General features: G+C 34.9%; 2 protein-coding genes across 24 annotated transcripts; one reads left to right on the forward strand and one right to left on the reverse strand.

Annotated features, from left to right (window-relative positions):
* The first annotated feature begins 2,148 nt into the window (after positions 1–2,148).
* On the forward strand, positions 2,149–46,842 carry LOC114184829 (titin). 23 transcript variants are annotated; one of them, XM_028072144.1, is made up of 48 exons: positions 2,152–2,362; positions 7,912–8,221; positions 8,326–8,504; positions 8,653–8,896; positions 9,079–9,234; positions 14,219–14,440; positions 14,666–14,829; positions 14,965–15,238; positions 15,580–15,755; positions 15,916–16,153; positions 16,821–17,209; positions 17,334–17,478; positions 17,804–18,282; positions 18,395–18,539; positions 23,857–24,281; positions 24,390–24,531; positions 25,279–25,526; positions 25,646–26,158; positions 26,285–26,399; positions 26,916–27,382; positions 27,518–27,662; positions 27,904–28,346; positions 28,463–28,607; positions 28,910–29,382; positions 31,260–31,404; positions 31,780–32,207; positions 32,329–32,464; positions 32,819–33,288; positions 33,417–33,561; positions 33,923–34,173; positions 34,277–34,421; positions 34,715–35,187; positions 35,314–35,458; positions 38,215–38,702; positions 38,816–38,963; positions 39,637–40,139; positions 40,268–40,409; positions 40,711–41,189; positions 41,280–41,571; positions 41,923–42,377; positions 42,499–42,796; positions 43,531–43,706; positions 43,858–44,143; positions 44,319–44,488; positions 44,572–44,854; positions 45,219–45,497; positions 45,746–45,921; positions 46,080–46,842. In XM_028072144.1, exons 1-48 carry the CDS (start codon positions 2,321–2,323, stop codon positions 46,581–46,583), a joined length of 13,296 nt encoding a protein of 4,431 aa, XP_027927945.1. In that variant the 5' UTR covers positions 2,152–2,320; the 3' UTR covers positions 46,584–46,842. The 23 variants fall into 23 exon arrangements, 22 of the variants coding, with proteins under 22 accessions (XP_027927945.1, XP_027927953.1, XP_027927947.1 ...); XM_028072152.1 differs by having other exon boundaries at positions 45,746–45,897; XM_028072146.1 differs by having other exon boundaries at positions 40,714–41,189.
* LOC114184830 lies at positions 10,942–13,149 on the reverse strand. The gene is made up of 2 exons (XM_028072168.1): positions 11,263–13,149; positions 10,942–11,045 (listed from the first exon to the last, which is right to left on the reverse strand). The coding sequence occupies exon 1, from the start codon at positions 13,061–13,063 to the stop codon at positions 11,891–11,893; it is 1,173 nt and encodes a 390-aa protein (XP_027927969.1). The 5' UTR covers positions 13,064–13,149; the 3' UTR covers positions 10,942–11,045; positions 11,263–11,890.
* Positions 46,843–72,089: the final 25,247 nt, after the last annotated feature.

Here is a 72,089-nt window from a genome sequence, read left to right on the forward strand (position 1 = left end):
GTTTCAATACCCAAAATTCCAGCACAGCTTTGAGTAGAAATTCCTGATCAGTGATCACGATTCATATTTAAGACGCCGCTAATGTCATAAATTCGGAGCCAATTATTCATACCCACGTGCTATATCACTGAAGCACTGCTAACATCATGATTCATGAATATGGATATTTTTGGAGGAATATACGCATAAAAATTTTCCAGTACAAGAAAATCAAATGAGTTTTTTCGTAAATTAAAATTAGTTTGTAAATAAACTAATATCGCCAAGTTCATTCATTTAAATTTATTTAAATTTTTATTTTTAACTTGGCTATAAATTAATTTTAATATAAAGAAGTTTACTGTATTTTCTTCCCTTTTTCTAGAAATTTTAATAAAAAAAAAAACTATGTAATAATCTTTGTACATATTCCAAAGCAATCAATTAGAAACATTATGACTTAACGAGCATTATGTCTCCTAGTAATTACTTACGACAATCAATACTAGACATGAAGTTTCTTTGAACATTTATGCGGAATGGATTTAAAGAAAAAGTATGAAAGATAAAATTAACTTTTTTTCAAAGTTAAAATTACTTTATATACAAATTAAAATTAAAAATTTGAAAAATCAATGATTATATGAAAAAAAACTTCCTCAAATTAAAATAATTATATCAATTTCATTTAATTCATTTATAAATTAAAATAATAAAATTAAATTTACATTTTTTTAATAGAGATCAATATTCTAAAACTTAGTCTATCTTACCTTCAACAAAGACTACACAGGTGATCACCTTATTCATTTGGGGTGATAAAAGGTGATGTCAAGTAATGATTAGGAAGATTCATTTCAAATGCAATCCTCTTATACATGGTGAGATTAGAGGATAACGGACTCCAATTTATAAAATTATATCTTCATATCTCAATTTCCTTATACGTGATTTATTTATTTCTCTTTATTATGAAAACAACATAATAAAGATTAATAACACAAATAAAAATTATTATGGTTATAATAAAAATGTATTACTTTTATAATTACTGTTAAAAATAAAATAAAATCTCTATGAATAAATTATTTTTCACCTTACATATTAAATTTATTTTCAAACCAAATATATTGTGTTATTCATTTTTTTTATAAAGAATTTATTTTATAATTTTAATCATTCAATAAAATTTGTGAAAATAATTCTAAATCATTTATATATTATTTAATATTACTTTTATCCATAGGACATTTTGATAATCTAATTCTTTTATCTATTAAAAGTTTTTTTAATATGTCACATCAATCAATTCTTTTCCCTCTCCTTCATATCTCATCCCCTCAACACAACCTAAAAACATACAAAATATCTTAGAATGTTTTTAATGGAAAACAAACTAATATCATATTTAGTATATCTTAAATAACGTTTATATTAATTTATTTAAATAAAATACTAAATAACTTAATATTAATATAAAAATTTATACTATAATAAAATACTAAAAAACTTAATATCCGGGTAAATAAAACTTTTAATCAATCAACAAAGTTTGATGAAAACAAATTTATTTGAAAATTATTCTACATCAGGCACTGGTTTAATCTGATTTTACAACAGTAGTGTATTTGGAGATCACAATCCCGTTCACTTGCCAACTTTTGTTCAAAATTATTCAAACTGAACAACTATTTTATAAATTTTTTTCAAAAACTAGTTAGTAGTATCAGAATCGATGATTAGTGAATAATATAGTCTTGAATTCCCAACACATTCATATTTATATGGATACTGATATTTTGACACTAATTTTTTTTATTATCATTTGACAGTATCTTTTATTATTATTTACTTTCTTTTTCTTCTAAAAATATAAAAATTAATTTTTATTAAGATTATTTTACTATTTTAAGAGTTGTGAAATAACCTTCAAACATTTATTTTCCTATTCATATCAGGATCCTTAACTCCACAAAAGCCAACTTAATAAGGATAAATGATTATGCTTGCTTTCGCTGTCTGACTAGAAGTGTTGATAATAAAAAAATAGAAATTGATTAATTTTTCATGTGACTAATCTATGAGCAGGACCATATTACAAGTGGCACTGTCACTGTTGTGGCAATTAGTAATGCTGAAATCCAAGTGTATTAATACAAACATGCACACACTTATATACACAAAGTCTGAGTTTAGATTGGAATTAACCAAGTTCTGACAGAGCAAACGAAGTGAGGTACAACTATAGTGCTTCAGGATACGAAAGTGAAAGAACAGTATACAAGATCACCAATACTTTTTATGCAACTGCAGCCTCTGTTGAGTTGGTGAGGCCTGCAACATGGAAGCTGAAACCGATTCTCCAGAAGATGCATCTCCTGTGGTATGTCCTTCTATACAGCTTTCTAATCACTCAATTTTTGCACACTTAGCTTTCTTTAACTCAACCAAATACTTAGATTTAGTTATCTTTGTCAAAAGTTGTCTTCTTCTGCTTGATGTTCCTGGTAACTTGATTATGCAGTAATATTTCCTTTTGCCTTTGATTATGAGGTATTTTGATGAAACTATTGGATATATAAGAACTGAGCTCTCAAGCAAAGAGTGGGAATTATAAACCCCAAATACTCAAATTACTATAACACACCACAACTGCTTAAATACTTCACCATTCGTCTCACAACACTCGATGTCAGACTCAAATTTCCCATATTAGATCATTTTCTCCTTTAACATCACTAGGATCAATACCTAAGTATTATATCATACTTAGACACCAAAAAAATAAATGGTTGGAGATATTTATGATAACAATTATCTCAATATATTAAGATCGCATACCTTCTGAATAGTGAAGGAATACAAGTCACATTTTCTTAAGCACCAAATTTTGCAGTTATCTACAAAATATATTCCACTTAGTAAAATAGATTTCAAATAAAAAATTATTAGTTTTTATATTTTGGATTGTGTTTAACTAATTCAATCTCACAGCCAACTTGTCTGATAAGTGCTGTTCTCCACTTAATACATTATTCAAGTTTATTCCTAGATCTAGTCAATGTGGAACATGCGTTCTCTTAATACACCCTTTCACCACGTAGGCTTGACACATGACTGAGGCTAAGTAACAATTTTAATGAATTTAGGACTAATTCTAAGACTATAAATTTATAGTTTCCGGTTAGACTTATTTGAGTTCCTCAGTTCTTCCAATATCAATAAATTTGATTCAATAACATAGTTGGGGTTGGACTTTAAATGTAAAAGTGGAGTTTCTTTTAAGGGAAAAGACCCCACCAGTGTCGGAAAGTATTTTGGTATTGGTTCTTTTGACAATTTTGTTTCGGTTCATTAGTTAAAACATATCAAAACGAGGTAAAAAGGATGATTTTTTGACTTCAGTTATAAACCGAAGCCAAAAAGTCAATATTATGCTAATCTACAGGTGCTAATTGAAGCCTAATACCTTTATGATTTTAAAAAATTGTTTAATTTAATGGATATTAGGCTTTGATTAGACCTAGAACCAAAGTTAAATACTCTTTAAATTAAACAATTCTTTTATTAAAAAGAGTATTTGGCTTCAGTTATACCCATTACCGAGCCCAAATGTCCTTAAAGTTAAATAATTTTAAATTAAAAAGGGTATTTAGTTTCGGTTATGGCAAGAACCGAAAACTATCATTAAAATTAAATTATAATTTTAAATTGAACATGAATTAAGCTTCAATTATTATCAAAACCAAGGTCAAATACTTCCTTTATGTTTCGGTTATTAACAAAACCGAGACCAAATACTCTTTTTATATTTCAATTTTGGTATAATCAAAGCCTAATGAAGGCGTTTTTTTTTTTTAAATAATTTTTTTGTTTTTGTTTCTTCCCACATTTTAAACCTGCACAGATTGAGATAGGACCAACACAAAAATAGAACAACATATTTTATCAAACCTAGAATCATCCAAAATCCAAACTCAACTATCAGTCTTGTCTTACAACACTTTTATTATAAATTTTGTACAAACTGTCCTACCATACTTTATGAACTTATCAATTGAATACTTTTGAATTTTTGCACAAAAGACAATAATTTCAATTAGTATATAAAAAAGACAAAGTTGCAAAGTATTTGATTCTATGCAAATATTATCGTTTCCCAACTAGTTGTAAACAACCACAAACAATGGTTGTCATCCATTGTATTACATAGTAACCGCACTCATTTGAGTCGGTTTGTTTATTACACTACAATATATCAACACAAATAGAAATTATTAAGAAAGAAAAGGAATCAAACAATTATAAATTTATGGAACAAAATACCAAACCTAAAGGGACAACCATGTAAGTTTTTTTGCCTTAGCAGTTGATTTCCCTAACAACATGTTATATCCAACAATTGAACTATGATAAGGGAATGTTTTAGAATACATTTATATAACAAATAAAGTTCATAACATTGAGGTTCTTACCAATATATTACTTGTCTGAGATGGTTAGGGAAAAAATTACAAAACTGTCACTGCATTTTTATATGCTTCGATTTTCATAAAACCAAAACATATAAGCTGATTTTAAAACTGATTTTAAAAGTGTTTTCTACATAGTGTTAATTATTCTAGTCTTACTATTGAGTCAATAGTAAATATCTAATTGTGTAAACTTTAAGCTAATAATGTCTAGTTTTAGAGGTCTAAGGTTAGTGTGTTAATACTCCAATCGAATAAGATAAATGTATTATGGTTATTTATATAAGACATGCTAAGTACATATTTAAAATGTATTATTACATATCAAAACATTATAAATATATAATAGTAATTGTACAATTCCAAATTAAAACTGCATTTCTCAAACATTTCCAAACTAAAAATTTATAAATTATTTTCATTTATTTACATATAAAATAACATTATCAATACCATTGCCTCAAATAATCCTTCGAAAAAAATTTCTATCTTTGATTCATGAAGAAATAACCTTTATATGCTTTTACATTACACATAGTTATATGTTTCTTGTAGCTTTATTTGATATAAATTATTTAATACAGTTAGTATTTTATTAATGGGGAGTGTTGAACTCATAACCTCTCTTACCCTCCCTTCTAAAACCCTTCAAACCAACCTTATATCTCCCAAATGTTAGTTGAAGGAGTTGAATTTGAAACCTCTCCTACTCTCCCTTTCAACTTTTAACACTAAATCAACTTTTAAATAACTTATTAATATACATATTGTTGCTTCATAGGTTTAGACACTTCATTAATACGTAACACTAAAATATCCTAGAATATCAATATCAAATACAAATTAACAAAGGTAAATAAAGCAGATTGAAGTATTGATGCTTCAAACAACATTGATTGAGTATGTAAAGAGAGCACCCCAACTAGGTTCCTTAAGGCAAGATACAGTCCAAATTCTAATAAAAGTCATATAGGAAATGAGTGTTGTTAAGAGAAAAAAAATAGAATAGCATATAGGAAACAAAGGTTCTTCCACAATAAACTTTAAGATTATCCTTTCATTGGATTTACAAGGAAACTTGACATCATAGACGAGCACTCATGCTAGAGAGAGGGGGTGTTTGAGATTATTTGACAAACATTTCAATATGCTTTCGAGCTATATGAAGATTTGGAGGAATGTGCATACAAAAATAGAATAAAAAGGACACAAACTAATTAGAAGAGCAAAAAAAGGAAAAAAAAAAAAAACTTAAATCTTAATAACTTTCTTCTACCCTTTTCATTCATGGCGTTGGTCTTAAAAAGATCTCAAAAATAAAGAAGTTAAGATCCTAAACCCTAAATCCTAGATCTCAAGTAAGACTCTCGTCAATTATTCAAATAAATAAATGTTCTTAGTTGAGACAACTCATTTTAGTAGTCAAATGTAATCCTTTAGTCGTGAGTTTGTTGATCTTTCTAGTGGGCTTGTGATGAATTTTACTCTTTTTGGATTTGTACAATCCAAACACTAAAAATAGTTTCCAAAAGTTAGAAACAAGCATTCTAGAATGCATTTTTCCGAAACTAGAATGCATTTTTCGGATTTGAAAATAATTCCAAAACATTTTCCAGATTTGAAAATACTTTCCGGAACAATTCATCAAAACAAAATGAAAGTGTTTTTGCATGATGACATCCCCAATGGCTTTGCTAGGGGAGAATGATCATAGTATGTGGCTTGTCGCCCGAGACTCCTTTGTCACCTCCTACACAGATCATTTTATAAGCCTCTTCACTCCGAACAATAGATTCATATTTAAGATGTGCAATCAACAAGAACTTGAAAATCTGATATCGATCAACAAACTGAGTCAGGTTTTTAAGATTAAAAAATCTTATACTAGTCTAGTTTTATCCTGTAGTAGTTACCAAAGAATACATCTTGTTTCAAGATCTTACTTTCTAACTCGGGAACAGATATATCATTCCTGAAAGTAAGTATTTCTTAGATCATCCCAAATTTATCGAGAAGTAGAGTAAAACATATATAGTTTCACTGACCACTTTATAATGTGTGAATCATCATTGTTCTAGTTTGAAAAATAGGCTTATCCCGAGGTACAACCTCATTCAATATCGTTAAGTCTTCCCTGTACCCTGTTAGGTATGGTTGATGAATCTTCGGGAAAATGAGGAAGATCAACATTATTTTATGGGAAACTACAGAGTGTGCCGATACGTTATCCATGCTTCAAATCCAAAGGGTTATTATGTGAGTGCCTATTAGAGATATAAGATAAAATCATTCGTGTGTTTCATCCAATAGCTTGAGTTTCTGGGATTGCTGGTTCATGAATGAAAGTGCATGTGCTGAAGAACCAAGAGTTAACATGCATCTACAGGAAAGCAGATGATGATCCCAGATAGTTGATAACACAAGGCCAATATGAGAAAAAGATGTTGATCTAGAATGCAATGAAAAAGCCACGAGATTTTCTGATGTAATGATCAATCAAGTATAAATTTGCAACCTCGGTTGGAAACCAAAACGCTAGAAACAATGATGAAAGCTAAGCTGTGTGCAAAGTGGTAAAACATAAACAACATGAATATAGTGACAGTCAGATCAATAAAGTGTTAGGTAAACTTAATTACAATAAAGTTTATGTTATAGTAATAATTGATAATTAATATACTAGTCGTTTGTTTATAGTAGTATAGATAATTTACTGGTCGTTGAATAATTGATGTACTAGTCGTATTAGGAGTACCACCGACAAAAATTATAAACCTTGTATTGTTAATGACATGAATAAGATAACACAAAAAGTACAAAAAGTGAATAAGTTTATTTATCCAAAAACCTCTTTCTCCTGACCTAAAGTTTAAATTAAACCCTTAACTTGGAAACCAAGAATCCAAGCCACGTATAAAAAGATAAGGAGACCAAAGACAAGTGTAAGTAACTGTAAGTGTCACATGCAGAGGATGATATTAAAGAAAATAAGATAAAACAAAAATTCTGGTGGTGCTAAATATATATGGAAGAGGAGGAAAATGAAGAGGAAAGAACTCAATAGGGTTCAGAGGCTATTGGAAAAAAAAAATCAAAACTAATTCAGAAAAACATGAATAAACATGAAAAACATAGTTGACATGTAATTCTGGTTCCATAAAGAGTGAAGTGGAAGCTTCGTGCAAAAGAGCTAAAATAATATTGAAGACTAGAAAGGGATCCTGAGAAAAGAGTTAATGTAGAAAATAACAGAAAGTTGTATCAACTTTGAGGTCAGTGAAAAACTATAGTTTTAGGAGATGTAATGATGCACTGTATTGTTTAAAAAATATAGAAAGCCTCAACTTTGCATGAGATCTTATTTAATTTAGATAAGCTTAGTATTTATGTTATACTTTAAATAATAATACTGTTTTGTTTAAATTGAAAATCTTGAGCTGAATAACCTTTCTTTCTGCAGTGTGTCCCATTAGTTAAGTCATTTAAAAATATTGGAAGTGAAGAGATAACATTTCCGCAAAAACATGGAAATGATGTAAATTCTAAATATCCATTGGTAGAAGAAAAAGGGAATGCAGATAGTAGCAAGACTGATGAAGTCTCCGAAATAAGACCTCAAGAAATACATCAAGAATCATGTAAGGTCTTTGTGGGAAGCGAAAAACAAACTGAAGTGCCTGCAGGCTGGTCAAAGCAAAGAGATTCAGAAGGAATGGTTATGACGGAATCAATACCAAAATCAAGTATTGAAGAACAAGGAAAAGTTCCAGGTTTTGAGACAGGATATCTATCAGATGTATTAGAAATTAGAAAATAACTTTAGCCAACTTTGAGGGTATGATAGTTACGAACATCTAACATTTTCTAATGACAGGTGAGCACGAACATGAACACATGTCAACAATACCTGAATTGGCAATTAACCCCACTGAGGTGGCTGTAAAAATCTGTGAGGAAGAAACATACAAGGAGGAAGAAGGGTTAACAGCAACGGATAATGACCAGAGCTGCAGGCCAGAAAATGAACTAGACGAAACGAGTAAAGCTCTCGAGGTTAGACACTAATGAAGTACAACATACGTGCAGATAATTTCATTCATTCTAACATAATATGCCCATGTTGCATCCATGCAAACAACCAATCATTTATTTTCTTCTTTTTTTGTAATACAAATTTGATTCTGATGCAACATGCAAACAGGCAATTGATCAAACCCAATTCACGGGCAAAGATACAGCAGAATATGAACATGCTGACCACCAATCGGAAGCACCCAGCACGGAGAATGTGATTGCAAAGCATTCCAACTCAGAACAGTTGCCAACGAAAAGCAGCATAAAATCAAATTGTGATGAGGAACCACTAGAAAAGACTCTTGAATTATACTCTGTTGATAATTCAGAGATAAAAAAAGATGGAAAAGTCATGTCAGAGAAGGCAATAGGTATTAACAAAGCCACTGAAGTGGAATTACAAATATCTAAAACAAAAAAGTAATTATGTTCTGAAAATTTACAACCTGCTCTTTTTTTTTACATCCTAGAAACAAATTGATTGTAGAACAAAATATTAAAATAGACAACACTGTCAATCATTGCATTGAATATCTATTTTGGATAATGATAGGTGTGCCTGCAGATGGGACCCTGAAAACTTTATCAACTACAGCATGTGTTGGCGCTGCAGAGTTAGAGAACAAGGATGAAGGAAAGTTCACACTTGAGAAAGAAAAAGAGATGGAAGCAGCAACAGATATGCAATTATTAAAAAGTGCAACAGATAGTATGTGGTCAACGTTTACCAACATTTTTTTACTTTAGTGAAATAAATATTGACCATACAAAATAAAATAAAAGAAACATTATGGTTCCAACTAAAAACTGATTATTTTTCATACCACCTCAAAAAATCAATTTTTCACTCAGATATGGCCTCCAGTGTTTGTGCCATTAAAATGAATAACTTGCATTAAAAGATCAAAGACTTGCATTAAAAGTAAATAGTGTATGATATTATGTATAGAATTGTATATGTTCTGAATGTATTGTGTGTCTAATGCAGACCACACAATATGTATTTATATTATTGAATAGAATCAATTACAATAAAGGCTCACAATAATATGGAATCAATCACCCTAATTTATGAGATTATGTAACGGTTGATTTTCTAGAAATCTGTAACCACTGATTATATTCTAACACTCCCCCTCAAGCTGGAGCATATATTTCATATGCACCAAGCTTGTTACAAATGTACTCAATCTGAGGGCCTCTAAGAGACTTGATGAATTGTCCGCCAATTGATTGCTAGAGTTGACAAAATCAGTAGTGATTTCTTCAAAGAGCACCTTTTCTCTAATGAAGTGACAATCAATTTCAACGTGATACAACATCCCAAATGCTATCAGAAGGAGCATTTAGAAATTGGCTTAACACACTAACCGCGAAAGTAATGTCGGGTATGGTGATGGTGAGATAGTTAAGTCTGCCTACCAGGCGACGATATCTTTCCGGGTCTTTCAATGACTCCCCCTAACCCAAAAGAAGCTTGATATTAGGATCCTTAGGAGTATCACAAGGATGACAGTCAAGCATAGCAGTTTCAGTAAGAATGTCCAAGGCATACTTACGTTGATTAATGACAATTCCAGAAGCAGATTGAGCAACTTCAATGCCTAAGAAATATTTGAGAGGGCCCAAATCTTTCGTATAAAATTGCTGTAAAAGGTGCTCTTTTTTATTGTCGAATTCCAGGCTCATCATTACCCGTGATGACAATGTCATCAACATAAACAACAAGGTAAATGCACTTTCCAGAAGAGGAATGGATGTAAAAGACAGAGTGATCAGCCTCACACCTGGTCATGCCAAACTGAATTAAGACAGAACTGAAACGACCAAACCAAGTCCGAGGAGATTGTTTCAAACTATAGAGAGACAGTTGAAGCTTACAAACAAGACGAGAATCACCGAGAGCAAGAAAACTACGGGGTTGTTCCATATAAACTTCTTGCAATTCACCATGTAAGAATGCATTTTTAATATCTAGCTGATGAAGAGGCCAATGATGAATAGCAGCCATAGCCAGAAAGATACGAACAAAAGTTATTTTAGCCATAGGAGAAAAGGTGTCCCCATAATCTAGACAAAAAATCTGTGTATATCCTTTGGTGACCAAACAAGCTTTTAACCGATCAATATGACCATCAAGTCCAATTTTCACTGTATAAACCCAACGATAGCCAATAGTTTGCCTGCCATGAGGTAAAGGAACAAGTTCCCATGTGCCATTAGAATGTAAGGCTGCCATCTCCTCTACCATTGCCTGATGCAGCCGGGATCAGCCATGGCTTCACCTGTAGTCTTAGGAATAGACACAGAATCAAAAGAAGAAACAAAGGAGAAATAGGATGGAGACAAACGATCATAATTAATGGTAAAAGCATATTGAGAGTTCGGATTACGAGAGGAACAAGTACCTTTTCGTATCGCGAAAGGAAGTTCAGGTGTAGGAGGCGTGGCCGTAGGGGCGATTGGAGCAGGAGATGATGCTTGAGGATTAGTAGTGTAAGTCACAATTGGAGTTTGAACCTGTCTATGGAAAAGAAGAAACAAAGGAGAAATAGGATGGAGACAAACGATCATAATTAATGGTAAAAGCATATTGAGAGTTCGGATTACGAGAGGAACAAGTACCTTTTCGTATCGCGAAAGGAAGTTCAGGTGTAGGAGGCGTGGCCGTAGGGGCGATTGGAGCAGGAGATGATGCTTGAGGATTAGTAGTGTAAGTCACAATTGGAGTTTGAACCCGTCTATGGTATTGAAGCAAAGGACGTTGAGGTGAAGCAATTACTTGAGTCGAAAGAGGCAAGACTTCTGGACATTGTGGAGAAGCAATTACTTGAGTCGAAACAGACAAGACTTCTAAAGATTCAATTGAAAGATTGACATTCAATAGTAGAAGTGTAGAACAGGGTAGTCTCGAAAAAGGTGACATCAGTAGAAACTATATATCGTTGAAGTTGAGGAGAAAAACAACAGTAGCCCTTTTGAAGGCGTGAGTAACCAAGGAAAATACATTTGAGAGACATGGCAGAAAGTTTATCTTTACCTGGAGTAAGGTCATGGACAAAACATGAACAACCAAAGACTCAAAGAGGAATGGAGTAAAGATCTTGTGTGGGATATAAGAGAGAATAAGGAACCTGATTATTAAAGACGGACAAAGGCATGCGGTTGATCAAATAACATGCTGTCAGAATGGCATCTCCCCATAATCGAAGAGGAACATTTTGGTGAAGAAGAAGGGTACGGGCAGTTTCAACCAAGTGTCGATTCTTTCTTTCAGCAACACCATTTTGTTGAGGTGTGTGAGAGCAAGATGTTTGACGTATGATACCCTATGAACTAAGAAAAGACTAAAACTGGGAAGACATTTATTCACGAGCATTGTCAGTGCGTAAAATTTTAATAGTGGTGCCAAATTGATTTTGAATTTCAGTCGAGAAACCTTGGAATATAGAAAAAAGATCTGAACAATTTTTCATTAAGAATAACCAAGTACATCGAGAGAAATCGTCAATGAAAGTAACAAAGTAATAAAAACCCAAAGTAGAATAGACACGACTAGGACGCCAAATATCGGAGTGAACTAAAGCAAAAGGTGACGAAACGCCTTTATTAACTCGAGTACTGTAGGTATGACGAGTGTGTTTTCCTAACTGACAAGACTCGCATTGAAAAGACGAACTGTAAGAAAAACTAGGAAGCATAAGGCGCATTTTTGGTAGGACGAGGATGATGTAAGCATTGATGCTCAAGAGCTTGAGATGCAGTGGAGATACAAGCAACCGATTGTGACAGATAGTATAATCCTCGAGACTCATGTCCTGCTCCAATTGTCTGTCCGGTACACCGATCCTTGAACAAGGTTGTGTTTGACCAATGCCATTAACTTTCATTTGAGAGCCATTTGCCATGGTAACAGAAGATAAAGAATCCAAATAAGTCAGTTGAAAGAAAAAAGACTTGTTACCAAACATATGGTCATCGAAGTCAAGAATCCAAGATCCAAGAGAGGAGGACTGAGAAATATAGGCTAGAGGATTACCAGACTGAGTAACGGCGACCACATGTTGTGTAGGTTGCATGGCTGCCTTGTATTGGAGAAACTCATTATAGGCATCAACGGAAATTGAAACCTCATATGATGGTTTTGGAGAAATGATTTGAGCAATATTAGCTGTCTTGTGTTGTTGTTGTGCCTTTGTACGACATTCTTCCTTAGTATGGCCATACCGTTGACAAAAATTGAAGTGAGGACGTTGACCATGATATCCACCACGAGTTCCACTTCGTCCACCCCAGTAGGAAGATTGGGAGTATAAAGCAGAGGAATCAGTTGGAGGTACGAGAGAATGACCAAACATGTGAGGAACTGAGAGGCAAAGTAACTGTTCATTAACGGTGTCATAAGACGGAACAACTGTGCCAGATAAGATTTGATTGCGGACATAATCAAGCTCAGTAGGAGGTCCAACAAGTGCAAGAACCATAAAAAACTTGCCACGTTGTTCAGCATGTTTGACTACATCATTAGTGAAAGGCATGAGCAATTCAAAATCAGCAATTAAGCGATCGAGCTTACCAAGATATGTCTATATATCATTATTTTCCAGCTTCACAATGATAAGGTTGGAGACAACATTGTAAAGGCGATGAACAACATTGGAGTATACTCTCTTGGCTTTGTTCCAAACATCATAACATGTAGTAAAAGCGTGGTATTGAGGCTGCAATTTGACATCAATAGAGAACCAAAAAACACTACACAAGGAGGCATCAATTTGTATCCATTGGGCTTGATAATTACTTGGAATGTCTTTGGCCTGTTTGGTCAAGTGGTCAACACAACCTTGACCCTGAAACCATAGCTAGATAGTAGCAGCCCAGGAGCCATAGTTGCTCGTCCCGATCAATTTTTCACATGGAATCAGCGGAACATTGGTAAAAGTAACTATAGATGGGGCACTTGATTGTGAGCTTTCGGAAGCCATGAGAAAAGTACCTGAAATGAGCTAAAAACAGGCCGCCTGGGTGTGCGGAAGAGGGTAGAGTGTGACAGCAAGTGGGTAGTGACACAACAGTGAGAAAAAAACAAAACAAGCAGAGACAAGCATGTGAGACGGACACGTCGAGAAGAGGCCGCACGTATAGTGGCAGATCGGAACAAAGAACAAAATGTGGTGGTTGCCGGAGGAAGAAGTTCCTAATAACAGCAGCAGGGCACTGGAGGAGAAAGTGCTCGGTGATAGAGCAAAGGGGCACATAATGGCTGGGTACTGTTCACCCGAAAAAGAAAAGAAAAAAAAGAGTGAAGAAAAAATTCTGGATCAAAACCTTAAACTACTGATAGCATATAGAATTCTACATGTTCTGAATGTATTGTGTATCTAATGCAAACCACACAATATGTATTTATACTATTGAATAGAATCAATTACAATAAAGACTCAATAATATGGAATCAATCATCCTAATTTACGAGATTATGTAACGGTTGATTTTCTAGAAATCTGTAACCTCTGATTATATTCTAACATTATGTATAAATTATTAACTTAACTTTGATCTTATTAGTAGCGTGAAATGCCAGTAAAAATCTGAGTTTTTCCAGACATGATGTTTCAAATGACTACTAAACAGCTACTTTAGCTAACTTTGGATGGGTGATATCAAAGAAATATCTCAATTGTTAATGATAGGTCCACCTGATAATAAAGACCTGCCAGCAGTGTCCACTTCTGAATTTGTCAAAGGTCACACTGACGAAATCCCACAGCAACAAACACATAAAAATGATGAAACATCAGTTACTGACACTGGGAAGAGCAGTGCAGAATCTGACGATGATGAGAAATTAGATAAAGAGGAGAAAGCAATTGAAGAAGCAATAAAAACCCAGTTAGTAAACACTGAAACAGAAAGTATGTGCTAAAACTTCACTAATTTCTATTACTTTGTATTCAGTTTAATTTTGACCCCAAGAAACTGTAGGCTTCTATCTGAAAATTTCATTATTTCTCAATATCCTTAAGAACACAATTTTTGCTGAGAAACGGCATTTGGCACCTATAGTTTTGAAAGTCTGTTAGAATCACAATAAATTGTAAGGCTTTAACTATTGAAACATCTCGAGTGCATAATGACAGGTCTACCAGAGGAAGAAGTCCAGCTAAGATTGCCTACGCCTGATATTGTCCAACAAAATACTGATCAAATCATAAAGGAACAACCACTTAATCAAGATCAACCAGACATGATTGATAACGCCCAGAGCTGCATAGCAGAAAAGGAACCTGACAGAGTTATTGAGGTTAGGCCATAGTGAAGTAGGCAAGTAAATATATATGTGTGTGTGTGTGTGTGTGTGTGTATGTTTGCGGTGAACAAAAACAAACAATTTTCTTAACTTGTATACTAGTTTCATACTTTAAATATATTCAACCAGGAACCTGTAGAAATTGAAACCAAGCACAACATCAGAATATTAAAAGAACAAGAAGACCAACAATCAGAAGAAAAAAGCATGCAGAATGTCACTGCAAATTCTATAATAGAAGGGCACGTCACACCAAAAAGTAGCACAAAAGTAGCTGATGATGTCCACAAATCAGACTCAATAAAGAATTTAGAGAAGAAAGATGCGAATGAAATAAGAGAAGTGGAAGCAACGGATGTCAAACAATCAACTAATGTAGAGAAACAAAAAGCAGAAGCTAAAGGTAATTATGTTTTGAAGTCTTACAATTGAATACCCGAAAGCCAAAACCAAAAGGCAAACACAATGATATTTAAACCAGGAAAAGAAAAATAAACACATGCATTTTGAATGGAAACAATTTTTTTTCACATAAAATAAAATAAATTGCTTCTTTAGATGACACAGTTTTATTCACTTCCATATGTGGATGATAACCATACATGGAAATTTTGTGGCCCCAAAAGCAACTTCTTGGGACACTTTGACCTTTTGAATTTTTAAGAGAAGATACGAAAGTGTTAAAATAGTAACAGCAGCCTCAGGTAATTGATTGCTTACCATATAATCTTTCTTTAACAATAGGGATGTCTGAAGATAAAGGCCTGCAGACATTACCCAGTGCAGAATTGGTCGGAAACAAAGCAATTGAAGAGAGTTGTAAAGGACATATAAAACCAGAAGCAGGACTTGCAGTGACATATGCAAATGAGGAGCAAGCACTGCAACATGAATTCGACAAAAAAGAAGAAATTCTGGAGGTTCGGACCAAACAAACCAAACTAAATAACAACAAACAAATAATACCTTTTATATTCACACTTGAACAAGTAAATTTGTGTAACACAAAATATTATTTATATCAGAATAAAAAATGTTAACACTCTGACGGTATTTTTTTAAACCGACATATGGGTGTAGGAAGAGGCATGCCAGCTCACTGCAGAAAGTGAAGCGAAACCAGAACCCCAGATTGTAGCACAGAACAATGAGACCACATGCATAAAGCATCCGTATTTGGATAGAGAGGCTTCAGAAATGAACCCCATTGTTGATACTATAGAGCACGAGATTTCAATGCCCCATGCGAAGTTCAATCAAGAGGAAGAAAAAGGGACAGAAAAAGAAACAAAAATGCAGCTAGAAGACACTACAGAAAGTATGTGGTTTTAAAAATCATGATTTCTACTACTATTTAGTTTCATTTTAACTAGATAAATGATAGGCTTCTATTTCAAAAGCTTATTGTTTCCCAATAAAGCAATTTGTTGTGGAACTATGACAACTTTAATTTTAAAAAATAATATAAATGAATTAAAATAGTAAAACAAACTGCCCTTGTGCAAACGATTCTTTACAATATCCGATCTTTTATAACATCAGGAATGCCACCAGTTGAAGCTTTGCAATTCTCTAATATTAGGGTATAATAGAATAATTTATTGCTAAGAGTAGATCAGATACATATACAAGCTTGGAAAATTAATTTGGGAAATATAACAACTTCACTTAATGTCATCAAATCCCTATGATTTAGGGATATAACCAATTCCTATTATTAAATAATATAATCAGATCCCTATTATTCATGAATATAATTAGGTCCCTAAGATTTAGGAATATTTTGGTTATACATTTCTAATATAATTTACTAAATATGGACTAATAAATATGATTGTTGACATAACAAAATACATAGTAACTCTTTTGGTCAAGACAGCACTGTGACTATTTTAATTTTCAAGACAGCACAACTTGTATTAAAAAAGTAAAACATGCAATCTTTGTTTAAGTATTTGCTTTTTGAAATTCTTTTGTAACAAAAGGTGTGCCGAAAGAGGAAACTATACAACCAATAGCTATAGCAGAATTAGTCAGAATCAAAGCACATGATGAGAGTAGTCCAGAAGCAAATGTTACAGTGAAATCAAACAAGGAGGTGCAAACATCTAATGTCATAGAGAACGAAGAGATTTGGGATACTGGAAAGTGCAATCAAGTAGAAGAAGAACAAACGACTGAAGAACCTACAAAATCACAGCTCCAGGAGGAACAAGTCCAAACAAGATCACCCACTCCTGCCTCTGTCCATGGTGACCCTAATCAAATTTGGCAGCAAGAAACACTGTACATAAACGAATCAGAAATAAATGATAATGACAAGCAGGGCAGCATACCAAAAATTGCACAAGACCCAAAATTGACTATTGCTCAGGTTAGGCAATAAGTAAACAAGTAAAAACTTACAAATATATCACCATGTTATGAACAAATAAAATTCTTCTATTTTCCTAGCCTCTTACACAAATTTTATACTTATGCTGTCTGTATTCAACCAGGAAACTGATAAACCAGAAACCGAGGACAATGTTGGAATAGTGACAGAGAAATTAGAAAACAAGCATGCAAGTGAAATCAGATCAAAGGAAGGAACAGATGCCAAACAATTGACAGATGTGGAGATACCAAAGTCAGAAATAGAAGGTAATTAGTTCTGAAATTTTAAAATTGCATCTGACTCAAAAACCTAAACCAAGAAACAAGCAAAGGTGTATATTCATGTTTAGAAAAAATAAAATCATTTCATCCAGACAAAATTAAAAAATTAGCATCTCTAGATGACACAAAGATTTACTCACCACTTTTTGTGAATGATACAATATAAACAGTAATTCTAGGGGCAAACATGGGAGTTTTTTGTGGCCTGTGACTTCAAATTTTCAAGAGAGCATACAAATGTATTTAAATAGTAAGATATGCAACGTTTGTGTAAATGATTAATTTCAATAACTCATTCTTATAACAATAGGTGTGTCAATAGATGAAGCTCAACAACCAATAGCCAATACAGTATTTGTGGGAACCGAGGTTGTTGATGAGGGCAGTGGAGAAGAGATAGAGTCAGAAGCAGATGCTAAATTGCTATCAAACAATGAGGAGCAAAGACCAGAATATGTTACTGAGGGAACTGTAGGAATAAACGACACTAATTATACATATGAAAAAGAAGGGGTTCCAACATCTCCTGTCAGTGTGAAAGAAGGGATTGAGAATGATCGAAAATTCAGTAAAGAAGAAGAATCAAAGAGGGTAGAAGAGAAAACAAAAATGCAGTTACAGGAGGAACAAGTCCAGACAAGATCACCTACTCCTATCTCTGTCCAAGGTGACAGTAATCAAATCCATCAGCAAGAAACACTGTGCATTGACGAATCAGAAGTTTTTGATAATGCCAAGCAATGGTGCATAGCTGCAATTGAACTTGAGAAAGACACCACTGTTGTACAGGTTAGTCATTGGTGAAGTAATATATTAAATGTATATCAGCTTCCTGTGAGCAAACAAAGCACTTATTTTCCCAACTTGTTTCACAAATCCCATATTGCATGTGTTCAACCAGGAAACCAGAAATTCAGAAACCAACGATAAAATTATCACAGTAGCAGAGAATTTACATCACAAGGATGAAACAGAAATCAAGGAAGAGGAAGGAACATATGCCCAAAAATCGACTGAAGTGGAGATGCTACAGTCAGAAAGAGAAGGTAATTAGGTTTTGAAATATTAGAATCAAATATGACTCCAAATCTTAAATGCAGAAACAAAGATAATGAATATATTAATGCCAGGTGTTGAGAATAAAGAAAATAGGGATTGAGATTAATCTCCCTTGTGTATAAACCACACATAGGGTAATCTATTTATAATAGAGAGAGGTACAAGTAAAAAAAGTAACTGAAAATAAAAAGATTAAATAGAAGATATTGTTTGATATTGTGGTTATCAATATCTAACAATATCTTAATAATATCAAATAATATCTAACACTCCCCCTCAAGCTGAGCATACAAATCGTATGTGCCAAGCTTGTTACAGATATAATCAATTCTAGGCCCCCGTAAAGACTTAGTAAAAATATCTGCTAACTGATCACTTGAGTTAACAAATTCAGTTTTGATGTCTCCAGACAAAACCTTTTCTCGAATGAAATGACAATCAATCTCAATGTGTTTGGTCCTCTCATGAAAGACAAGATTAGAGCTAATATGAAGAGCAGCCTGATTGTCACACACAAGTATCATTTGAGTAACATCTCCAAATTGTAACTCTTGAAGCAATTGCTTAAGCCAAACAAGTTCACATACAGCTGAGGCCATAGCTCTATATTCTGCTTCTGCACTGGATCTTGCTACAACACTCTGTTTCTTACTTTTCCACGAGATCAAGTTACCACCAATGGAGACACAATACCCAGATGTAGATCTTCTATCAGAAGGAGATCCTGCCCAATCAACATCTGAATAGCAAACAACTCTTGTATGATTATTAGAACCATATAACAATCATTTTCCAGGGGATCTTTTAATATACTTCAAGATACGAATGACTGCATTCCAATGATCTTCACATGGGGAATTAAGAAATTGACTTACCACACTGACTGCAAAAGAAATGTCAGGACGAGTAACGGTAAGATAATTTAATTTTCCAACTAATCTTCTATACTGCTCAGGATCAGATATAGGCTCCCCCTGATTTGGTAGAAGTTTAGTAATGGGATCCATGGGTGTATCAACAGACTTTGAACTCACCAACCTAGTTTCCTCCAGAATATCCATGGCATACTTTTTTTGAGATATAACAATACCATCATTGGATTGTGCCACCTCAATACCCAAGAAATATCTGAGTTTGCCAAGATCTTTTGTCTGAAAATGGTGACAGATATGTTGTTTCAACTGAGAGATGCCATGGTTGTTACTCCCTGTAAGAACGATGTCATCAACATATACTATCAAGTAAACACATCCAGCACTCGAGTGTTGATAAAAAACATAATGATCTGTTTCACACCGAGTCATACCAAATTGTTGAACAACATTGCTAAACTTTCCAAACCAGGCCCTAGGAGATTGTTTTAGGCCATATAGTGATTTGCGAAGACGACATACCATCCCAGAAGACTCCCCCTGAGCAACAAACCCAAGAGGTTGCTCCATATAGATTTCTTCTTGCAAATCACCATTGAGGAAAGCATTTTTAACATCCAGTTGATAAAGAGGCCATTGTTGAAGAGCAGCCATGGCGATAAACAAACGAACAGAAGCCATCTTTGCCACGGGGGAAAAAGTATCGCCATAATCCAAACCAAAAATTTGAGTATAACCTTTGGCCACAAGACGAGCTTTGAGGCGATCAACAGTACCATCAAGTCCAACTTTGATAGCAAACACCCACCTGCAACCAACAACAGATTTCCCAGACGGTAACAGGACCAAATCCCAAGTTCCACTGTTATGAAGAGCATTTAGTTCATCTGTCATGGCCTGACACCAACCAGGATGGGCTAAAGCTTCACAGACAGTTTTTGGAATGGTCACAGAAGAAAGAGAGGAAAGACATGTATAAAAAGGTAATGACAAGCGATGATAACTCAAAGCAATATAATGGGGAGAGGGATTACGAGTAGAACGCATACCTTTTCGGAGGGTAATGGGAAGGTTAGACTCAGGTGTTAGAGCCGGAGGAGACAGAGCAGTTGGCACTTGAGTGGAGTCACATGGTGGTAGTTGTGATCGGTTTCGGCGACTATAAACTTGAAGAGGTGGTGGAGAAGCGGACTGTGGAGCAGGAACCGATGGTGAAGAAGACACAGTAAGAGGGTCACAAACAAGAGGAACATTAAGGGTATTAGAAGAGGTGTCAGGACTAGATGGAGGTAGAGGTGAAGTTTGACTCTTAAAATAAAGGGAGAACTCATCAAAGGTGACATCTGCAGATACAAAATAACGATTAAGAAAAGAAGAAAAACATTTGTATCCTTTTTGTGATCTTGTAAACCCTAAGAAAACACACTTATGTGATCTAGGAGAAAGCTTGTCAAGACCAGGACTGAAATTATGAACAAAACATGTAGACCCGAAAACTCTTAGAGGTAAGGGATGAAGAGGGTCATGAGGAAATAAAATGGAATGAGGGATGTTATTCTTTAAAACCGAAGAAGGCATGCGATTAATAAGATAACATGCAGTAAGAATAGCATCACCCCAAAAATGTTCAGGAACCGCTCCATGAATTAAAAGAGTGCGAGTGGTTTCAATAAGATGTCTATTTTTACGTTCAGCTACACTATTTTGTTAAGGGGTATAAGCACAAGAAGTTTGATGCAGAATACCGTGAGAAACCATAAATTGTTTAAAAGAATGAGAAAGATATTGACAGCCATTATCACTGCGCAAAACTCTAATAGAAACACCGAACTGAGTTTTAATTTCATGAAAAAAAGATTGAAAGATATGAAATAAGTCCGAACGATGCTTCATTAAAAATAACCAAGTACATCTAGAATAATCATCAATGAAAGTAACAAAATATTGAAAACCTAATGTAGACTTAACGCGGCTAGGACCCCAAATGTCAGAGTGAACCAAGGCAAAAGGGGATAAAGCACCACGTGTGACACTACGAGGAAAGGAAGTACGACTATGTTTGCCTAATTGGCATGACTCACACACCAAATGAGATAACTTGGACAAGGCACGGACAAGCTGCTGTAACTTAGCAAGGTTTGGATGACCTAACTAAGCATGAAGAAGAGAGGGAGACTCCATAACTGCACCAACTTGTGTAGAAGGACGGAGATGATAAAGACCATGAGACTCACATCCTGTGCCAATCACCTGTTTCGAACTCCGGTCCTGTAAACACCCGGAATTGTGGGTAAAAGAAACAACACAATCAAGAGAACGAGTTAGACGACTAATGGACAACAGGTTAAAAGGAGACCCAGGGACATAAAGAACATTATCAATGGTTAAAGAAGGAAAAAGTTTAACAGTGCCAATACCATGAGATGAGACTCTAGAACCATCAGCCAGTGTAACAGAAGGTAAATGATTAGGAGAGGATAAAGAAGAGAACAAAGATTTGTTACCAGTAATATGATCAGTGGCTCTTGAATCAAACACCCAAGGACCAAGAGAAGAAGATCGAGTCAGACCAACAAAAGATGTACCTGTGTGAGCGATAGATGCAATGGAACTAGAAGACTCATGATCCTTATACCATTTGAGAAATTTGTTGAACATAGCAGGTGTATCAGGTGAAACAGAAGGAAGATCCTCAGTAGAGGAAGGTGGGGAAAGGTTGGTCTGAACAACTGCAGCAGAGCGAGGAGGATGTCCATGAAATGCATAACACTTGTCAATCTTGTGACCTGGCTTGCCACAATGTTCACACTCATGTAATGCATAACACTTGTCAATCTTGTGACCGAGCTTGCCACAATGGTCACACTTAGGACGCCCTTTTCCCTGTTTGCGAGGGCGAGTCCGGTCATCGTGGTGAGATACCAATGCAGAAGAATCATCAACAGAAGCAGGTGTATCAGTGTTAGGTTGTTCTGGTACACGCAAAAGAGTAGAGCATGTTGAAGTTAAGGTGGGGACAACCGGGGAACCCAAAATTTGATCACGAATATGTGAATATTTATCAGCAAGCCCGTGTAATGCTCCGAGCATGAAGAACTTTGAGCGTTGTTCGATCTCCGTGGCAGGGTCGGGGAAGGAGGCAATAATTCATTGAATTCATGAAATAGAGCATGAATTTTGCCCATATAATCAGTCATAGAGTCTTGATGTTTAGAGGAAATAAGCGTTGCAAATTTAGAACAGACACCATAGAGACATTGAGTATCATTGGTGTATAATAACTTGGCATGCTCCCAGATTTGAGCACATGTTTCGTAGGAACGAAAAAGTTGCTTTAACGAAGGATTAAGAGTACCCTTAAGAACCACACATAATTGAGCATCAATGGTTTCCCAACGGTCGTTCTCAGCAGGAGTGAGAGTAGATGTTTTCGGGGCAAGATGATCAAGATACCTCTAACTCTTAAAACATAAGCGGACGTCATATGACCATGTGGCATAATTATGGCCAGTTAACTTGTCAATGGATAAGTGTACATTAATATAGTTAGTGTAGATGGACGGGTCAGACACATTAGAAGAGTTTTCAGAATGGGAAGAGGCAGCGGAAGACGCCATGTAGGAGGCACGGCTTCAAGGTTGCCGGTCAGAATTGGCACTCCAGCAACAGAGGGCTGGCGAAAGTCCGGCAAGGTCCGGCGAAGGTCTGGCGGTGGTCCGGCGGTGGTCCGGCGGCGGTTCGGCGGTGCTCCGGCGGCGATCTGGTAGAGGCGGCGGCTCCAGTGGCGACGGCAGAGGCAACGGCAACGAAAAGAAAAGAGACCTTAAGCTCTGGATACCATGTTGAGAATAAAGAAAATAGAGATTGAGATTAATCTCCCTTGTGTATAAACCACACATAGGGGTAATCTATTTATAATAAAGAGAGGTACAAGTAAAAAGAGTAACTGAAAATAAAAAGATTAAATAGAAGATATTGTTTGATATTGTGGTTATCAATATCTAACAATATCTTAATAATATCAAACAATATCTAACACCAGGAAAAGAAAATGTGGCTCAAGGTGAGAGAAAAATTATTTAATCCACATAAAAATTAAGAAATTATGTTATTTAGATTTCTTTTATGATATTTTGAGGTGCTGCATATGATTGATGTTATTTGTGGTGCCAAAATAGTTAGGATGGCAAACAACATAGTTGATGCCTAAGTACTCTCATTTCTATTAAAAAAATGTTATTTAGATGACACAAACGATACTCACTACTATGTGTATGATGACATACATAGAGATTCTTTTGGGTAGTTGGGGAGCATTTGTGTCACTGCGACTACTTTAATTTTCAAGAGAGCACATAAATCTATTAAAATAGTATGATATGCAGCCTTTTTTATAAATGGCTACTTTAATTAATTCAATTTAATAAATCAGGTATGCCAGTAGATGAAGCTCAACAAACAATGGCGAATGCAGTATCAGTCAGGTCCGAAGCACTTGATGAAAGTAGCCAAGAAGAGATACTGCCAGAAGCATATGTTACAGAGAAATCTAACAAAGAGGTGAAAACACCAGAATCTGTTACTAATGAAGTTGTAGAAACAAACACCACTAACTATACTGAGAAACAAGAGGTCCCAAAGGGTTATGTCAGAGAGAGAGGAAGGATTGGGGATAAATTCAATCAAGAGAAAGAAGTAGAAGGAATTGAAGCAACAAACACTCAGTTACTGGAGGAAGAAGTCCAGATACGATCATCCACTTATGTATCAGTTCAAAGTGATATTAATCAAATACCGCAGCAACAAACAGTAAACGTTAATGAATCAGAAGTGATTGAAATTGCCATTGTTGTTCAGGTCAGGAATTAGTGAAGTAAATAAGTATATATTTCTGTATATATAAATAAAAATCATTTATTTTCCCTGCCTGTTATATAAAATTTATACTTGTACATATTCAAATAGGAATCGGAAGTATCTGAAGCAAAGGACAATGCCAGCAGAGTAATAGAGAATTTAGACAAGGATGAAAGTGAAATCAGAGCAGAGGATGGAACAGATGCCAAAGAGTTGACTGATTTGGACATGTCAAAGTCAGAAACCGAAGGTAACTAAGATTTGAAATTTTATAATCGAAATTGACTCAAAAACCAAAACCAAGAAAAAACACAGCATATATTCATGGGAGGAAGAAATTAGCATCGTTAGATTAGATGACATCAACAGTTTTATAAACTACTATATGTGGATGACAACATAAACATTGTATTCTTTTGTGCCGATATGGGAGTGTTTGTGGCCCTGGGACTACTTATATTTTTACAAAGCTTTATAATGCTAAGATAAAATAGAAAGATATGCAGCTTTTTTGTGTGAATGATAGCAACCAATAGCCAACGCTGTATCAGTCAAAACTAAAGACTAGTCAACAAGTGATACAGCCAAAAGCAGATGATACAGAGAAATTTAACAAAAAGGTGCAAACATCACAATATTTTACGAAGGAAACTGCAGAAATAAAACCACTAATCAGACTGGGAGACAAGAAGAGGTTCCAACATCTCATTCCAGGGACAAAGGTGTTGAAAGAGAGAAAAGTAGATCGAAGAGATGAGAAAACTGTGTGGAATTCTTAAGAGTCCATTTAATATATGTTAATGGTATTACATGATATGATATGCCTGTAAATATAATAAATCTGATTCTAAAAAGATATTCCTATAATTATAAAGATTCTTAGTAAATGACGAAATAAATCAAACTATAAAAGAAGAATAAATCCAAAGAGATTATATAAGATACTCGTAATATTCTAAGAGATAATATCTTCAGATATTTCTTAAATTTCTAACAGAAAAAATTCAAGACGACGGAAAATTCAATCAAAGGGAAAAAGAAAAAAGGATTGACGAAGTAACAGAAATCCTTACACCAGAGGAAGAAGTCCACACGACATCACCCACTCCTGCCTTTGTCAAAAGTCATACCGATATAACTGAGCAGCAAATAGCATTCCATCTCAATGAATCAAATGTGATTGCTACTGCCAAACAAAGCTGCATACCAGAATTTGAACATGACAGAAATCCTACTGTTGTTCAGGTTAGGCATTGGTGAAGTAAAGAGAAAAAATTTACAAATGTATTGCTGTGAACAAAAGCAAATTTACTTTTGTAATCTATTACACAAATCTTTTACTTGCATTGTATGAATTCAATTAGGAAATCGAAGTATTTGAAACAAAGCACAACATCGACAGAGTAATGGAGAATTCAGACAAGGAAAAAACTAAAATCAGAGAAAATGAGAAAACAGATGCCACACAACTGAATGAGGAGAGTGGTCAACAAGACAAACAGCTAGAAGCAGATATTACAGACAAATCTAACAAAAAGGTGAAAACACCAGAATATGTTACAGAGGAAAATCTAGAAACAAACATCACTGATTATGCTGAGGAAAAGAACAAAAGTCCAACAGATCATGCCAAAGAGAAAGAAGGGATTGAGGCTATATTCAATCAAGAGGAAAAAGAAAAATTAATTGAAGAAACAACAAAAACACACTCAGAGGAGGAAGAAGTCCAGACACATGCTCCTGCCTTTGTCCTAGGTGATACTAATCAAATTCCGCATCAAGAAACAATGCATGCTAATGAATCAAAAGTGATGGATAATGCCAAGCAGAGCTACATACCAGAGATTGAACTGGATGAAAAGGCCATTGTTTTACAGGTTAGGTATTATTGAAGTAGACAAGTAAAAATTTACTATATATTTCCTTTCTGTGAACAAATAAAAATTGTTTATTTTTATAACCTGTTAGCAATATTTTAAATTATATTATATAAATTCAACCAGGAAACTGAAGTATCAGAGAGCTTGTACAAAAAGGATCCAACTGAAATCAGAGTAAAGAAAGAAATAGATGCCAAAAAATTGACTGATTCGGAGATGCCAAAGCCAGAAACCGAAGGTAATAACTTTTTGAATTTTAGGAATGACTTTGATCGAAAATTCTAACCCAAACAACAAATAGAAAGTGTATATTCATCCCAGGAAAATAAAAATAGACACGGGATATTTGACTAAAGAAATTATTCAAACCACATAAAATGATGAAAGAAAAAAAAAAAAAAAAAACTAGTGTCATTCGATGACACATAATTTTACTCACTACTATTGTCGATGATAACAGACATAGTAATTATTTCGACAAATAAGGGAGCTTTTTGTGGAACTCTGACTATAATGATGAAAGGAAAAAATAAAATAAAACACTAGTGTCATTCGATGACAGATAATTTTACTCACTACTATATGTCGATAACAGACATAAGTAATTATTTCGACAAATAAAGGAGCTTTTTGTGGAACTCTAACTACATTAGTTTTCAAGAGAACTTTTATACGTACTTCAATCGTAAGATATACAGTATTTGTGTAAATGATTGCTTGAAATATCTCAATTTTATAAAATCATGTGTGCCAGAAGATGAAGAAGCTCTGCAACCAATAGCAGATGTAGTACTGGTCAGAACTGAAGTAGTTGAGGAGAGTGGTAAACAAGAGACACAGCCAAAAGAAGATGTCACAGATAAATCTAACAGGGAGGTGCTAATAAAAAAATTTGTCACTGAGGAGGGTGCAGAAATAAACACCAATAACTGTACCAAGGAACATGACACGGTTCAAGCATCTCCTGCCAACGAACTAGAAGGAACTGATGATGTAAAATTACATGAAGAAGAGGCAGACGAGATCGAAGAAAAAACCAAAACTCAGATCCCAGAGGAAGAATTCCAGACAAGTTCACCCACTCCTGCCTTTGTCCAAGATGATAGTGGTCAAACTTTGCAGCAAGAAACAGTGAACATTGATGAATCAGAAGTTCTTGATAATGACAAGCACAGCTGCATACCTGAAATTGAACTTGATGGAAAGTCCACGGTTGTTGAGGTAAGCCATGACTGAAGTAAAAGAGTAGAAATTTACATGTATATCAAGCTTCATCTGAACAAACAAAATATCAGTTATTTTCCTAACTTGTCTAACAAATATTTTGCTATTATTACGCTGCATATATTCATCCAGGAAACTAACAATCCAGCAATCGAGGACAATATCAGCACAGGAGCAAAGGATTTAGACAACAAAGATGCAATTGAAGTTAGGGCAGAGGAAGGAACATATGTCAAACAATTGACTAATGTGGAGATACCAAATTCAGAGATCAAAGGTACTTAAGTGTTCAGGTTTTAGAAGCAAACATGACTCAAAACCATAAATGAAAAAAAAAATAACAAAGGTTATATTCGTGCTAGGAAAATAAAAATAAAATCAAGGCTTTAAACAAAAGAAAAAATTATTGAATTCACATACACAAACAATTTTAGTCGCTACACTACTATATAAGAATCATAACAGAAATAGCAGGCTTTATTAAATGATTGCTTTCCATAACACGTGTATAATAACAGCTGTGCCAAAAGATGAAGCTCTGGAACTAATAGAAAACATAGTATTAATCGGAACCGAACCAATTGATGAGGGTAGTCAACAAGTGATTCAACCACAAGCAGATGTGAAAACACCAGAATATGTTACTGCAGAAACTAGAGAAATAAACACCACAAATTATAGCAAGGAGCAAGAAAAGGTTCCATCAATTCATGCTGAAGATGAAGGGATTAAGAATAAATTCAATCACAAGGAAGAAGCAAAAGGAATTGAAGAAGCCACAAAAATACAATCACTGGAGGAAGTGCAAACAAAATCACCCACTCCTATCTTTGTCCAAGGAGATAAAAATCAAGTTCCGTATCAAGAAACATTGCCCGTTGATGGATCAAAAGTAATTGATAATGCCAAACAAAGCTGCATACCTGAAATCGAACTTCACAAAAATTCCTTGGTTGCCCAGGTTAGACATTCGAGAAGGAAACAAGTAAAATTTTACATATATATTAGCTTGCTGTAATCACACAAAAATAATTTATTTTCCGAAATTTTATAATAATATTCTACACAATCATCCAGGAAAGTGAAAAACCTGAAACCAAGAACAATGTCAACATAATAACAAAGAATTTCGATGACAAGGACGCAAGTGAAATCAGAGCAGAGGAAGTATCGTATGACAAACAAGTAACAGAAGTGGAAAGATCAAAGTCATTGACAGAAGGTAAATAAGTTTTCGAAATTTTGAAAAAAAATTGGCATGAAATCCTAAACCGAGAAACAAATGTAATTCATACATTCAAGAAAAGAATACAAAAATAAATCATGAGTTTAGAAGAAAGATGCCAAATATTCATAAAATAACATACCCTAGATAACAGGAATTTTGTGGGCCAATATGAATTCTTTTCTCTCACTGGAACTACTTTAATTTTCAAGAACTTTTACATGCAATTAAATAGTAAGATAGCCGCATTCAAGTTAATGATTTCATTATCTCTATTTAAAATAAAAAAAATGTGCCAGAATACGAAGTTCCACAACCAATAGCAATTACAGTAGCAGTTGGAACTGAAATAGTTGATGACAGTAATCAAGAAAAGATACAGCACGAAGAGGACGTTTCAGAGAAAAAATCTAGCAACGAGGAACAATCACCACACTATATTGATGAGGACACTGCCCAAATAAACACTAATAGTTATCCTGATGAACATGACAAGGATCTAACACCTCATGCCAAGGGAAAAGAAGGGATTGAGAATGAGGAAAATTTGGATCAAACGGAAAAAGCCAAAGGTATTGACAAAACAAGCAAAATGAAGATACCAGAGGAAGAAATCCAGATAAGATCAACACCACCTGCCATTGTTCAAGATGACATTGATCAAATCTCGCAGCAAGAAATACTGCATGTTGATGAATCAAAAGTTATCGAGCATATCAAGCAAAACTGGACACCAGAAATGGAATTTGACAGAAAGTCCACAATTATTCAGGTTAGGAATTACTGATCTAAAACGATTAAAAATTTAAAGATATAAAACATCTCTTTTGAACAAACTAATAACATTCATTTTCCAAAATCATACAAATTTTACCTTATATTTTGTGAAAATTGATTTATGCTTCCGTTTATATTTTCTTGTACAGAGGACTCATAGCTGGCAATATATTTTACTTTTATTGCGTAGGATCATTGATCCTGAATTGTATGGATAGATTATATCTATCATAAATTAGGATTTTCAGTTATTAAGTCTTCATATTATATTTAAGACCAATTGCTCCCCTATGAATAATATTAGAAACAGTTTTTTGGACATGGTACCAATGCTATTAAATCCCTGAGAGCATGTATAATCTCATGTGCAGCCAGCATTGGTGCAAAACCAAACCCCTTTCGTTCTTCTACTGTATTCATCCACACAGCTTGCATTGCAGCAACACCGCAACCCTTCCTTTCTTCCACTGTATTCCTTCTAGGCTTGCAATGCCATACTTCAAACCTAAAAAATGTCCGATACTCAAAATTTGACCCACCACAGACTTCAACACAGGAGATTCTAAGATTAAGGGGTTTACTGGACACATTAACAAAATTTTGCATACTCAGGTAATTGCTCCTTACCATTCGTAGGTAAGATTCCTTACTTTTGTGCACTCAACGCCTTAAATTCATTTCAAGAAGGTGTCTTGGTAGTTTATTCTGGAGCCACAAACCACAAGACTCAACCATTTACTGGGTTTATATCTTTTGGACCTTGTCCAAGCAACAAAAAAATTACACTTGCAAATGGAACTTTCATTAGTTATTGGAGAAGGAGATATTGTGAAAAATGAGAACAATCAGTATCTTTTGCATCAGAGTATCTTTTCCTACGACCTCGTAAGTACAATCTCCTTCAACAACTCTCCACATTTTTCCCGGACTTTAAGAGATTAAATCACCTTGTACATCGAGTCCTTCAATGTGTATCCTTCAAGTTCATTTTAATCATAGGGGGAAACCCGATCCTCTACCTATTAAGTGCATATTTATAACTTGCTCGCTTAGCCAAAAGGGATAGATATGTTACCAGAGTCCTATAAAATGATTCCTTCTGTCCTATGATGTCACCTTGGATGAAAATACACAACATTTTCAACCTTATCTTCAAAGGGAAAGCTCATGCATTGAAGATAAGGATAATTCATTCTCAACAAAAAACTTCATTCTCATAAAGTTAAGTCCCATTAACATTCCACCATCTATTGAGTCTAAAACTTCACTGGTCTTGTTGCTTCTCGTATTCATTTTCCTTCTTTGTCAAGTCCAAAGATAACTTGGAAACAAAAATAAGTGTTATCCATCCAATGCAAGAATACTCATGAAGGAGGAGGTCTATTATTCAGTCACTACAAGTCCATGAATATGAACCTATACCTGAAATATCTAACATTAAAGAGGAATGGAATATGCCAACCATTGAAGTTTAGGATCTTCCATCATGGTATTTTCATCTCCCAACAAAAGTGTGTTGGACTTATTGGCTGCCTTGTTATCATTTGTATCCTGTAGAAACTAATGTATTATTGACCAAAGGGCTCAATGGTGCTCTTCAGTCAATTGTTGGCAATTTGGGAATGGATGACATCCACTCACCAGCTTGATTTATGATCCATTTAATTACATAATTAGGAAATTTAATTACATTCCATTATTAGGAGGACTAATAAGCTAGCAATATATTTTATGTTTAATGTAGGGATAGATTATATCATCATAAATTAGGATTTACAGTCATTAAGTCTTTGTATTCTATTAAAGAGCAATTGCTCCTCTATGAATAATATCCGAAAAAATGTTCGTCACATATTTCATAAATTAGAACAGGAAACTGAAAAACCTGAGACCAAGGACAACGTCGGCATTATAACAGAAAACAAAGGCACCAACAATGCAAGGAATATCAGAGCTGAGGAAGCAACGGATTCAAAAAAATTGGCTGATTTCAAGATGCATAACCCAGAAATCGAAGGTAAACAAGTTTTGGAATTTTAGAATTGCTTTTAACTCAAATACCATAGCAAACATGAATCGTATATTCCTGCAAGGAAAACATAAATAAACACTTGACTTTATGTGCCAGAAATGTTATTAATGTACATAAAAAATTTAAAAACAAGAGTCTGTAGATGATATTAGTTGTTGTATTGCAGTCACTACTATATGTGGATGTGTATATAGTAACTTTTTGGGAAAATACAGGAGCTTTGTGTGGCACGGCACTGTGACTATAAAACTTTTTGTGGCACTGGAACTATTTTAATTTTCAAGACAGATTAAACATGTCTTTAAAATAGTAAGATAGGCCTTCATGTTAAAGATTGCTTACAATATCTCATTTTTATAGAAACAGATATGTCAGATAATGAAGTTCCACAACCAGTAGCAATTACAGCAACCACCAAAACCAAGACAGTTGATGACAGTAATTACGGACAGATACAGCTAGAAGACTTAATCGAGAAAGAATCTAACAAAGAGGAACAAACACTACAATATGTTGCTGAGGACACTGTTAAAATAAACACAAATAATTATACCAATGAACATGACAAGGTTCAAGATGAAGAAGCCAAAGATATTGAAGAAACAACAAAAATGCAGTTAGATGAGCAAAAAGTTCAGAAAACATCACCCACTCCTACCTTTGTTCAAGGAGACACTGATCAAATCTCGCAGCAAGAATTACTGCATATTGTTGAATCAGAAGTTCATTATGACAAGCACAGTAGCATACCAGAAATTGAACCTGACAGAAAGTCCACTATTGTTCAGGTTAGGCCTAACTTATATTGTTCATTATAACATTTCATTTGGAAGAACCAAAAATCAATCATTTTCCTAACTCATTATAAAAATTGTATTTATACTACTTATATTTCATATATTCAACCAGGAAACTGAAAAAACTGAGACCATCAGCAAAGAAACAGAGAATTTAGGTACAAATGATGCAAGTGAAATCAGTGCAAAGGAAGAAACAGATGTCAAAATATTGGCTGATTTGAAGATGCCAAAGTCAGAAATCCAAGGTAACTAGCTTTTGAAGCTTTAAAATCGATTTTGACTCAAAAACACTAACCAAAGAAAATCTCCAGTGGTAAAAAAATAAATAAAGCTTATCACAACTTCACATCAAAAGAAATATTATTTAATGTACTTAGAAATTTTAAAACAATTGTGTTTAGATTAAACTAGCAGTTTTACTTACTACTATAAGTGAAAGATAACATGTATACAGTAGTTCTTTGGAAAATACGTGCGAATTATGTCTGGAACTATTTTTATTTTACAGAGAACTTATGCATGCATTTAAATAGTAACATTACAGTAGTCATGCTAGTAATTGGATCCAATATCTAACTTTTAAGAGAAAAATGTCCCAGAAGATGAAGTTCCGCAACCAACAACAATTGCAGTAGTGGACATAACCAAAACAGTTGATGGCATTAAACAAGAACAGAGGAAACTAGAAGAAGACATTGCAAATAAAAAATCTAAAGAGGAACAAACACCACTATATGTTGCTGAGGACATCGCAGAAATAAACACGAATAGCTATACTGAAGAACATGACAAGGTTCAAACATCTGCTACCAAAGTAAAAGAATGGATTGAGGATGATAAAAGTTTTGGTCAACAGGAAGAAGTAAAAGCTATTGCAGAAACAAACAAAATACAGTTACCAAGGGAAGATGTCCAGAGAAGATCACATACTCTTGACTTTGTTCAACGTGACACTGACCATATCTCTCATCAAGAATTACCGCATGTTGAAGATTCAGAAGTTATCGATTATGTCAAGCACAGTTGCATACAAGAAATTGAACTTGACAGAAAGTCCACTATTGCTCAGGTTAGGCTTAAGTAGTATAACTGAGTAAAAATTTACATATATAACATCTCCTTTGAAAAAAGAAAAAATGAATCTTTTTCCAAACTTGTTATAGAAATTTTATACTCATATTACATAAATTCAACCAGGAAACTGAAGAACCTAAGCACAAGGACAATATCAGCACAGTAACAGAGAATTTAAGCACAAATGATGGAAGCGAAGTCAAAGGACAAGAACAAACAGGTGTCAAAACATTAGCTGATATAAAGATGCCAAAGTCAAAAATCGAAGGTAATTAAGTATTGAATTTTAGAATCAATTTAGACTTGAAGAAAACACTAATCAAAAGACACACTCCAATAATATAATGAAAATAAAACTAAGCTCAACTTTACATGAATGAAATATTATTTAATGTACAAAGAAATTTAAAATCAAGTGTGTTTAGAAGAAAATGGCAGTTTTACTCACCAGTACTATATGCGGATGATAACATGGACACAGTAATTCCATGACAAATATGGGAACTTTATGAGCCACTGGGACTATTTTTATTTGCAATAGATCTTATTCATGTATTTAAATAATAAGATAGCAGCCTTCATGTTAATGATTACTTTCAATATATAACATTCTTAAAAAAATGTGCCAGAAGAAGTTCACCAACCAATTGCAATTGCAGAGGTAGTCATAACTGAAACAGTTGATGACATTACAGTGAAAAAATCTAACGAAGAGGAAAAAGTCCAGACACTAGCACCCACTCCTGCTTTTGTTCACAGTGACATGGAACAAATCTCACAGGAAGAATTACTGCATGTTGATGAATCAAAAGTTATTGAATATGTCAAGCAAAGTTGCATACGAGAAACCGAACTTCAAAGAAAGTCCACTATTCCTCAGGTTAGGCCAAAGTGGTGTAAATGAGTAAAAGTTTACAAATATAACATCTCCTTTGCAAAAACCAAACATCAATCTTTTCCTAACTTATAGAAATTTCCACTAGGAAACTGAAAAACCAGAGACCAAGGACAATATCAGCAAAGTAACAGAAAATTTAGGCACCAACGATGCAAGGGAAATCAAAGAAGAGGAAGAAACAAATTCCAAAAAAATGGCTGATTTCAAGATGCAGGACTCAGAAATCGAAGGTAACTGGGTTTTGAAATTTTAGAATCCATTTTGACCCGAAAACTCTTACTAAGACAAACTCCAAGCGTATAAGGAAAATATTACTAAACACAACTTTCCATGAAAGCAATATAATTAAGTGTACATAGAAATTTAAAAACAAGTGTGTTTAGATGAAACTGGTACTCACTGCTACGTGTGGATAATAACAAGTACTCACTGCTACTCAAGAGAACTTATTCATGCATTTAAATACTAAGATAGCAGCCTTCACGTTAATGATTGGTTTCAATATCTAACTTCTGTAAAAAAGTTGTGCCAGGAGGTGAAGTTCGGCAATCAATAGCAACTGCAGTGGCTGTCATAACCCAAACAGTTGATGATAGTAAACTAGAACAGATACAGCTGGACAAAGACATTACAGAGAAAAAATCTAACAAAGAGGAACAAACACCACAATTTGTTGCTGAGGACACAGCAGAAATAAACACCACTAACTATAATGATGAAAATCAGAAGGTTCAAACATCCAATGTAGAAGTAAAAGAAGAGATTGAGGAGGATGAAAATTTTGGCCAACAGCAAGAAGTCAAAGCTATTGGAGACAACAAAATGCAGTTACCAAAGGAAAATGTGCAGACAATATCACCTACTCCTGCCTATGTTCAATGCAACACTGATCAAATCTTGAACAAAGAATTACTGCATGTTGATGAATCAGAAATTATTGATTATGTCAAGCAAAGTCGCATACCAGAAATTGAACTTGACACCACTATTGCTCAGGTTAGGCCTAAGTGGTGTAAATGAGTAAAAAATTTACATATATAACATCTTTGAAAAAAACAAACATCAACCGTTTTCCTAACTTGTTAAAGAAATTTTATACTTATATTGAATACATTCAACCAGGAAACTGAAAAACCAGAGACCAAGGACAATATCAGCAACGTAACAGAGAATTTAGGCACAGACCATGGAAGTGAAATCAGAGCAGAGGAAGACACATATGTCAAAAACTTGGCTGATTTGAAAATACCAGAGTCGGAAATCAAAGGTAATTAGGTTTTGAAATTTTAGATTCTATTTTGACTAGAAAATAAAAACAAAAGCTTATGTGCAAGAAATATTCGTTAAAGTACATAAAATTTTTAAAACAAGTGCGTTTTGATGACACTAGCAGTTGTACTCGCTACTATATGAGGATCAAATACGGGAGCCTTTTGTGGCACTTGAATATGGAATCTTATTGTGGCACTTGAATATGGAATCTTATTGTAGCACTGTCACTACATAACCTTATTGTGGCACTAGGACTATTTTTATTTTAAAGACAACTTTTAGATTCATTTGAATTGTGAGATAGCAGCCTTCATGTTAACCATTGGTTTTAGTATCTAATTTTTATAAAAACAAATGTGCCGAACTTCCACATCCAATAACAATTGCAGTAGTGGCTAGAACCAAATCAGTTGATGACAGTAATAAAGAACAGATACAGCTGGAAGACATTACAGAGAAAAATTCTAACAAAGGGGAACTAACAACAGAATATGTTGCTAGGGACACTACAGAAATAAATATCAATAGTTATACTGATTAACATGACAAGGTTCAAACATCTAATGCAGAAGAGAAAGGACAGAGGATGATGAAAATTTTGGTCAACAGGAAGAAGCCAAAGATATCAAAGAATAGCCACCAGAAATAAGAGAAAGACATAGACTAAATCCTTCATATGTATAGAGCAGATAGGGTTACTAATTTATAAATAGGAAAATACAAAGAGACGGACCTAAACTCGCTAAATGTAACAGCTTTAATAACAGAAATATAGTAAACAAAATGGGGAAATATCTAATACTCCCCCATCAAGCTGGTGACTATAAATCATATACACCTATCTAGTTACAAATATAATGATTAAGTAAAACACATATGCTAGTTGATCACTAGAATTTATGAACTCAATATACAATCTTTTCTTGAATAAAATCACAATCAATCACAATATGTTTGATTCTTTTTTGAAAAACAGGTTTTAAGCTAATATGAACAAAGCATGTGGACCCAATAGGGATACCAAAACGTGTCAGTCCGACCCGTTTATGCCATCCCAATTTCTAGCTCGCCAAAATCCGGTCGGGCTGGGCCAGCCCAACATATGAAAACGGGTTAGGAGCTTGAACCCGCCCCCGCCTACTTGTTTTCCAAAAAGAGAAGCATGTCTCAAAATGTCTAAGACCCCTTGCTCAACAAATTGCCATAAACAGCACACAACTGAAAATCCAATTTCTGCCACTTGGGTTTTTCTTCCTCTGAAATAGTACAGACATCTTTTGCAAGATGATCATGATATCCTTAACCAAGAAACCACAACTCCACAGAAACTAACCAAGATGAGTGTTTTTTCCAATGGTAATAGTAGGAGTAGCAGATAGAGAGGCAGTCAGCCAGCCCGTAGAAGCCATTCCAAAAAAAAACCTTACTTGAGAAGAAACCCTAGGTTAAAGCTATGGCATCGAAACAGAGAAACAATAGCAGAAACACTTCCAGGAGGCTTCGGCGAGACGAACAACAGTGATGGGGCGTGATTCCGGCGCCGGAAAGGCGGCGCATGGAGGACACATACTTGAAGGTCGCTAGAGAGAGGTGGCACGTGCAGAGGTTTCAGAAGCTGCGACTTTTGGGGATGGGTTGCACTCCTCAAGGCGCACCTAACCCTGACTTTGCCGGAGTGGATACGCTGACGATGACAGCAGCAGACGGTGGACAGGCAGCAAAGAACGACGAAGCCTGTGACAAACAGTGAAGATAAACCAGAGAAGATGTTCTGGTTCTGATACCTACTTGAAGAGATTTAGAGAAATAAAACAGTGAATTTTTATGTCACTGTTACACTTTTACCACACTATTTATATAGAGTACAAAGGGGCAGAATACAAAGAGTCAAGGCACAACCCTAATCCTAACCCTAAAGATGGGTTCCCATACATGAATAATAGTAAAACAAATATCATTACATTTCAATAGAGACAAGAACCTTAGGACCAAGAGAGTTGAAATGAGTGAGGCTAACAAATGATGTGCCTATGTGTACAACAGAAGCCATGGAACCAAATTTATGAAGATCCTCATATCATTTAAGAAATTCGTTGAAAATAACAGACTTTTGTGACCAGGCTTGTGACAGTGTTCAAACTTGTGACTCTCAGACCGGGTGATGGCAAGAAACAGTGGCTGGAAAAAGAAAACTAAAAATAATGCCGAAAATAACAAAGTTTTGAGAAAAAAAAAAAAAAAATTAGCATCGGCAAACAGTGGGTTTACCAGGGAGGCAAGGATTAACCCTAGCTCTACACAGAAAGAGACATAGGTTGAATCCCTAATGTTTATGAAGCACATATGGTTACATATTTATAAATAGGAAATTACAAAGAGATGGGTCTAAGACAGTTATATCTAACAACTTTAAAATAGAAATATAATAAATTGAATGGGAAATATCTAACAAATATATTCATAGAGAAAATAGAAACAAAAAACATAACTCTACATGCAAGAATATTATTTAATGGACAAAAAATAGGAAAAGTGTCTTTAGATGATAGAAGCTGTTTTAGTCAATCCTATATGTGGATGACAACATGTATATAGTAATTCTTTGGCCAAGTACGGGGACTTTTTAATGGCACTGTGACTATGGAATCTTTTGGGGGCACTTGGGACTATTTTAATTCTGTAAGAATTTATGCATGCATTTAAATGGTTAGATTCAAGTTAATGATTGCTTTCAATATCTCCTTTTTACAGAAACAGAGGTACCAGAGGATGAAGTTCCTCAACCAATAGCAGTGGCAGTAGAAGTTGAAACTGAAAGAGTTGCTGACATTAATCAAAAAGAGATACAGCCCAAAGAAGACATTACAGAGAAAAAATCTAACAAAGATGAACAATCATCACATTATGTTGCTAAGGACACTACAGAATTAAAAGCCAATAGCTATACTGATGAACATGACAAGGTTCAAACATCTCATGCTGAAGTAAACCAAGGGACTGAGGGTGATGAAAAATGTAGTCAAGAGGAAAACGCTAAAGGTATTGAAGAAATGAACAAAATGCAATTACATGAAGAAGAAGTCCAGATAAGATCATCCACTCCTCCCTTTGTTCAAGACGACACTGATCAAATCTCGCAGCAAGAATTACTACTAGTTGATGAATCAAAAGTTATTGACTATGTTGAGCAAAGCTGCAAACCAGAAATTGAACTTGACAGAAAGTCCACTATTGTTCAGGTTAGGCGTAACTAGCGTGAGTAAAAATTTTCAAACATAACATTTCCTTTGAACAAACTAAAACTCATTCAATTTTCTAACTTGTTATACAATTTTTATACTATAAATTCAAGCAGGAAATTGAAAAACCTGAGACCAAGGACAATGTCAGCATTCTAACAGAGAATTTAGGCACCAATGATGCAAGTGAAATCAAAGCAAAGGAAGAAATAGATGCTGAAAAATTAGCTGATGTGAACATGATACAGTCAGAAATTGAAGGTAACTTAGTTTTGAAATTTTAGAATCGATTTTGACTCGAAAATAAGAACAAGAAGACAAACTCCAATAATATATTCGTGCAAAGAAAATAAAAATAAACACAATGTTACATAAACAAAATATTATTTAATGTACATAAATATTTAAAAACAAGTGTCCTTAGATGTAGCAATTTTTCTCATTACTATTTCGGATGCTAACACATATATAGTAATTCTTTGGCCAAATATGGGAGCTTTTCATGGCACTGGGACTGTATTAGTTGTCTACAGAACATCAACATGACTTGCATATTCTTAGAATGTGAATTCTGCTAAACTCAAGCCCACAAAATCTACAATTAAGATGAATTTGCACCTATTTACATAGTATAAATGATGTTATGCTAAGGACTAGACATCTTGAGCTTAGAGTTAGATATTTGTGGGTGGGCGATAGCATGTGGTACAATAGGTTCAACAACTCTTGCTAGAATAGGTTTTGATACTATATTAGGAATTGAATTTTAAGCCTAACTAAACCTTACAGTACTAGTCAATAAAGTAAGGTTTGCACCCTTTTTATGCTATAATTTGATCATGTAACTAGTCAATGTAGGATCTCCAATACATAGTAACATATGCAACCTTTACGTAAATCATTGCTTTCAATAACTCAGTTTCATAACTTTCAGGTGTGCCAAAAGATGAAACTCCAAAACCAATAGCCAATGCAGTATTGCTTAGAACTGAAGCAGTTGAGAAGAGCAGTCAACAAGACAAACAGCTAGTAGCAGAGGTTGCAGACAAATCTATCAAAGAGGTGCAAAACCAAGAATTTATTATTGAGGGAAATGTAGAAATAAACATCAATAGTGAGGCTGAGGAAAAGGACAAAAATTCAACATTTAATGCTGAAAAGAAAGAAGGGACATCTCATGCCAATGGAAAAGAAGGGATTGAGGATATATTCAACCAAAAGGAAAAGGAAAAAGAAATTGAAGAAGCAACAAAAACACACTCAGTGGAGGAGGAAGAAATCCAGAGAAGATCACCCCCTCCTGCCTTTGTCCAAGGTGATACTGATCAAATTCAGCACCAAGAAACATTGCATATTAATGAATCAGAAGTGATTGATAATGCCAAGCTGAGCCACATCCCAGAAATTGAACTTCATGAAAAGGCCATTGTTGTTCAGGTTAGGCATTAGTGAAGTAAACAAATAAAAATTTACATATATATTTGCTTGTTGTGAACAAACAAAAATCATTTACTATTCCAACCTGCTATGCAAATTTTAATCTCATACTTGTATATATTCACCAGAAAAGTGAAAAACTAGAAACCAAGGACAATTTTGACAGAGTAAGAGAGAATTTAAACAAGGCTGAAAGTGAAAACAGAGCAGAGGAGGGAATAGATGTCAAACAATTGACTGATTTGGAGATGCCAAAGTCAGAAACCGAAGGTAAACATCTTCAGAAATTTTGTAGATGTCAAAGTGTATATTTAAGCAAGGAAAATAAAAATAAACACATGATTTTACCTGAAACAAAAATTATTTAATCCGCATAAGAATAAAAAAAATTAGCATCATGAGATAACACAGACAATTTTACTCAACCATATGTGGATGATAAATAAGCATATTAATTTTTTAGGCCAATATAGGAGTCTTTTTTGGCCCTGGGACAAAATTACTGTATTAAAATAGTAATATATGCAGCCATTGTGTAAATGAATCCTTTGAATGTCTATTTTTGTTATAGCAGGTGTGCCTGAAGATGAATCTCTCCAACAAATGTCTGACACAGTATCTGTTGAAAAGGAAGCAGTTAGTGTGAGTCAAGAAAAGAGACAGCCACAAGAAGAATTTATTAAGAAAGTTGACGAAGAGGTTGAGACACCACAGTATTTTATTGAGGATAGGGAAAAATTAGAAACCGCAAATGACACAGAGGAACAAGAAGAGGTTCCAACATCTCAGCCTAAAGAGAAATCAGGAAACAAGGATGATAACAAATTTGAAGAAGAACAAGAAGAAAAAGGGATTGAAGAATCAACAAAAACACAATTACAAGATGAAGACATCAGGACAACATTGCCCATCCAAACCTCGGTCCAAGGTGATTTTGATCAAATTTTGCAGAAACAAACAGTGCATGATAATGAATCAAAAGGGATTGGTAATGCCGAGAGGAGTTGTACGCAAGAAATTGAACTCAATGGAAAATCCACTATTGTTGAGGTTAGGCAGTAGTGAAGTAACAGCTCAAACTTTACGTATTTATCAGCTTGGTTTGACAAATCTATTCTTATATCCTCTGCATTGAACCAGGAACCTGAAACCAAAGACAATGTCAACATAGTAAAACAAGAACATGCAGATAACCAATCTGAAAAATCAAGCATTCAAGGAGTCACTACTACATATAATATAACAGAAGAAGGACTCGTCAAGTCGGAAAGCAACAGAGAAATAAGTGAAGTGCACATTGATGAACAGGATGCAGTAAAATCATGCTCAAGAGAGAATTTACACAACAAAAATGCATGTGAAATCAGAGTAGAGAAAGCATCAGAGGCAAAACAATCAACTTATGTGGAAATACAAGAGTCAGAAACCCAAGGTAATTATTACGTTGAAAATTTTTTGAATCGAAAGACGCTCAAAAACCTAAACAGAATAAAATCAATGCATATATTCATGTCAAGAAAAGAAAATAAACCCAAGACTTTAGATGAAATAAAAATTCTGTAACCAACATAAAAATTAAATAATTAGTGTCTTTGATGACAAAAAATTTATTCACTTACTATAAGAGGATGAAAACATATAATTTTGTGGCTTACTAAAGCAACTTGTTGTGACATTGGGACAATTTTAATTTCCAAGAAAAACAAATAGATGTAGTTAATTAGTGAGATACTCAATTGTGCGTAAATGATTGCATTAAATATGTCATTCTTTGTAACAATAGATGAGCCTGAAGATAAAGCCTTGAAAAGAAAGCTCAATTCATCATCAAATGGAAATGAAGCACTTGATGAGAGTAGTTTAGAAGAATTTACAGAGAACTTTAACAACGATGCGCAGACTCCACAGCGCAATACAAAGGTGAATGCAGAAACAAACATTACGACTTATCCTGACAAACAGCAAGAGTTTCCAGCATGTCATGCCAATGAGAAACAAGGGATTCAGGATAAAGGAAAATTCGAAGAAGAAGAAGCAGAGGAAATTGAAGAATCAATAGAAAAACAGTTACCAGAGGAAGAAATCCAACACACATTGCCCACTCCAACATCTGTCCAAGATAATATTGATCAAATGTCTCAGCTACAAACATTGCATGATGATGAAATAGAAGTGATTGATAATGCCAAGAGCTGTATGCCAGAAATTGAGCTTGATAGAAAGTCTATAGTTGTTAAGGTTAGACAGTATTGAAGTAAAGTAAAAAATTACATACATATTAGCTTGCTATAAACAAAAAAATATAATTTATTTTCTTAACATGTTATACAAGTATACTCATATTGTAAATATTGTATAGGAATCTAAACAACAGGAAACCAAGGCAAATGTTGACTTAGTGAAAGAAGAACAGGCAGACAATCAATCAGAAGAATCAAGTGTGCAAAGTTTCATTACAAATTATATAATAGTTGAAAGACATACGACATCAGAAAGCAATAAAGAATTAAGTGATGATGTTAACCCTGATGGACAGAAGAAAGTAGAATCACACTTGGTGGAGTTTTTAGAGATTAAGGATGCCAGTGAAATCAGAGCAAAAGGAATACACTCCAAACAACTGACCGATGTGGAGATACAAAAATCAGAAACTGAAGGTGATTGTATTCTGAAATTTTAGCATCGAAAATATGACCTGATAACGAAAAAACAAGAAACAAACACAATGCATACATCCATTTCCTGCAAAGAAAAACAACACAACTTTAGATGAAAGAAATTTTCTCCAATTCACATTAAAAAATTATGGTGTCTTTAGATGACAAACACTTTTTTTCACTTCTGTATGTGAGTTTAAATACTAATTTTGCCATGCTATAAAGAAGATTCTTATAGTTGTTTTATAGGAAGATACGCAATCTTAATGGAAATTGAAGCATAAAGTGCTTATTACCCTTCCAAGTAGCTTAGCTATTGTGTTTTGTTGAGTTCAATGTATACCATGAAATTGTAATGTTATAGTTGTTCTCTTCAGAATAATTTCTTTTATTTATTACCTTTATAATCATTACTGTTATAAATAGATGCATATGTTGAGTGGTAAATCTTGTAAACAGGGGATTATTAGGATAAAAATATCCTAATATCTCTAGTAACTAAGAAAAATATTCCCGGAATCTATACATTCACTCCATATGACTTTCTTCCCCTTTATAAGAAAATGTGATTGCTATAAATAGAGGAGTTGAGAATGCAATTATCATTATTGTAATCAATAAAAATATTTATTTTCTCCCTTTAGTTGTAAACTCACCCAAACATATTCAGAAAACAATATTTTTTTTCTCTTCTCACAATGATTTACTTCAATATCTCATATCTACAACAATAGGAATGGCTGAAGATAGAGGAATGCAAACAATGTCCAGCACAACATCAGTCAAAAATGATGCATTTAATGAATGTTGTCAAGAAGAGATTCAACCACGAGAAGAATATGCTGAGACGCATATCAAAGAAGTGAATATGCCACACTATGAATTTTATATGCAAAAACATATTCCTGAGGTGTGAGCAAACTACAACAAACAAAAGTAGAAAATAAAACCTTTCATTTTCACACTTGTACAACTATTTGACCATTCACACACAAAGGACATTATTTCTTGTCATTGAAATAAAACATCTTCAACCTCTGACACAGTATTTGCTGAAACAGGCATATGGGGTACAGGAAGATACATGTCAGATCAGGGTGGAAAATGAACAGAAATTTAAATCCCAGCTGGCATCACTAATCAAGGAGACCACATTCATAGATAATCTGTACTCAGATGGAGAGATAGAAAAAACAAACCCCAGTAATGATGTAGAGAAAGACGTGAATCCACAGTCACACAACAAGGAGAAATTAGAGATCCACGATGATAGTAAATTCAATGAAGAGGAAGCAAACGGAATTGAAGAAATGACAAAAATAAAATTACTAAACTCAGCAACGGACAGTATGTGCTCAAAACTCACAAATTTCATTACTTTTAGTCAGATTCATTTTGCCTTAGGACCCTAAACCCTAAACAACAAAGAGTTGAAATTTTATGTTTTCCAAACTCCATGCTTATCAGAATCAATAAAAGATAATATTTTAGCAGTTGAAAAATCTCAGATAAACAATGACAGGTCCACCAGAAGAAGTCCAGCCAAAATTGCCTGATCCTGCAACTGTCCAAGGTGACACTGGTCAAATCTTACAGCAACAAACACTTGCCGCAGATGCATCAGACACAATTGATAACAACATGAGAAAAATTCCAGAAAATGAACTTGACAGAATGTCCACTAGTGTCGAGGTTGACAGCATGTGCATTTGCTGAGAAAAAAGAAATCATTTATTTCCTTATTATTGAAACTTATATTGTATTTATTGAAATAGGAACCTGAAACCAAGGCAAACATCAACATAGAAGAAGAAGAAGAAGAAGAGCAATCAGACAAACAATCACACGAACCTAGCATGCAAAGTCTGATTACAGATTACATAACAGTGGAAGGCCATTTAGCATCAGAAAACAGTTCAAATATGAATGAACAGAAGACAGTAAACTTGCAGTTGGTAGAGAATTTAGGGATCAAGTATGCAAGTAAACCGACCACAGAGGAAGTAACAGATGCCAAACAACCAACTGGCGTGGAGGTAGAAAAAACAAAAAATGAAGGTAATTATGTTCTGAAAGTTTACCATAGAAGTTGCCTTGATAACAAAAAACAAGAACCTGAAAAGAAAAACAATACATGACTTCAGATGAAGGAAATAATCTTTAATCCACATACAAAAATAGTTTCCTTAGATGGAAAAAAATATTATTCACATTTGTGTGTAGATGGTAAAATATAAGTAGTAGTTTTGTGTCCCCATGAAGAGTTTGCTGTAGTACTAGGACTTTTTAATTTTGAAGAGAACATGAACATTTTGTATTAAGATAGAAACATATGTAGCCTTGCGTAAATGACTTCTCTTAATATCTCATTTGTGCTTGAATAGTGTGTTTGATTTTAAAGCAAAAACATTAACCAATGCAGAAATGATCGAAAATGAAACACTTGATGAGAGTAATCAAGAAGAGATGCAAGCAGAAGAAGATTTTTCAGGGACACATACCAAAGGCAAGCAGACACCACAATCCAGCATGGAGAATGTAAATTCAGAAGGAATGGAAATAACTGAAAGTAGTACAAAGTCAAGTTATGCCGAGGAAGAACAAGAACAGGTTATAAACCCATACACTATAGAAAATTCAGAAATCAAGGATGGTACAAAAATCAAGCTAGAAGAAGCATCTGATATAAAAGAAGCCACAGGTATTGAATTACATAAGCTTAAAACAGAGAGTAGTTATGTTTTGATAACTTTCTTTTTACTTTTACCCAATGCGATGTCATCCAAAAACCAAATACCAAAGTTAAGTTTCTTGAAAAAAAAAAATCCTACATGACATTTTGAATCATTTAAAAGTTTTGAAGAAAACGTATAAATGTACTAAAAATGAACTATATTAGCCAATCTCAGGTAGTAGATTGCGTTTAACATCTTACTTGTATAATGACAGATGAACCTGTGACTAAAGCCATCTCAGTTTTATCTACGATACCATCTGTAAGAATTTGGATAGTTGATGAAAGCATTCAAGAAAAAATACAAAAGGATGTTCAAACCTCAGTGATCAATACCAAAGAGGAGCAGAGACCAGAAAATGATTTTGTAAGGAACATGGAAGTTCAAGAGGTTTGACTTCACTTAACAAATTAAACTAGATATTGATATATACCACATTGCATGTCAGACTTGCACATCTTAATTTAATGTTTATCTAGAAAACCAAGTATTCATCTTCCCAACGTACAAATATCTTTGAGTTCTGATGCAATTTTATGTTAAATTAGGCATGTGATTTAAAAAAGGGGCCAGGCAACACCTCTGTGGAAAATGACGAGAAGGTCGAAGTCCAATCTGAAGCAAATAACCAGAAGACCATTAAAAAGAATCCAAATTTAGAAGAACTGGAGACTGCAGAAATAAGTCCAAGTAGTGATACTAAAGAACTTGGAAAGGAACATGAAGTTGCAAAACTTGGAGGTGTCTCTGAATCTGTATCCATAGATATCACAAAACAAATAGACACGGGGAAACTGGAAACTCAAGAGGCCGAAACTGGTTTATCGGACAACACAAAAGAAGATAAAGCAGGAGAAGAATTCGAAAAAATAAGCCCATCATCTAGTGTTGGTGTCATATCCAAAGACTCTCAAGACACTAGCACCAAAGTTTTGCACAAAAAATCTCACGGCATTCTGTCAGGTGTAGGATCAAAGGTGAAGCACTCAATTTCCAAAGTGAAGAAAGTCATTACGGGCAAGTCTTCACGCCCCAAGACACCGCCATCGTAAAAATAAAAAATAAAAATAAGGGCTCATTACACAACTACATGCTGTTGTTGAAAATAGAATATACACATGTTTGGGAATTTTAGAGGGTTTATTTCTTATGTTTGAATAATTGGATTGATTTGTTTCATTGATGTATTGTTTGGTTTGTCATTGGTTTTGAAATTTGATCTTACGGAGGATCTGCTATCCTTCCAAATCGGTGTAATGTATTATATGGATTTAGCATTTATTTCAAAACATGGGCACAAATAGTTGGTAATTGAGAACAGAAGGAAAGGGTAAAGTAGGTTGTGGAAACAACATTTTGAAGAGAAGAAAAATGAGAAAGCACTACCAAAGGGACACCTGATAAGAATCATTAGACACTACCAAAACATCGAAAGAACAGAGCAAACTGACGAAATTGCAGTTCTTAACTTTGTTTTCACCAGAACCAAATGGAAAAGTGAGAAAATTTTGCCATAGAAGGAATAAAGAACATACCTGACTCAAACACCGCCACCTGTACCTTTCAACGAATCAATGGTGGGTCAACAGGAAATAATAGAGAGCTGTGTTGGTGCGCGTGTTTTTCGTGGTTAATATACTATTTAAATAGAATTATACATTCCTACTTACAGTTTAAATATAGTTATTTAATAGCGAATAATAAGTTTTGAATTTTATAAAATTTTATAATTAATTATGATATTAAATTAATTTTAATGTTAATTATTATTAATGTAGTGTTATTTTTATATAAAAGATAAAAGTATTCATAAATATTATACAATTATAATTTATAATTTTTTAATGTATATAAAAAATAATAAAATAATTTTAACATAATAATACCATTAAAATAATTAAATAATAAAATTTAATGTCATCAAATTTGATGTCCTATTTAATAATTAAACTTAATTAAATTAAAACATCACACAATATAATATAATGAGCGAAGCTTTAGAGTATTAACGTCACTCCATATAGTTATCCAAAAATACTCAGAGGAAACCAAGGCACACCAAGATGCCAATACAAAACAAGGTACAAAGATCGACAGTAAACGATTAATACTCAAAAACAGAATGATACATGGGTCACGACCCTAAAAGAAAGCTGGAATCCAACCCAGAGAGACTAAGCAGCGGAATCACTATTGTCCTGTTGACCACGAGTAGTTCTCGCATATGCTCCCATCAATAAATTGATGATCATCGCAAAGAGAGAATACCACACACATAACAATCAAACAAACAAAGAGTAAGATAAAGCAGAAAATGGTTTATCATAAAGGTACATACAATTTCACAGTCCAAGATGCATACGTCAACCAATCATGTTATGACTTGCAAACAATACACTAAGACTCAAGATGTGACTCATTTGGATACATATAATTAGTCGGATTCCTTGCACTTATGGTGGCCTTTCCTACTATATCGAGCTAATTGTTAAAGTGTTTCTTTCCCCCACACACAAGGTTAGTCCTTAAAGTGTTTCAGGCATCCTGCTACTCTCACCACTCAAGTCAGTACGCTCTACGTGAGCTCTACGTGAGACTAACTGACTCTTTAGAGTGTCAGGATGCAATCCTTACCTTGAATCCTTACTAAATTATATAAATGGGGCACCACCATGAACTCCAACTAACAGGGATCATAGAATTACGTCCCGACCAACTGAGGCACCACCATGAGGTCTCACCTAGAGGCTCATGGAATTTCGCCCTAACCAATGAGGCACCACCACGAAACTATCGTGGAATTATGCCCTAACCACACCAATAACATGTTCCATTCATCAAAATTACATTCGTGCTCATACCAATTCCATTTCACTTTTGTAATCAACCATACCACACATGCCACATGCCAATATTATGTCAACTTATCAATTCCAATCCATAACACTAGAAATTTCATACATATTCACATGCCTCATACTTTAAATAGAGTAAACCATCCAATCTTACAATTTGTAACAATTAGGGGTGAAAACAGTGTGGCCTGCAGCGATTCTCGCTCAAGTCAGGAGCCCTCGCTCAGGCGAGAGGAGTGCCCTCGCTCAAGCTGTAGGCTCTCGCTTAGGCAAGACCGCGACAGAGGCCTTGGAAGATTTTGCGAGCGCTCTCTTAGGCGAGGCCATCTCGCCTAAGCGAGATGGTCTTTTGCTCAAAATTGAATTTACTCGCCTAAGCGAGTACTCACGCAGAACTCCTAGGCGAGTTTTTGCTACTCTCGCTTAGGCGAGATGAGCTCGCTTGGGCGAAAATAGCAGTTCGCCTCTCCTGTTTCACGTAACAGTAGCAACACACATACTTCAAACAATATTCAATTCATATTCATTAAACCCAAGCATCATCCAGGCACATTAATCACAAAACAGAGGTAAAACAACCAACACACAACCAAAATATGAAAACCCTAACTTCCCTTACCTAGAAAGAGCTAGCAGAAAACTTTGATACGCAAACATTGAGCACAACAGTTCTAAGGACAGGTCAAAAAGATGAAAACAAATGGTGAAACAGAATAGGAGCATGGTTACCACGAAACCCTAATTGGGATTACAAAAATGTGACTGGAGAAGAACTAATATGAGCAAAGAGCAATTTACGTGACTTAGAGAACGAGACCGAGCTAGCTTGAAGATGGCGGAGATCCAAACCCTAGCAGAGGTTTTGTGGAGAGGAAAGAGGGGTGTGAGAGTACTGATTTTTGACAAGTGAGCTGAAATGAGAGGGGTTAGGTTGCTTTAGGGCCTTGGCACCCTATGGGCCAACCTTTTGGCCCAACTAATTAGGGCAACCTTTAAACCTTGGGGCAGAAGTAATAAGTGGGCCTTACATTCTTCTACTATTAATAATGATGACGGAAACTTCATGGTGACTTGACAAAATCTACGAAAAAGACTTCATATCCCTCAGATTTACGCAACGGAAGATTCAAGAGAAGGTGTAATCCTTGATTAGCAGCGAAAATACACGAAACACTCTCACATTCTAGTTGGAAACTCTCGGTTTCAAAAACCTAGGAGGTAAAACCCTCAACTAGAAGGTGAGATATCAGAAAGGGAAAATTCTTTACTCTATTCATTAAAGTTGTTGTTTACAAAGATTCGCCCGCCTTTTATAGAGGAAGAAAGGCAGTTGGAAATTTAAACCTTAACGGAAGTATAAACTTAATCGTGAGAAGTGTGGTAAGGTTGAAACCCTAGCTAGTTAGTTGTGGTTGAGCACTCTCACCTTTGTCCTAAGATGGACGGTCCTCCTTAATTAAGTGAGCAAAATTAATGTAATTTTAAAATATTTGTTTTTTCCAAAAATCAAACAAAATATGCAAACATAAATAAAGAAAATATTTTTAAATTTTTATATTTAGGCTCGACAAGGTGTTTGACCTTGCTACTACATAGGGATGTCAAAAAAATTCATACTCGCGGATAAAACCCGCAACGGGTAAAAAAGGGATACTCGCAGGTAACGACTATGGATATTTTTAATACCCGCATGTTAACGGGGAGAGTATAGGTATCATATTATTAGTACCCGTACCCGTAATACTCTAATCTAAATTAAAATAAAAAATAAAAAAAATATGATTAAAACATTAACACATTGATTTTGAATGGGTTATTTTTTATCAATTGGTTTTAAAAAAAATCTTCATTTCTTTGTAAATTATACTTCAACACTATTTAAATGGGTTATTTTCACAAAATTTATGAATGTTATACATTGTATTTTTTATTTAAATTTATGATTAAAATATGTTGTTAAATATTAATTTTTCTTTTGTAAATACCTGCAGGTACCCGTGAATATCCGTGAATTTTAACAAAATATGTGAATACCCGCATAATAGATACCCACACAGATATGGGTACGAATACGAGACGAATATTTATCAAAATAATATAATTCTCTTTATAAAAACAAACTATTTAAAATGAAACCTTGATTTAATTAATATATTTTAGAATTTCAAATTGTCATATTTTATTTATCAAGTGAATTCAAGACTCATCATGATAAAAATGTACCATCAAGCCCGGAACTAGATATGATGATTGAAACTTTTTAAATTTTGTAAAAATGAAAATTTTAATTATCAAATAATTCCCAGACTTAACATGATATAATTAACAATTTTCAATATTGTTATAAAAAAATTAATTTAATTTGTAACAAAATCGCCCTTTTTCTTTCATTTAAAATTTGTAGTATTTATTTTATTTTAATTATGACTATTATTTAATTATTAGTTTTCTTTTATTTTTATTTTTAAAACGCTAAAAAACCTAACATTAAACACACTCAGAACCTAAAAACTAAAACGCTTAACCTTAGCACACCCAACATCATTTCTTCTGTCAAAACCCATACCCTACGCTGCCACCATTGTAAATTATGCCGGCGACGATCAACATCGATTATTATTCGTTGTTTATTGTGATTCTACTCACACCACTTCCACCTCTTACCACTCTCGATCCTCCGCAAATTTCCAAAAATTCATTACCTTGGCAAAAAGTCATTAGCACTTTTAACATTGATGAATATACTCCCCAGCAACCCAAATTCATTACCATGGACACATGGTTACCTTCCGAATTTCCAAAAGCGCAATGAACCTCTAACTATCAACTATCAATAACATACTCTCTTTGTAATGCGTTTTACTTCTTCAGCAATTTATGATTCTTGAGCAAAAAAAAATTAATTGACGTAATATGAGGAAAATGCTAAACAACATATAAACACGAACAGTTGCATACACGAAACAAGCAAGAATACGAAGGACAATGCACAAAAGTGTGAGAAAATTCAATATGAATCTAACAAGGATGAGTAAACGAAACCTCCGTTGACGTGATGTCCGACCACTCCTTCTCTTCTCTCTACCTTTCTTCGGTCTCTCGATTCTTTGTCTCCTTTCCTTTAGAAAAATCCACCAGAAGCTAATTGCAACGACACGCTCCCTTCTGTTAGGTCAGTTATTACATTTATTACATTATTAGGTGCATGAATCTCGGTTGGGGGAACACTTCAGAAGAGTCTAAGTGAAGGGCACACGTGAGTGAAGAGAGTGCGTTGATGAGTGTACGAAGAGATTTTAGTGAGAAGATTGAGATGCACGTGAGTGAGTGAGAAAGAAAAGGTAGTATATAAGATTACGGGGTTCAAAAATAATATAAATTTAAAAAATGAGGTTTTTTATTTAATTTTTTTATATGAAATTATTTATTAAATTGTCATAATTAATTTCATTTAATATTTTTTGTAATAGATAATAGAACTAATTGGTTTAATCTTTTGTGAGATATTGTTGATTTTAAATAAATTTTTATTATTTTTAGATTTGAGAAACCCCTTACTGCTGAAATAACTGATACTAAGATTATTAACATAATGATATATGCATTTGGACAAAAAATATTATTTTTTATATAATTAAAAATGTCAATTGGTTTATCATTTTTCAAACCTATAATTTTCCTTAAATATTTAATTATGAACTTAAATCAAATCCATCAATATCTAACAAATTATCACGTTTTAAGGATTTTTAAACATTTAATCATTTTTCTTTCAAATGAAATATCTACACATAGTAATACACAAGACATTTGCTCTTTTTGTTCATAGCTCTTTTTTGTTATGCAATTAAATTATTAATTTTTCTTTTCCTTTGAACTTTTGAATAGTCTCATTCAAAATTTCTAGTTGACATATCTATATATTTTTATATGAAATAAAAAAGGATAATATATAAAACACTACTAAAAATAAATATATAAAATGAATGATTAAAACAAGAAAACCGGGTTTTGGTTGTCAAGAAAATAAATTCGATAATAAACCTGTGGTATCTTGAAGTTTCAAGTCTCTTTTTGTTTTTAAACCTCAACTTTTTCATAAACTTGCAAAGTTTTTTATTTTAAGATTAATCATTAACAAAAAAATTAAACAAAAATATTCTCTTTTAAACTCAATAGTAAGTCTTGTTTTTTCCTAAACTTGAATTATCTTTCTAAAGAAAACTTAACTTTGAATTATGCTCCAATTAATCTATTATCCACCAAAAGACTAAACCATAGTCTAATTAATAGTTTTGTAAAAAAATTCAGTTTCTCCTCAAGATATATGCAAAAAAAAAAGAAACTCTCAAAATCTGTAAATCTAAAAGTACCGAAAAAAAATTAGGCAAAAGAAACACATTTTTAGTTCTTATACAAATCCAAAACAGAATAAAACTAACAACACAAATAGAAAAAAAAACATACTAACTATAAATGAGGATGAAAAAATTGGTACACACGGACAACATGAGATTCAAGAGATGTAAGGGATGTAATTGTTAAAACCCTAGAAATATGACTATTAGAAGAAATAGAAGTAAAAAGGATGTAGAGAGATAAAAAGGAAATAAAATCCAAATTGATTATAAGAGAATAAAGATAGCTAATCATTCTCTTTCTTGTAAACAAAATTATAATTTACTAAAAAAATGTTTTAACTCATTAATTATCATTTTTACTACCAATAAAAATCAACATACACTAATAATAATTTAATTAAACATAAATTTATAATTAATTTAATAGAGCCATATTAGTAATAAAATATTCTTTTGAGGCCTTTTTTTATCTTAAACAAATTTAATAATTAGTTTAATAGAGGTATATTAATTAGTACTAAAAAAAATTTGAGGCCTTTTTTCTCAAACATAATTTTATAATTAATTTAATAGAGAAATATTAGTAGTAAATAAATATTTTTGAGGCCTTTTTATCCTTGAGGCCTAAAGCGACTACATTACTCGCTTTACCCTTGAGCCAACCTTGTATAAGATGCAGATGTGGATAAGCTGCATGGATGTGTGCGTCATTGCGTTTTGGAGAGAATACGTGAGTTAGTGAGAGCGTTAATGAGTGTGGTTTAGCTTACAGTTAGTAAGTGTGTGAGTTAGGAAAGGGTGGCATGGGTGCATGCGTGTGTTCGCTGTGAGATGCTTGTATTTGCTGTGAGATGCGTGTGTCTGAGTGATGTGTGAAAGAGTAACATGAAAGGGAGTGCAGTGCATTTTGTGCTTCTGTGAGTGGAGAAGACAATGCATGTGTTTTAATGGGTGAGTATGGTACGTGAATGGTGTGTGAGTGAGTGACTATGAGGTGCTTGAGTGAGTGGTTGTGATTGTGAAGTTTAATGCAGTGAGTGGGTGCATGGTGCAACGTGTATTAGTATTGTGTGGGCTGCTGTGAGAAAAAGAATGTGTGTGACTGTTGCATGCATGGGTTGGTGAGAGATATGTGTTTGTGAGATGCATGAGTGTGTGGAGTGGTAGAACTTGGATTAAAATTTTAGGGGTCAACTTATTTTTTTAATATATAAATTATTTTTTCTATATTAAAATAAAATTATTTCCTCACATCATTTTCTCTATTCAAAACAAGCACATATAATAATAGAATCCCAAAAAATATGAAACTAAAAAGATAGTATGGTAAACAATATGCAACATCTTTTAATGGCGAATACTGAATACTCTAACCAGGAAGGAAATAAGCTAAACCATGTGTATTGAAATCTTCTTGGATAACCATCTTTACTAGACAACATTTAATTTTCTAGATACATTTGATATGAACCCCATTTTAGATAAGTCCTTCATACATCATCAATTTGATTTAGTGGATATTGCCAAATTTGATGACGTTTCCCTGGATCATGTTCTAAAGCATTTTCAAATTCATTGTATGTAACTCTAGGAACTTTAGATAGTTGTTTTTCATTTTCTTCAATTTTTGGATTATTGTGAGTTTCTTAAGTTTAGATGTAGATGCATTATTTTCATCTTTATAACAAGCATTCCTCTTGAAAAAAGAATCAATTTTTCTACTCTTTATCATAATTTTTCTAATATAAATTTGTTACCTTTCACCTATTTCTAATATAACAAGCCACATTAACACAACTTCCACTATCAATTATGAGGGAGCAAGTTTTGTTGTTGATTTGGCACCTTGAGTGAAAAATATTTTCTCTTTTGGTTTTCAAATTCCTTAGGCACTTGGCCTAGCATGCGCCTAACCACTAACAAACCTCCTTCACTAAGTTTGATTTCATCCTCACTTGAAGATTGGGAAGAAGTGTGGGAGGAAGAACGTTTTGGGGAGGGGGGAGAAGAATGTTCACTTTCAACCTCTCCTTTAGGGTTCAAGATCATGTTCCTTTTTGTTGGGCAATTTGAAGCAATGCGACCATAGCCCAAACACTTAAAACATTTTATGGAACTAGTTCTTGAACCTTGGGAAGATTTTGCACTTTCATGGGAGGTTCTAGACGAATTGGCCCTAGGTGGGTGGTCTTTGGAAGGAGGTTTCTCATCCTTTCTTTCTTTTCCTTTCCAAGTCCTAGAGTAGTAGCCATTGTAAGGAGTACTCCTCTTGGCCTCTTGTTTCTTTTTCAATTGACTTTTAACTTTTAAGGCCAAGTGTAAAATTTTGTCAAGAGTAGAGTACTCATACAACTCAACTACATATTGAACTTCTCTTCTAAGACCACTCACTAATCTAGCTAGCTTTTCTTCTTCACTTTCAAATTGGTGTCCTACTTTGAGAAGCATGGACTCCATCATTTTAAAATATTCATTCACACACATGGACCCTTGTTGAAGCCTTTGGAGCTTCAAAAGAGTCTCCCTCCTATAGTAGGAAGGAACAAATCTAGCGCGCATCAAAGTCTTAATGTCCATCCAAGAGGCCGCGGATGGCTCTTGGTTAATATTGTCCATACACAATTGATGCCACCATGTCATGGCATAATCCTCAAATTCTAAAACTACTAAGTCTACTTGCTCTTGATCACTAACTAAATGAATATTAAATATTTTGTCCACTTTTTGCTCCTATTCAATGTAGAGGTTTGGATTATTCTCTCGCTTGAACTTTGGAATCTTGATTGGTGGAGATTGTCTTTGTGGGAGTTGATTGCGCTTCCCACCACCATCATGGCCATGCCTTCTTCTTCTTCCACAATGGCTAGAGTCCTAGGAAGAGGACCTCCTCCTTCTCCTCTCATCTTCTCTAAGCTCAAGTCTTTGGATGTGCTCTTATAGGAAGATCTCACTTTGTCTCCTATCCGCCCTTAATTGATCAAAAGTTTCCCTTCTACTCACTTCCATCTCACGTAGGATGTTGACATTGGCGATTTGTTCACTTTCTTGGGCCATAGGAGCCACCATGGGAGGGGAATAAGGTGAGGCTGATTCCTCCTCCTCTTCTACCTCCAAGATTGGATCCATATTCATGTTCCTACACTAAAACTCACCAAAAACCGAGACAAGCAAGATGTTAGATAATAAAACAAGCCAAACCCGAGACCAAGTGTGGTCTTCACAAGCACCCAAGTGTTTTTTTATCACACTCCCAAAGCACACAAGTAAGGCTAGCACTCAAAATCCTTCCAAACAAGTGAAAACACCTTAAAAAAAGATGAAAACCTTACAAAAGCAAAACAAGTGGCTCGACCACAACACTCTAGGAAAGCAAGGAAATGAAAACAACTAAGACAAAACAAAGATTACTTAAAGACAAGCAAGCAAAGCTCAAAAACAAGAAAGTTTAACTTCTAAGGAAATTTGTTTTAAAGACAAAACTTGAACAAGACTAAAGCAATGAAAAACACTTTTAAAGACTCTATGGAAAGCATTTGAACAAGCCAAGATTATACCCCAAATTATGCATACACCAAGAAAGATCATAACCAAGTTAAAGCATGAAACTAATTTGCCAATATCACCCAAAATCCAAGTATAAAATTTGGTAGCATAACACCTAGTAAAAATGGCCAAATGGATTCACCAAGGAAAACTTTAGCTCTCGGCCAAACTATTTTTTTGTCTTGAAAATAATTTTTCTTTTCAAAACTAGGTACTTAAGATGATGAGAAGGATATTTTAGGGTGTCTTGAACACTTAGTTCCTTAAAAATTAGGTCAAAATCAATTTTAAGGAGCATACAACAACACAAGGCATAAATCTCATGTAATAACTCAAATACTTAGAAACAAGAACAAGAAAACTTAAAGAAGCATATGACAAGAGACTCAAAAGTAGCTAGGAACATTTTAAGAAGACTTTCAACATGTGAAGAAAATTTTTTGCATGGTAACACTTAGTAAGCTCTCGACCAAAGGAAAAATAAGCACTAAAATTTCATGTTTTCACTTCACCAAGCAACATATATCAAGAGATAGAGTTTTTGGATACTTTAACCTCAAGTGAAGTGGAAAAATTATGTGCACACCATCTTGAACACCACAAGGCCGAGAGGTCTCCAAGCCAAACAAGCCACCAAAACAGAGGTTAGCACAAGAAAAACACCATATTCAAGATAACCTAGGCTCTAGATACCAAATAATGAAGGATTATCTTGTTTTCTTTTAGAGTTATGAATATGGTGAAGTTGTTTAAGAAAGCTTTTTGAAAATTCTCACTGGACATTAAGATAGCATGCTATCTAGATGTGAAGGTTCATTTCTCAAGCTCATGAAAGGAAGAAGAGAGTTGGATTCAAGTTAACACACACACGAATTCAACAACACTTAAAGAACAAAATGAAAGAAGAAACATTAAAATGGAAAGCATAAAAGATGAGCAATGGGTGAAGCACGCCACTCATAGGGGGGATCTAAGCCAACCAAACCCCACATACGATCATAACCGACAATGGCCGATAGTTCATAGACAAAGAACTGTCTAAGTTCTACACCGACCTCGACATCAAACATGTAACCAGCTCTGTCGAACATCCGTAGACCAATGGCCAAGCTGAAGCAGCCAACAAAGTTATACTAGTGGAGCTGCGCAAAAGATTGGGTAGTGCCAAAGGCCGATGGCCAGAAGATTTATTAGAAGTGTTGTGGGCCTACAGGTGTACCCCCTAATCAGCAACGAACGAATCCCCTTTTAGCCTAGTATACAACGCAAAGGCCATTATTTTAGTAGAAATTGGCAAACCATCTCTATGCCAAGAACTATACGACTCAGATTAGAACCATCAAAATATGTGTACCCACCTCGACCTCCTACCCGAATTAAGAGACAAGGCGCAAATCCACAACTTGGCAGCTAAGCAGAGAGCGGCCAGAAAATATAACGCGAACTTATGCCCGCGATCGTTTGTAAAAGGAGACCTAGTTTGGAGAATGGCCAATAGATTAAGAAAGAAGGATGGCAAATTCTTCGCCAATTGCGATGGCCCGTACCGAATACGTGATGATGCGGGAGGTGGCGCTTACAAGCTTGAACAATTATCAGGAGAAGAGATACCGAATACGTGGAATGTATCTCATCTCAAATTTTACTTTAGTTAGAATGATTATTGTACCAAATACTTGTAACCCTGGGTGTACTCTTTTTTCTCACCTGGCATTTTTCCCTAAGTAGGGTTTTGGCCAGGGAGATTTTAATGAAGCACCCCAAATTTCATGAATAAAGCAAAGGGTTCTTGATCACACGTTTGACTCTTGATCCAATTTTTCATCGCTCAAGTTCCCCACCCTTACCACAAGTAAGCGGTCTGGGTTGAACACCCTTTATATGATTTAAATCGCTTAAGTTCCCCACCCTTACCACAAGTAGATGGCCTGGGTCGAACACCTTTTATATGTTTTTAATCGCTTAAGTTCCCAACCCTTACCACAAGTAAGCGGCCTGGGTCAAACACCATTTATATGTTTTTAATCGCTTAAGTTCCCCACCCCTACCACAAGTAAGCGACCTGGGTCAAACACCCTTTATATGTTTTTAATCGCTTAAGTTCCCCACCCTTACCACAAGTAAGCAGCCTGGGTTGAATACCCTTTATATGTTTTTAATCGCTTAAGTTCCCCACCCTTACCACAAGTAAGCGGCTTGGGTCGAACAGCCTTTATATGTTTTTAATCGCTTAAGTATAACTTATAACTTACACACGCACAATGACTCAAATACATCTACAAACGCCAATACTACTTATTCAAATAAAACGGCCTACTGAAACAACATACCGAATACGTAACAGATCCACACCAATAGCATTCAACAAGCGTGTTCCTATATAATATACTATCGTCATCACCAACACAACAAATATCCAGAGCATGCATCATATTTAAAAGAAACAAAAATATTGTACAGGTTATTACAGACTTAGGATTCATAACAAATAGTAAACATAATACCTATATCCTAAACTGCCTTTTCATCACCACCTTTCGCAACCACCGCCTCTTGATGAAGGATTGACCCCAACCAAAGATGAAGGCACATGCTTAAGAAGACTAAGCATGTTTAGAAAGGAAGCTCACTAATCCTTCATCCCTTTCATTTGTGTTTGTTATTTTTGATTCCCTAAGTTGACTTAGTTGAATCAACTTTAGTTGACTTGTTGACCTTTGACTAGGTTTGACTTGTTGACTATAGTTGACTTGACTTAAGCCAACATGCTAATCTATGTTTATTTGCTTTGTAGGTTAATTAGGAGTAAGAAAGAAATGCTAGATGGTCCATGGTGATTGGGGAGCATAAATGATGTGGATGAGAGAGTAAAGCAAAGGCATAAAATATAAAGTAAAAGGCATAAAACAAGTGTACCTATGTACCTTTGGTATCCTTTGTTTTTAACCCCATTTGGCCACTTTTTGGAGATATATGAGACACATTCTTTGTCTCCTTTTGTGCTAGAACGAAATTAGCCTTGCACACACCATAGTTGGCTCTTTTGTCTCATTTTTGTAACCTTATTTGACCTAGTTTCTAGAAGCTAGAGTTAGGTTTTTGTAGAGACATCCTTAGGTATCTTTTATTTGCTTAGAGGTCCCTAAACTCTTCTATACAAGGGGTGCTCCTAGACATGTAAAAGGGTTGAACATTTTGAAGTAAAAACACTCTTGTGTCTCAACTATTTGTGAGAGTTTCCTCCCTTGGGAGTGAATACTTTTAAGCCTTATCTTACATAGCAAGTGGCGGCACACATCCACTCATCTTCAAGGTTGCCACGACTTCTAGCCTAGCCTTGTAGTGGTGTGCTTCTCACATTTTTACCATTTCTTTCCTTTCCATTTTATGTTTTCTTCTTCCTTTAATTGTTCTTGGTTTTCTATGGTTTATGTGCTTTCCATTTCCTTTTTGTTTTTGAATCAATCTATCATCTTCTTGTCTTGAGCTTTCTGAAAGGAACCTTCACATCTAGATAGCTTGCTATCTTAATGTCTAGTGGGGATTTCACTTAGCTTTCTTAATCAACTCACACCATATTCAACAATCTTTAAAAGGAACAAGATAATCCTTTCATCATTTGGTATCTAGAGCCTAGGTTATCTTGAATATGGTGTTTTTCATGTGCTAACCTTGTCTTGTTGTAGTTATCTTTGGATGGTTCGAATGCACTTCCATTACACACAAAAAAACACTGTTGGCAAAAAACGTTACGATTTTAAAACATTAAACTGCACTAGCTCAGCGGTCCAAAAATTACGTTTTTGGTGTCAAAAGAAAGCTCTGTTAGTCTAGTTTTTAACAAAAAAAAAACCAACGCATTTGGAGTTCTGGGGAGAAAGTTATGATCAAATTAGTGAGCAAAGGTCAGATATGCCAAGAAGATGTGAATCAACATTTTCAGTTTCTGTTGTGGCAGTTTGGATATGGTTTTTGCACCTCTTTAAGCTCCTAAATGTGGTTGGATAACATGTCTTTGGATTCTTAGTTTTTGAGCCTCAAATCCATGAGTTTAAATGCATGATAGCTACATGTTTGTGTCTTTGTGTATGTCATGTTGAGTCTTTAAATGTGCTTAACTTTTGCTTGAGTCATATGTCATATGTTAACTTGAAGTTTTCTTATTCTTGTTTTTCCAAGTATTTGAATCTTGCTTTCAATTGATGTATTGCTTGATGTATGCTCCATGAAATTGATTTTGGCCTAAAACTTGAGGAACTAAGTGTCCAAGCCACCTAAAACTCTTTCTCACCATTTTATGAAACTAGTTGTGAAAGAAGAAAAATTTGCACCAATTTTTGCCTAAAAACCGAGAGTAACCTTGCTCCTTGGTGAACTAAAAGTGTGTTTTTCACTAGGTGTTATGCTACTAGTTTTCATACTTGAGAATTGGGTGATATTGGCAAATTAGTTCCATGCTTTAACTTGGTTATGATCTTTCTTGGTGTATGATAACGTTGTCGTTGACGCAATCAAATTAATACTACTAAACTATAGCAACTTCAGTATTGCTAAGATAGTAGTCAACAAAATAGAAAGGGTAAAGTAACCCAAAGTCGTCTTCCAACGAACACGGAATTGATTTTTAACAAGTTAGTTCTTATAAAACTATAAAAGTTAGTCAAATAAAATTATAAAAATATGAGGGATAAAGATTAAAAGATAAAATAAGATATAAACAATAGTAAAGTAAATAGATTGATTCCATTGCTTTTTCAAAATAGATTCATCATCGGTTATCTAAAGATTATTGCTTAATTAATTATTGTTGTAGATTTGTAAATTAATCAATGTAAAGTCTCAATTAATTTGTTGGCGTTCTCACTTTTAACCAAAGTACAGTCTTAATTAAAAGTTAGAACTTTTAGATTATCCATAGTAAATTCAACCAAAGTACAGTCTCAATCAAATTTTACTATGTCTAATCATGTCTATTCTTTTATCTTCTCACCAAATAAAAAGCTTAATTAATCAAAGTAAAGTCTCAATTAATTTTAGTTAGAGTAAATACCTTTAATCAAAGTAAAGTCTCAATTATTGGTAAAAACTCATTCAATCACATGAAAGTTTCTAAATAAAATCAAAGTAAAGTCTCAATTAGATTTAAAAACCCTTGAACTCATATAATCAACATGCATATAGATTTAAAATCATTACTTTTTACGTGATTCAAAGATAAAAGACATAGATGAATGAAAACCTCAACAATAATAAAAAGAACAAAGAAATTATTTCATTCTAACCTCAGAATCCATAATGAAATTACAATGGAATCAACCCAAGAAGTTTAGCACTCCATGAAACACAAAATAAAATAAAGATAGAAGAATGGAGAGAGAGAAAGGAAACGAAATTAGGCCCCCCTAAGGGTTCCAAAACTCCGAAGTCCCGAACTTGTTTTTTCTACTTCTCCCTTAGTCTCTTTATATAGGAATTGGACTGGGCTTTTCTGTTGCTAAAATCTCTCAAATATCTTTTAAAATAAATATAAAGATAAAGATAAATATTTTGATGAAGGATTGACCCCAACCAAGGATGAAGGCACATGCTTAAGAAGACTAAGCATGTTTAGAAAGGTAGTTCATTAATCCTTCATCCCTTTCATTTGTGTTTGTTATTTTTGATTCCCTAAGTTGACTTAGTTGAATCAACTTTAGTTGACTTGTTGACCTTTGACTAGGTTTGACTTGTTGACTATAGTTGACTTGACTTAAGCCAACATGCTAATCTATGTTTATTTGCTTTGTAGGTTAATTAGGAGTAAGAAAGAAATGCTAGATGGCACATGGTGATTGGGGAGCATAAATGATGTGGATGAGAGAGTAAATCAAAGGCATAAAACGTAAAGTAAAAGGCATAAAACAAGTGTACCTATGTACCTTTGGTCTCCTTTGTTTTTAGCACACTTTGGCCACATTTTGGAGACATATGAGACACATTCTTTATCTCTTTTTGTGCTAGAACGAAATTAGCCTTGCACACACCATAGTTGGCTCTTTTGTCTCTCATTTTTGTAACCTTATTTGACCTAGTTTCTAGAAGCTAGGGTTAGGTTTTTGTAGAGACATCCTTAGGTATCTTTTATTTGCTTAGAGGCCCCTAAACTCTTCTATATAAGGGGTGCTCCTAGACATGTAAAAGGGTTGAACATTTTGAAGTAAAAACACTCTTGTGTCTCAACCATTTCTGAGAGTTTCCTCCCTTGGGAGTGAATACTTTTAAGCCTTATCTTGCATAGCAAGTGGCGACACACATCCACTCATCTTCAAGGTTGTCATGGCTTCTAGCCTAGCCTTGTAGTGGCGTGCTTCTCACATTTTTACCATTTCTTTCCTTTCCATTTTATGTTTTCTTCTTCCTTTAATGGTTCTTGGTTTTCTATGGTTTATGTGCTTTCCATTTCCTTTTTGTTTTGAATCAATCCATCATCTTCTTCTCTTGAGCTTTGTGAAAGGAACCTTCACATCTAGATACCCTTCTATCTTAATGTCCAGTGGGAATTTCGCTTAGCTTTCTTAATCAACTCACACCATATTCAATAATCTTAAAAAGGAACAAGATAATCCTTCATCATTTGGTATCTAGAGCCTAGGTTATCTTGAATATGGTGTTTTTCATGTGCTAACCTTGTCATGTTGTAGTTATCTTTGTATGGTTCAAATCCACTTCCATTGCACACACAAACAATGCTGGCAGAAACTGTTCACGATTTTAAAAGATTAAATTGCACCTGCTCAGTGATCCAAAAATTACTTTCTCTATGTCCAAAGAAAGCTCTGTTAGTCTAGTTTTTAACAAAAAAAGAACCAATGCATTTGTTGTTCTGTGGAGAGAGTTATGATTGAAATAGTGAGCAAAGGTCAGAGTTGCCGAGATCACCGCGAATCAACGTTTTTCAGGTTATGTTGGGCAGTTTTGGCTACTGTTTTTGTTACTCTTCTTACTCCTAAATATTGTTGGATAACATGTCTTTGTGTGCTTAATCATTGACCTTCATTTCGAAAAGTTTAAATGCATTATAGCTACATGTTTGAGTCTTTAAATGTCCCTAACTTTTGCTTGAGTCATATGTCATATGTTAGCTTGAAGTTTTCTTATTCTTGTTTTTCCAAGTATTTGAATCTTGCTTTCACTTTATTTCTTGCTTGATGTATGCTCCATGAAATTGATTTCGGCCTAAAACTTGAGGAACTAAGTGTCCAAGCCACCTAAAACTCTTTCTCACCATTTTATGAAACTAGTTGTGAAAGAAGAAAAATTTGTACCAATTTTTGCCTAAAAACTGAGAGCAACCTTGCTCCTTGGTGAACTAAAAGTGTGTTTTTCACTACGTGTTATGCAACTAGTTTCATGCTTGAGAAGTGGGTGATATTGACAAATTAGTTTCATGCTTTAACTTGGTTATGATCTTTCTTGGTGTATGCATGATTTAAGACTTGAAGATGCTTGTCAAGTGCTTTCCATAAAGTCTTTGAAATGTGCTTTTCTTGTTTTAGTCTTGTTAAAAGTTTTGTCTCAAACTTTTCTTCTTTAGAGTTTAGCTTTCCTTGTTTTTGTGCTTTTCTTGCTTGTCACTAGGTGTTCTTTGTTTTGTCTTAGTAGTTTTCTTTTCTTGAAACTCTTGGGATGTTGTGGCCGAATCACTTGTCTTGCATTTGAAAGGTTTTGAACAAGTTTTTAAAAGTGTTTGCTTCACTCTTTTGGTGGATTTTGAGTGCTAGCCTTGCCTTGTTACTTTGGGAGAGTGATCTAAACACTTGGGTTACATTTTGGGTTGGATTTGGTCTCGATTTTCATGTTGTCTAACCTCTAATCCATTTATTTTGTCTCGGATTTGAGTGTTTTTGTTGTAGGAATCATGGCAAGTTCATCAAATGCACCTACACCAAACAAAAACAATACATTGATGAGATTGCTTCGGGATTTGGAGTTGTCTAGGAAGAAGGCCTTTGAACAATTAAGAAAAGACAAGGAGCAAAGTGACCTAAGAATCCAAGAGCACATTCAAAGGCTTGAAGCTAAAGAGCAAGAAAGAGAGGCTAGGAAAAGAGGGCATTCTAGGCGCAACCCATCACAAGAGAAGCAAACTCCAAAGATTCCTAAGTTCTATGGAGGAAGTGATCCCAAAGTCTTCCTTGATTGGGAAGCTAAAGTTGATCAAATTTTCAATGAAAATCATGTAAAGGATCAAACACAAGTTGATCTAGTAGTTTTAGGATTTTTGGAGTATGCCAATACTTGGTGGCATAAAGTTTGTAAGAATTATGACCAAGGGCCACCCGCGGCTTCTTGGATGGACATTAAAAGGGTTGAACATTTTGAAGTAAAAACACTCTTGTGTCTCAACCATTTGTGAGAGTTTCCTCCCTTGGGAGTGAATACTTTTAAGCCTTATCTTGCATAGCAAGTGGCGGCACACATCCACTCATCTTCAAGGTTGTCATGGCTTCTAGCCTAGCCTTGTAGTGGCGTGCTTCTCACATTTTTACCATTTCTTTCCTTTTCATTTTATGTTTTCTTCTTCCTTTAATTGTTCTTGGTTTTCTATGGTTTATGTGCTTTCCATTTCCTTTTTGTTTTGAATCAATCCATCATCTTCTTCTCTTGAGCTTTGTGAAAGGAACCTTCACATCTAGATAGCATGCTATCTTAATGTCCAGTGGGGATTTCACTTAGCTTTCTTAATCAACTCACACCACATTCAATAATCTTAAAAAGGAACAAGATAATCCTTCATCATTTGGTATCTAGAGCTAGGTTATCTTGAATATGGTGTTTTTCATGTGCTAACCTTGTCTTGTTGTAGCTATCTTGGTATGGTTCAAATCCACTTCCATGACACACAAAAACAGTGCTGGCAGAAAACTTGACGATTTTAAAATATTAAACTGCACGAGCTCAGCGATCCAAAAATTACTTTTTTGGTGTCAAAAGAAAGCTCTATGAGTCTAGTTTCCAGAAAAAAAAGAACCAATGCATTTGGAGTTCTGTGGAGAAAGTTATGGTCAAATTAGTGAGCAAAGGTCAGATCTGCCAAGAATACGTGAATCAGCGTTTTCAGGTTTTGTTGTGGCAGTTTGGCTACGGTTTTTGCACCTCTTTAAGCTCCTAAATGTGGTTGGATAACATGTCTTTGGATTCTTAGTGTTTGAGCCTCAAATCCATGAGTTTAAATGCATGATAGCTACATGTTTGTGTCTTTGTGTATGTCATGTTGAGTCTTTAAATATGCCTAACTTTTGTTTGAGTCATATGTCATATGTTAACTTGAAGTTTTCTTATTCTTGTTTTCCAAGTATTAGAATATTGCATTCACTTTATGTCTTGCTTGATGTATGCTCCATGAAATTGATTTTGGCCTAAAACTTGAGGAACTAAGTGTCTAAGCCACCTAAAACTCTTTCTCACCATTTTATGAAGCTAGTTGAGAAAAGAAGAAAATTTTTACACCAAAATTTGTCAAAAAACCGAGAGCAAACTTGCTCATTGGTGAACTAAAAGTGTGTTTTTCACTAAGTGTTATGCTACTAGTTTTCATACTTGAGAATTGGGTGATATTGGCTAATTAGTTCCATGCTTTAACTTGGTTATGATCTTTCTTGGTGTATGCATGATTTAAGACTTCAAGATGCTTGTCAAGTACTTTCCATAGAGTATTTAAAATGTGCTTTTCTTGTTTTAGTCTTGTTAAAAGTTTTTTCTCAAACGTTTCTTCTTTAGAGTTTAGCTTTCCTTGTTTTTGTGCTTTTCTTGCTTGTTACTAGGTGTTCTTTGTTTTGTCTTAGTAGTATTCTTTTCTTGAAACTCTTGGGATGTTGTGGCCGAATCACTTGTATTGCATTTGAAAGGTTTTGAACAAGTTTTTAAAAGTGTTTGCTTCACTCCTTTGGTGGATTTTGAGTGCTAGCCTTGCCTTGTTACTTTGGGAGAGTGATCTAAACACTTGGGTTACATTTTGGGTTGGATTTGGTCTCGATTTTCATGTTGTCTAACCTCTAATCCATTTATTTTGTCTCGGATTTGAGTGTTTTTGTTGTAGGAATCATGGCAAGTTCATCAAATGCACCTACACAAAACAAAAACAATACATTGATGAGATTGCTTCGGGATTTGGAGTTGTCTAGGAAGGAGGCCTTTGAACAATTGAGAAAAGACAAGGAACAAAGTGACCTAAAAATCCAAGAGCAAATTCAAAGGCTTGAAGCTAAAGAGCAAGAAAGAGAGGCTAGGAAAAGAAGGCATTCTAGGCGCAACCCATCACAAGAGAAGCAAACTCCAAAGATCCCTAAGTTCTATGGTGGAAGTGATCCAAAAATCATCCTTGATTGGGAATCTAAAGTTGATAAAATTTTCAATGAAAATCATGTAAAGGATCAAGCACAAGTTGATCTAGTAGTTTTAGGATTTTTGGAGTATGCCAATACTTGGTGGCATAAAGTTTGTAAGAATTATGACCAAGGGCCACCCGCGGCTTCTTGGATGGACATTAAAACTCTTATGCGCGCTAGATTTGTTCCTCCCTCTTATAGGAAGAAACTTCTTTTGAAGCTCCAAAGGCTTCGCCAAGGTCCTATGAGTGTGAGTGAGTACTTTAAAGAATTAGAGTCTCAAATGCGTAGGGTTGAAATAAAAGAAACTAACAAAGAGAAAATAAAAAGATTTGTGAGTGGTCTTAGGAGAGACATACAAGACCAAGTAGAGTTGTATGAGTACTCCACTCTTGAAAATGTTTTCACACTTGCCCTTGGGATTGAAATTCAATTGAAAAGAAAAAGAAGGGGAAGGAAGAGTTACTCACCCAACCACTACTTGAGTCACTCATGGAAGGGAAAGGATAAAAAGAAACATGATAAGTTCCCTTCTAACTCTCATCAACAACCATCAAGTAAAAGTAAGTCACCAAGTGATCACATTCACCATTCCACTTCTCCAAGATCAAGTTCCATTAAATGTTTTAAATGTTTGGGTTATAATCACATTGCTTTAAATTGCCCAACCAAGAGGACCATGATCTTAAAGAAGAGTAATGATGTTGAAAGTGAACACTCATCTCCCGATTCTCTTTCAAAAGAATCTTCTTCCTCTAGTAAAACTAAAATTTTTGAGAAAGATCCTATGTTATTAAGGCGCATGATAGGTCAAGATCAAAGTGAGCTTGAGCCAACTCAAAGAGAAAACATTTTTCAATCTAGATGCAAAATTAACAAATGTGTTTGCTCTCTAATTATTGATGGAGGAAGTAGTACCAATGTAGCTAGCACAAGGTTGGTGGAAAAGCTTAGCTTAGAGACCATTCCTCATGCTAAGCCCTACAAGCTTGCTTGGATAAGTAAAGAGGGAGAAATAGATGTCAATAAACAAGTCCTAATTAACTTCTCTATAGGAAGCTACAAAGATGAGGTACAATTTGATGTTGTTCCCATGGAAGTCACACATATCTTACTAGGTAGGCCATGGCAATTTGATAAACAAACTTTACATGATGGTCATACCAACCAATACATTTTCTTCATAAATGGGAAAAAGACCACTTTACAACCTCTATCACCTCAAGAAGTTAATAAGGATAGAAATATAATAAGAAAAGATAAAAAAGAAAAACAAAAGGGGCAAGCTTTCACTAAGGTGTTACTTGCCTACAAAAAAATTCTTCCAAAGCAAGATGTGCATCACCCTTCCTTCTCTTCCCAAGCCAAAAAGGAAGGCCCAAAGCACAAGCAAGAGAGGAAAAGTGGTTTAGAAAATAAAGATGGCCTAACCAAAGATAAGGGTAATATCCTTAGAAAGGATGGAACAAGAGCTCAAAAAAGGGAGGTGCAAATCCTCCCCCAAATCAAGTCAAGCTCCATCTACAAAGGCTTAAAGAATTTGTGGTAAAATTCTCTCCAAGAAGGGGAGGATGATGAAGGATTGACCCCAACCAAAGATGGAGGCACATGCTTAAGAAAAGCATGTTTAGAAAGGAAGGTCACTAATCCTTCATCCCTTTCATTTGTGTTTGTTATTTTTGATTCCCTAAGTTGACTTAGTTGAATCAACTTTAGTTGACTTGTTGACCTTTGACTAGGTTTGACTTGTTGACTGTAGTTGACTTGACTTAAGCCAACATGCTAATCTATGTTTATTTGCTTTGTAGGTTAATTAGGAGTAAGAAAGAAATGCTAGATGGCACATGGTGATTGGGGAGCATAAATGATGTGGATGAGAGAGTAAATCAAAGGCATAAAACGTAAAGTAAAAGGCATAAAACAAGTGTACCTATGTACCTTTGGTCTCCTTTGTTTTTAGCCCACTTTGGCCACTTTTTGGAGACATATGAGACACATTCTTTGTCTCCTTTTGTGCTAGAACGAAATTAGCCTTGCACACACCATAGTTGGCTCTTTTGTCTCATTTTTGTAACCTTATTTAACCTAGTTTCTAGAAGCTAGAGTTAGGTTTTTGTAGAGACATCCATAGGTATCTTTTATTTGCTTAGAGGTCCCTAAACTCTTCTATATGATGGGTGCTCCTAGATATGTAAAAGGGTTGAACATTTTGAAGTAAAAACACTCTTGTGTCTCAACCATTTGTGAGAGTTTCCTCCCTTGGGAGTGAATACTTTTAAGCCTTATCTTGCATAGCAAGTGGCGGCACACATCCACTCATCTTCAAGGTTGCCACGGCTTCTAGCCTAGCCTTGTAGTGGCGTGCTTCTCACATTTTTACCATTTCTTTCCTTTCCATTTTATATTTTCTTCTTCATTTAATTGTTCTTGGTTTTCTATGGTTTATGTGCTTTCCATTTCCTTTTTGTTTTGAATCAATCCATCATCTTCTTCTCTTGAGCTTTGTGAAAGGAACCTTCACATCTAGATAGCTTGCTATCTTAATGTCCAGTGGGGATTTCACTTAACTTTCTTAATCAACTCACACCATATTCAATAATCTTAAAAAGGAATAAGATAATCCTTCATCACCTCTTTAGCATTCAGATCTTCATCAGACGCCACCCTCTCCGCCTCGTCCTCAGGACTAGTCTCGACTTTGTTAATGACTTGGCCATCAACTACGTCCTTGTTCACATCAAATCTGGAATCTGACTCATTCACGTCTTTGAAAAAGAAGACTGCCTTGCCTCAGACCCTTCTGAAACCCATGGATATGTTCTTGAATTATGCAACCTTTAAGGTCCTTCAGGTCAACTTCTAAGCCGTCATGCTTCTCCTTTAATTCATGATAGTCAGCCTCCAGATCAGCAATCTTCCCATTAAACTTCTCCTCCGAGACCAAGCAGCGTACTCTCCATGTCTCCAGCCTCTTTTTCTCCTCCAGCCACTCCGTTCTTTCCTTCTCCTAGGCTGCTTTCTCCTTGGCATGTTTATCCACTTGACTTTGCAGCTCTTCCACCTTCGACCGACTATCCTCCTTCAACTCCCTCTCCAACATACTCCTAACCCTACGACCCATAATTAACGCCTTACTATTAAATTCTACCATAGCCTTGACCATGGGATTCGGATCCATGTTATTAATGGAGTTAACCAACGTTTCTGATAGATTAATGTCCATGTCCCGTCGAACAATCGTCTCTGGCAGCTCTATAAGTCCAGCTTCCAGCTTTCCACCCCTACTCGACGATCTCGGCCCCAACAAGGTGGCCCTCACATTTTTCACATCTTTCGCTCCACCATACCTAATGGGCAGCTCCGCTTTCCTTTCCTCCGTGCACGTGTACTTCCACTAAGGATTCTTGTAAGTTCGGAACCTTAGTGCTCCCGCTAGCCTTTGCCTTCGTCGCCTTCTCCTTCCTCAGTGTCTGAAAAAATGTCAAGTTCTTTTTCCCAAGTTGTGCCAGGTGCCCTGCACCGTTTACACCAAATACTGGTTAGTTAACTTACACACATTATAGCACTTAAAATTACAAAAAGATACCTTCAATATCAACAATCGGATGAACCGAATTATAAAACCTAACTAAGCCCTTAGTGGGCATCCTATCATTAAACTTCATCAGTGTCTCCACCACCTCCTTATCCACCACCGACAATTTCTCAATCTTCATGTCCTTATACCTCCAGGGGTTATTGGTCCAACTAAAAGGAAACTTTGTACTCCCGTCATCGTTATAGAAATACGACCTCCCGACCTGTTTCACTACTACTTTGAAGAATCCATCCTTGAAATATTTGAATGCCTGGGTGAACGCGTCCAGTCTGCTTATACTCGGCCGACTCACCAATGATAACCACGTTGTTGGTTGTCGTGGCCTTGTGTCATAGAAATACAGAAACGCCTGCGGAGAGGGTTGCATGTATAACAAGCGACAAAGAACTCAAAAGGCTTGCAAGTACGCCCAACTATTCAGATGTAGCTGGGTATGTGCAACGTTTAGTAGCCAAAGTACCCTAATGGTAAAGTCATCGAACAGTAGCCTCACGTGCAATTGTGAAAAATGACACATATACATGTAGAAAAACTTATCAGCCGCTCCCTCTTGGCTGTGACAGACGCGTTCAACAACACTCACTCGCTCCAAAGACACTATATCACGGCTTACATCCCTCCCTACGAACATGAGTGTAGTTAAGCCATGAATCAAGCAATCTCGACCATCTGAATAATGAAGTTTGATTCCAGAAATTTGCAGCGACCCATTCATAACCGGTCTTAGTTGGCCAGCTACTCTCTGCTATCTTCTCTAGAGGGTCTTCCCTCACCTTAGTTATCGTCTCCATCAGAATCCTCCCTATCCCAACCGTAGGACCGCCACTTCCCTCATCACACTGTCTACCTATACCTTCCCTAGACGACTCTCACTACTCGATGTAGATAATGACATACTATCGCTAGTACTAGACATACCTTTTTTAATAAGTAAGATGCCGACAGGAACATAGAACTTATTGGACAACTCTAACGCACACAAATCACTACTATCAGATTTCTTACAAATGAGCCACCGTAAGCAAACTTTCAACAACAACCTCATTTATAAACAACAATCCAAACTGATACAACTCCTTCCCGCCAAAAGTTATAAGACACACGAAGCGTCACAACGCACACGAAACGTCACAACACTTAAAACAGCGGCGCAAAACCCCTCTTATTAGACCCATGACATCTGCACCTTTTCACCTACCACCAACTTTTAAGACTATAGCCTTAACACTGTTCATCACATAAAGGTTGAGGGACTGGTGTACTCCACCTAGGCGACCTAACAAAATTGCTCACGCTTCTCATCCTTTGTCGTTATAACTACACCGACACAGGCTGGGGGACTGGTGTACAGCACATAAGCGACCTAACATGACTATAACGGTAAAATCTGCCTATACAGCTCGCAAGGTAAAATCCGCCTACATAGCCCGCAAGAGTGCAAATACTTACCAAATGAATCGATGGACGAGTATACGCGGACCAGGCCGACTATTTTAGAGGATAGGACAACATATGTCGACCATTCCAAACTTAGAACATTGAGACAAACCCCCTAAGACCAACAATCACTGAATTTAGGGGGCCCAGGCCCATCTATGACCCAATCAATAAACTATAAATACGCATGAACCCCAACAATTAAAGGTACGCATTCAGTAATCCCTTAATCACAAGATTTGACTTTCTGAGCACCTGTTGGCTGACTTGATCGTTAGAGCCTTCTCCACAGGTAACCCTTCACGGGTCTAAACCAAAGTACCAGCAGATGGCATATTCGAGCCAAGAGGAAGCCTACTAGAGGGATTGCGGATTGAGGTAAGGTGATATTTATGTC

This window comes from Vigna unguiculata, chromosome 5, assembly GCF_004118075.2.
Source record: "Vigna unguiculata cultivar IT97K-499-35 chromosome 5, ASM411807v1, whole genome shotgun sequence".
Lineage (NCBI taxonomy): Eukaryota > Viridiplantae > Streptophyta > Magnoliopsida > Fabales > Fabaceae > Vigna > Vigna unguiculata.

Bases quoted from the DNA above. Each gene is read 5' to 3' on its own strand.
- LOC114184829 (XM_028072144.1), top strand. From the start codon at position 2,321: ATGGAAGCTGAAACCGATTCTCCAGAAGATGCATCTCCTGTG. The intron at 26,159-26,284 runs GTTAGGTATTAT...AAATTCAACCAG, and splicing joins AAAAGGCCATTGTTTTACAG to GAAACTGAAGTATCAGAGAG. The intron at 44,855-45,218 runs GTAATTATGTTC...TAACCAATGCAG, and splicing joins AGAAAAAACAAAAAATGAAG to AAATGATCGAAAATGAAACA.
- LOC114184830 (XM_028072168.1), bottom strand. From the start codon at position 13,063: ATGCCTTTCACTAATGATGTAGTCAAACATGCTGAACAACGTGGCAAG.